At 40.9% G+C, this 72,089-nt stretch overlaps 2 protein-coding genes across 5 annotated transcripts; both read left to right on the forward strand.

Moving 5' to 3' along the window:
• The first annotated feature begins 25,442 nt into the window (after window positions 1–25,442).
• On the forward strand, window positions 25,443–27,824 carry LOC111887201 (protein arginine N-methyltransferase PRMT10). The gene is made up of 7 exons (XM_023883355.3): window positions 25,443–25,725; window positions 26,239–26,431; window positions 26,510–26,615; window positions 26,696–26,885; window positions 26,982–27,167; window positions 27,256–27,339; window positions 27,467–27,824. The coding sequence occupies exons 1-7, from the start codon at window positions 25,519–25,521 to the stop codon at window positions 27,641–27,643; spliced, it is 1,143 nt and encodes a 380-aa protein (XP_023739123.1). The 5' UTR covers window positions 25,443–25,518; the 3' UTR covers window positions 27,644–27,824.
• Window positions 27,825–31,934: 4,110 nt separating this feature from the next.
• On the forward strand, window positions 31,935–34,451 carry LOC111887207 (DUF724 domain-containing protein 1). 4 transcript variants are annotated; one of them, XR_008232437.1, is made up of 5 exons: window positions 31,937–32,116; window positions 32,605–33,309; window positions 33,612–33,705; window positions 33,787–33,863; window positions 34,118–34,451. XR_008232437.1 is itself a non-coding variant. In XM_052771522.1 (3 exons), exons 2-3 carry the CDS (start codon window positions 32,632–32,634, stop codon window positions 33,669–33,671), a joined length of 738 nt encoding a protein of 245 aa, XP_052627482.1. In that variant the 5' UTR covers window positions 31,938–32,116; window positions 32,605–32,631; the 3' UTR covers window positions 33,672–33,864. The 4 variants fall into 4 exon arrangements, 2 of the variants coding, with proteins under 2 accessions (XP_023739133.1, XP_052627482.1); XR_008232436.1 differs by having other exon boundaries at window positions 31,938–32,116; window positions 33,612–33,863; XM_052771522.1 differs by lacking the exon at window positions 34,118–34,451 and having other exon boundaries at window positions 31,938–32,116; window positions 33,612–33,864.
• The last annotated feature ends 37,638 nt before the right edge of the window (window positions 34,452–72,089 follow it).

Below are 72,089 nucleotides of genomic sequence, written 5' to 3' on the forward strand. Positions count from 1 at the left end.
TTGATTTAACCACTTCAACAATTCATAGCTCCTCTTCTTAGCTATCAGAATGCACTTAGAGGATTAATTGCGATAAGGTCTCTTAATCATTAAGATGATCATATGACATGATACTAAAGTACTCTCCCATCTTTTCAGATTTGAGAAACTTTTATCCTTCTACCTAATTTGATTCTTCTTATTCGCTCTTCCATACATTGGAACCTTTTCCAATGTCTCAGAATTACACTTACACTTGTAAGTATATCCATATTTACTGAGCTTTAGTAAATTATGACGAATTAGCTTATCGATCTTTTGTGGTGGACTTTGGCCAGTGCACAAGAATGTGTACTCGATCCCTTAGTCCTTCACTTGATTCACATATACATGTGAACAAGGAACTAGTCTTAATTTTCCAAAGATGAAAAATTCTCATTCATCATGCTATATAACTTGCATGATTCCAAGTTTCGGTCCAATTGAAACTTGGGTGATGATGATTTTTCCTTATTTGGTAAATTTAGACATTACCACAAATGAAAGAATCAATTTCATATTTCCACTCTTGCTATTAATGGAATCATATAAGCAACAATTTTTTCCTCAAATGCCATTGTAAGGATATTTTAAAATAAATAAAATCATCATTTTTTCCTTTTATTTTAAAAACTTTGCGGAAAAACTATCCTTACAATTCAAAAGAGCATGAAAATTTGTTGTTATCTATTCCTAAGCAATAATCATAACTCCTATGTGACATCCCCATTTTCACGGCCAGAAAAGACCGATTTTGTTTATGCTTTGTTTTATAAAATCAGAGTAATCTTTTAAAGATACGGTTGCGGAATTTGTTCCCAAAACAAGATATGATAATAACTTATCAAAACATTTCTCAAAGAGAATGTATTTTCATTTAATAATAAAACCTCGGGATGTCATGTTCCGATACAGACATATAAGCATAAACAGAACTTACATTTAATTACAAACAATTGATTTATATCTCCTTTAAATCTCTCTGTGAAATATGTCTTCGCATTAATACCTGTGATACAAAGAAAACTGAGTGGGTCAGGCTTGGGAGCCTGGTGAGCATATAGGGTTTTCATCCCACAATGTTATATCATATATTTATAAATATAGAACATTCAAACTTGCACAATTTCACCATATAAAGGCAACTCTTAACCCACCCCATTGATCCTCATAACGACACAATCTAAACTCTCGTATCTAAAATTTTCCTCTTTACCTGATCCCTACCCACGGATCTAAAACTATCCTATTCACCCGATCCATACTCACGGATCTAAAACTAACCTTTTCACCTGATCCATACTCACGGATCTACAACTACCTGATCCATACTCACGGATCTAAAACTAACCTCCTGATCTAATCCATACTCCCGGATCAATAATTGTACCCAATCCATACTCCCGGAATAAGGACAATTAACTATACCTTAATCCTGATCTGATCCATACTCCTGGATCAATAATTGTGCCTAATCCATACTCCCGGACTAGGGACAATTAACTTAGTCTTAATCCATACTCCCGGACTAATAACAAGTTTTTATCTCTTTACCTCTCATCTGCTTACATCTTATTTCCTTATATGTTTGTTCCTAAGAACTTTTCTTAAGGATCATCGCCGGTATCATATAGACAATACTAATTCGGGGATCACTCCCTCAATATGTGACTAGTAAGGGTTAGGGTATCATCGCATGATTACACAGCCACAACATCGCCTGGACTCGTAAATCATAATAAGGGTTAGACTATCATCGCATGAATACGCAGCCACAACATCGCCTGGACTCGTAATTCATAATAAGGGTTAGACTATCATCGCATGAATACGCAGCCACAACATCGCCTGGACTCGTAATTCATAATAAGGGTTAGACTATCATCGCATGAATACGTAGCCACAACATCGTCTGGACTCGTAATTCATAATAAGGGATAGACTATCATCACATGAATACGTAGCCACAACATCGCCTGGACTCGTAAATTCATCACCTATCTATCATCACCTAATTATCATCACCATTATATCCTCACCTTTCTCTTATCACATTCTTTCAACACACATCAACTATTTCATCTACCCATGTTCTACCCAACATATTTGTAGATATAAATTACATATATAGTGTAAATCATTTAACACCCATATAAAAACATCAATTCCAAGCCCATCTCATATAGACAATTAATATATAACACATAGCACGTATTTCATAGCAAATACTTCATAATTATGCGTTAGAAGAAAGTAACTACACTCTCACACATATAAACAACTTTATATTATACACATAACACGTATTTTGTATAAAATACTTCATAATTATGCGTTAGAAGAAAGTAACTACACACTCACTTAATCAGAAGATGATCGGACAGCACTACGACTTGCAGAAGTAGTAATCCTCAGCAGATCTAGAAGATCTCCACAAAAATTGAACTTCTCGCGGGCAGAGCTTTGGCTCGGGAATCGCACTTCTCGGGATCTTCGGGGCCTCGGGACTTGCTTCGGGGCTTCGGGATAATTCTTGCACGAAAAACGATGCAAAAACGCGAGAAAAAGGGAAGAAATGAGCAAACTACTCGGCTACCCTCGACACCCTTTTATAGGGGCTGGAAGGCCGATTTACGCGGGGCGTAATCTTAGGTTACGCAGGGCGTAACCTGGATAAGCCCGGTGACTCCCCCCTTGGATAATATCGAAAATTTAAATTTAAATAAAATATCGAAAATATTTAATAAACTTCAAAAATTCATATCTTCCTCATACGAACTCCGTTTTCGACGTTCTTTATATCTACGCGTAGGTGAGACTACGATCTACAACTTTCGTTTAGACTCCGTCGGCTAATTTTGACTTTATTTTTATTATTTATTTTTAGTAGGTCGGGACAGGAAAACTCCGTTATAAAATCATAACTTCTTCATCCGACGTCCGTTGTCGCCTATCTTTTTATCGTTTTACTACAATTAATGAGATCTCCAATTCTCATTTAGATTGTTTCGGCTAAAAACCGCTCAGTCTCAAATCGAGCATTCGGGCTGCATACTGCTAAGTAGAATCTTCGAAAAATCATAACTTCCTCATACGAAGTCAGATTTGGGCGTTCTTTTTATGCACGCTCATGGTTTAACGTATTATACGACTTTCATTTATATTTCTAAGGCTAAAGATTGCTCTAACGTAAATTCACTTTTTACGTCGCGCTGTGTCGTGCCGGTTCTGTCGCGAAACTTCGACAGGTCATAACTTCTTCGTTATAACTCGGATTTCGGCGTTCTTTATATGTACGGAAACCTTGTAACATATACTACAACTTGGTTAAGGTTAATCCTTTTAGATAATATTCCATCAAAAAGTCATTTTTGACGCCTATCGTCTCTAAATTGACTAGCTCTGATCTACGGGCGTTACAATTATCTCCCCCTTAGGATGATTACGTCCCGGAATCATCAACGAAATAGGACTTGCATAATGATTCCACACGTTATTTATTCATCCTAGGTAATAACCGTAACTTCTATGTTTCCTCGAAAGAGTATTTAAATCTATGGCTTTCTTGACCGCAGAAGATGCCAAATCTTGCATCTGCTTATCGTACTATGTTGTACTTTCAATCGTAACCTTCAAGTTACCAAATAAGTCCTCATTGTGGACTCCTTCTTCTTCTCAGGATAAATACTTTCCTTTATCTATTGTAACAAACCGATGGGTCGTGCTCTACTGACCTCTCATCGAATGGTGCAATGCTTAGTAGACTCAGGTCTCTAAGAGTTAAATTCCAAAATGGAATATACCTTCCTTCATATTCTAATGTGATATAATCACATTTCAGCATGTAGCATTTCTACCTACAAACTTCTTTTAACAACGAGCGCGACACTATCAATCGCATTAACTTCAACCTTCTGACTTAAGTCAGATGTTACATCTAACTTGGTCCTCTAGACCACGTAACATACTCCTCGTAGTCGAACTCAAATTTAAACATGACCACTAGGGTCGGAACAAGAACCATATTACTAGTCATTACCGAAACAATGGTAATGACATACCAGAATAAAATGGAATCAATCACCAGCTTCTTGGTAACCTTGTGACTTTCCCTGATCCAAGTGTGAGTCCTGTGCTTTCGATAGTATATGCATCTACTATCTTTCACACCTACTCATACTCGTCCCAAGTATTGTACCGCAGTCGACCAAGTCACCATACAAGAAAATCACAAAACAGTTTAACACATACGAATGTGTCCAAGTAATCATAAACAATTTCCCTAAACTCTACTAGGACTTCTTCATTGCTCAATCTTCAATCATCAACTCTACTTCAACTCGATTAGTGATGAAAATATCAGACGATGAGACAACTTCAAGAATTTCACCAATCGTTCCATCATCCTGCCAATCGAAGGTGTACTTTAGACGTACCGTACTCCTCTAAACGTACTGTTATTTCATAAGACACACTCTAAAGGCAAGATACCACTCTTATGATATCTTCTGATAGGTGTCATCCACTATCATAAGCCTTCTTCATTTCCTCCATTTACTCAATTCTCTACAAGTCTTCACCATGACCTTTTGTACATCCAAGCAGACATTCGGTGTACCAACGAGAATTTAAGATAAGAAAGCTTCATTTACAATAAGCGTATAAATCTCCTTATCCCTCCGAAACGTTACATCCTAAGAAGTAGCTCAAGAATCCAATCTTCAAACCATGCGATAGAAATCCATCTACGCGATCAAATTCAACATATTCTTTCTTTAAGTTTCTTCACTTTTCTTTGATTCTTACAAACATCAATATGTGACCCAGTCACATCATGTATCAAGAATCTTAGTATAGAAACTTAGCAGAGTTAGATAGTGGATTTTACTTGAAGCAGGGTCAAACTTATTGACTTTAACATCCTTAGGTAAAATTGGCAGCTTCGCAACTAATGCCCCTTCTTTTGGCAATATAAACATATGGACTCTTTGGTAATGGTACCGGTACTATCACAGCCTTAGCTTTTCTCTTTACCATTTGGTCAACCGAGTTGACTATGGTCGATCCCTTTCCATTGGGAAGAGAATGTTTTTTATGGATTTCCAGTGTCTTCATTGTCAATGTCCATAAAGTCTTAGGAAGTTGATCTTAGCAAATAGATAAGATCATTAAGGGTCTTGTCATAGTCTGTTTCATAGGAGTCCCAAAGGAACTCGCTATGTGACTTAGAAAGTGATTGAACCACCAACTTTCTCAAGTCTTTGACACCCAACTCTCCCGGCTTGTCAGTATGTGACTTCATCTCCAAGATGTGAGCACACATAGACCTTGCCTTGCCAATAGGGCTTGAGTGACCCTGAACTTGTGGGATAGGGAGAATAATTTGAGGAGGTGGAGGAAGTGAAGTTCCAAGAGATTTAGGAGGATCATAGATGTCTGAACTAGAAATATTTTGGGAGATATTCAAGATAGTTGATTAAAAGTCCTTAATATAACACCCAATATGAGATGTTAAGGCTAGGACCCTACAAACTATTTTATAACTCGGAAGAGGGATGCCGTAATCTAAGCTATAAAATGTTTGAAGGTAGGTGAATGACGATTCACCAATTTCCACCAAGATAAACGAAATGTATTATTAGGTTTTAGTTGGCTTTGAAACTCCTAGATTCTTTTGAGATTCATTGAACTGTTCAATGGCATGTTTCAATCTCGAGTGTGCCCTTCAGGTTTTGTGACTGGGATGCCGAGGATCACAAAACAAGGTGTGAAGTAACCATGCAAATATACTTGGTACCCTTAATATTTAACCCTTAATCGATGTGCCGGTTAACCATACACGCTCCACCGATACTATGATAAATATTAAGTTACCCTTTGTCTTCCTTGTTAAGTCTAGGTTAGTGTGCCGGTTAACCACACACGCTCCACTAACGACTTAAACAAAGTGCAAAGTGTAATTTCATGGATTAGCACCTTATTCACATTTTCCTAAGTAACTAAGATTGGGTATTATTAAGAGTTTAGTTACTTAGTATTTATCATTAATACTTTTAATGAAGGGAGAATTCTAGTCCTTGTCCTACCCGTTCGGCTAACGACCCTCCACCGGTCAAGGAAACGGTGGGTGAGAGTGGACACCCATTAAACTGTCATTTTATAGGCAGTAACCTTATACCCCCTTATAGACCAGCTTCGTGAATAAGGCCTACTAACGATAAGACTGACTTTACTCTTATACATACATATATATATATATATATATATATATATATATATATATATATATATATATATATTATTAACTTATAATATTATAAAATATAAGGGTTGAATTTTAACTTTTAAAATTCTAAAAGCTTAACTTGGAATTAAAGTATTCATGGGAAAACTTTACAAATTCCAAAACTTAAGGGCAAGTTTTGAAACTATTCAAAACTATTTAATTCCATAACTTATGTGTTTAAAGTAGTTTTAACTAAAAAACTCTTCAAGTACCATAACTTGAGGACAAGTTATGGAAGACTTTAAACCATTAAAGAATGTGACTCTTCCTTATTCATAACTTATGGATCTAATTAAGGTTACACATTTTTTTATTATTATTTAATGAAGAGACTCTTGAACCTCCATAACTTAAGGACAAGTTATGGAGTCATAAAACCATTTAATGAGGACAAGACTCTTCATTTTGTAACCTATGACAACTTTTATGAGTTTTAAGAAACTTAAATGTGACTTTTCATGTAACTTGAGGACAAGTTACAAAAATACATTTTAGAATCAACTCTTAGATTAAAATGGATTGAAAACATATTATCACATAATTTTCTATTAATCTAAATCAACTCATAAGATCAAGATAATTCAAAAAAAAAAAAAACTTTTGGATTCCATAATTTATGGAGTTTAATGTGTTTGTTTAATGATGAAACTTTTCATGTTCCATAACTTAAGAACAAGTTATGAAATTCTTTAAAACATTAACACCAATTTTTGTAACTCCATAAAAAAACTTTGAATCAATTTTTTTTTTAAACCTTATCATATCCATAACTTATGGAGGTTTCAAAAAACTCTTTATATCAAACTTTTAAAACTAATAAAATAATCATATCATTTTATCTTTTACTAAATTTGACCTAATTTAACTCATACAGCAAATGATTCAAATTTTACAAATAATTAGTTTTCACAAAAACAAGTAATTATCTTAAAATTTGACAAACATCGTGTTTTTTTTCCAACTTTGAAAATAAAACATTTGCATCAATATAACAGAAAACAACTCATTGCTTTGATACCTTTGTTGGGTTTTAGTATACTACAACATCCTATGGTGCACATACAACCCTAAATACCTTGGATCTATGTTTTCTCTATATACATGCAAATATGACGTTTCCAAGATATTACCCTATACTAGCATACAAATATCATATACTTGGGTAATAAAATAGATAGAATACATACCTTTTTTGATGTAACTTGTCTTCATAAAGCTTGAGTGCCTAGTGCCCCAAGTGTGACACCTCAAATGGTTCACACATCACCATGAACACTTGGAATAACCTTGAGAATAAGGATACTTTGGTTCTCTCTAGTGAAATCGGCATTGCCCTTTTGTGTACACACACTAGTGTCAATTTCACCAACCAAGGACATTTTATATAGTGTGGAGATTAGGTTTAAACCCATGACCTTTCATTTCATATGATCCATGGGTTAAACACTCCATGGACTATCCATGAAGCTTAGCCCAACCTAAATGAACATGGCCCACCACACATATATATCTAAGAGTCCATACTTAATTAGTTCCTTTTGATCACTTAATTAATTATAAATTAATTTTTGATCAATACTAATTAAATAATATGATTATATATTAATATATTAGAACTTATAATATATTAATATAAATCACTAGTATCCTTTTTCCTCATCTTGTCAATCCAATTGTCCCGATGCCATGCAACCTAAATGGATCATACCGACTCGGGTCAAGTCTTACCAATTATAATTATGCACTTTGACATTAATCCAACAACATGTTCTATACTAGTTAGTATATATTACTATTTAATTATTAAACACAAACTAAAATTGAAAACTTATTAGAAAGAGACCCTTTCCATCACAAAATAAAATAAAAATCTATTTTACTTGATAGATTGTTTCTTCTTATATATTTACTGCCTATATTTTCTATATTTTGTTTGTATGTGTTTGTTTCTTTACGTTTGAATATTAAAAGATTTAACAATTTTAGTTTGATGCAGGGGTGGACTCAGAATTTTATAGTAGGTATTGCCGGTCTGTAGTAGATGTTGCCGATCCATAGTAGGTGTTGCCGGTAACACATTTTATAGTAGAAAAAAGAAAAAAAAATCAAAAATTTTACATTACGTCCGGAAAAACTAGGTGTTGTCGGTGCCACCGGTGGCACCATGGTAGATTCGTCATTGGTTTGATGGTGTTTTTTAAACATATAATACTTAAATCATTATTTTAACCGAATTTAAAATTTTAATGTTCTTCTAAAATTTTCCTAGCAAGCTTATTAGATACCGTTTTATTTTAATCATACTCCTTTGAAATTCAAAGTTCTTCAACTTATCACTTATTTACTCGCTTCAAAAGTTTTTTGTAACTGCATTAAATATTAATTTAACTAAAACTTTTAACAAATTTATCGATGGGCTCATTTGAGCTTTCTTCTTTTCCATTATTTTTTCTAAAATTTTTAACTTTCATCTAAATTAACAACATTTTTTTTATTTATGGTATATATAAAAGTAGGTTAATACGAAAACATAAATATCTTGCGAAAACACGAAAACAGATTTTATCTAATAAAAATCAAACATATGTACTATAAAAAAAATATATTTATTAGCAATAAATTAAAGATAGTAAGTTTACATTAGATGGTGTTATGGTAATATAGATTTAAAGACGGTTTTAATAAATTTTTTTCACGTCCTTAATCATTTTTGATTTCATGTTTTCATAATAAAAATGTTAAAAATCATATTTTGCTAATATGAAATAATTTTTCATCTATCTTCGATTATCATCATGTATTTCAATATTTGGATTAATTATTTTCCATGATATAATGTTGAGGTGACACAATATCACATGTTTTTCTTGTTTTCGCGTTTTCACAAATTATTTGCATTTTCGCATGAACCCTCCCACATATATATATATATATATATATATATATATATATATATATATATATATATATATATATATATATATATATATATATATATATATATATATATATAGTCCGGAAATTGGTAGGAATCGTCAGGACAATTTTCCACCAATAATTTCGACAACGACACAAACATCAAACCTATTCACTTGGTCGTGACGCGTTCGCACGCAACGCACGTGCATGGAACGTAATACGGACTCGAGGGAATAATCATGTGCGACGAACGTCCATGAAACGTCATTTAAATGATTTTTTTGTTTTATTTTTCATTTTTTTTTGGTTTATTTTGATTTTTTTATTATTTTTTAATTTTTCGTTATAAATCAATTTTTTTTAAATAGATATATGTTCCGTTTTAACGTTTTTAACTTTTTTTCGTTTTTTTATTTATTTTTGTTTTTTAAGTTATTTTTAAACTTTTTTTTTATTTTTTCGTTTTTTTAAGTTATTTATTTTTTCTTTTTTTGTTTGTTTTTTAATATATTCACTACATACTTGAAGATAGTAGGTTTTTTTTTTGTTTTTTGTTTTTTTTTTGCTTTTTTTATTTTTTTGATTATTTAAACTAAATATTGGTTTGAGTTTTTAATGTTTAACAATTATAAAATTTTAAATAAGAAGAATATTAAGGATCATAATATTTTCCATTCATACTTTTTTGTAATCATATTATTTTTGGATCAAAAAATGTTGAATCATTCTATTTTGAATCATAACGATATTATGTATCATATATTTTTGGATCATATTAATTTGGATCATAATATATTGAATTAAATAAAGTTTTTACTCAATACAACATTTGGATCATTATATTTTTTGAATCATTTAATTTTGAATAATAAAAAATATAATAATTAAAGATCATTAAATATTTAAATCAAAATATTTTAAATCATAACAAGTTATTGATCATAAACGTATTGAATCATAATATTTTTGAATCATAAATATTTTGAATCATCTCTATTTGGATCATATTATGTTCAATATAACACTGCTGAAGTCCCGCTGACGAAACCCAAGCTGCTTGTAACGACCCAAATTTTCACGTCCAAAAATTTCGTTTATAAAACATTAACAGTAAAAACAAACATTGTTTAATTGAACCACTTCACATCGAAAACCAAAGTGAAAAACCACTACATTTGATCAACCAAAATATTAGAGTATCAATCCCAGAATAAACTCGTAACTGCGGAAACAAAGAGTGTGTGTGACATGCTGCTACCGCGCCGGCTCCTTTCCCCTGGCTGAGGAGGTACCTGAAACCAAAACTGAAAACCGTAAGCACAAAGCTTAGTGAGTTCACCCATAATACCTCATACCATGCAAGCATATAACAAACAACATTCAGCTAGGAGTTACGGGCCTCGCCCACACTTGGGAAGATACGGGCCCTACCCACACTTCGCTAGCCAGGAGATACGGGCCTCGCCCACACTTGTGAAGATACGGGCCTTGCCCACACTTCGCTAGCCGGGAGGTACGGGCCTCGCCCACCCTCTATTATCTGGGAGATACGGGCCTAGCCTACACTCCGCTCTCGGAGAGATACGGGCCCTGCCCACACTCAACCGCCAACCCATAACATACAAGTATCACACAGACAACAAGTATAAGCAACTCTATCATATTAACACATATATCATACTTGACTAAACCCAGAGATATGGGCTCGACTCACACTCTAGTACTAGCATCTCGTCTACACGGGTCGACCTTGGTGCCTTAGACCAGTTCCTACCGGAAAGGAAACTCACCTCGAAATAGCTGCTGGTCTGTGTGGGAATTGATCACCTACTGCTGCTGCTGCTGTTCCGGAAATCCTCCGGCTGAAATTCCCACAACATACTAAATCAAACACTGCTAACTGACCTTTGGGTAAAATGACCATTTTACCCCTGATCATGCCCTAAGTCAAAGTCGGAGTCAACTTTCAGTTGACCCGACTCGCCGAGTTGGCTCTCCAACTCGCCGAGTCCCTACCCAGACGATTGTCCTGAGTCCCGTTTCTACTCGTCGAGTTAGGCTATGACTCGACGAGTTCTTCTTCTAAACTGATATTCAAGTCCTTCATCCTACTCGCCGAGTTGTATGAACAACTCGTCGAGTTCATCTTCATCCGATGAACACTTATGCGGCGACTCGCCGAGTTTGTTCTTGATCTAAGGAGATTGCCTTGAACTCGCCGAGTCAGGTCATCGACTCGCCGAGTTCCTCCATAGATGAGTTCAGCTTCCAACTCACTGAGTCACACCTCGTGACTCACTGCACACTCGACACTACGAAAAGGGGACAAACTCGGAGACTCGCGAGCAGACTCACCGAGTCACATGAACGACTCGCCGAGTCGTTGCCATGCACCCACTAAATACACAGATTTGCTCGATTCCAGTCCATGCCATTCATAGATCTGGACTCCTAGAACACGAATCACACGTAAAGTTTCCAACTTTACGTGTAGATATTCACCCTTAAGGGTTTTAGGGTTCAAAGTGTATCCAAGAGGGTAGATCTAGGGTCTTCATGCAATGGGGGTCCATAAAGGCAACAGATCTGAGCTCCTGGAGCTCAACCATGCCTAGATCTAAGGGCCAATCAGCCTATTACGAAATAATTTGCACATACAAACTTGGGGATTGGCTCAAGAATGACTTAAATGAAGTAATAAGCATAGAAACAGGGGGAAAACGGAATAACCTCAAAGGAACTGCTGAAGGAGTACAAAGATGCCTGGATTCCTTCCCTTCCTCTTGATCTACTTCCCCTTTTGCCTCAAAACCTTCAAGAACACACAACAATTGCCTCAAACTCTCAATGAACAAGCTTAGAACGAGGGTTGGAAGCTCTGGGGGGTGAATAGGGGTTGGCTTGGGGCGGATATGTTGTTTAAATAGGGTGCAAACCCCTGAAACTTAGGGTTTCATCCAACAGCGGTGACTCGCCGAGTCCAGAATATGGACTCCCCGAGTCGCCAACTTAAACATGTCCCGGGTCCCGTCCTTACTCGGCGAGTCGGACCTATGACTCGCCGAGTCCAAGGCAAAAAGAAGGAGAATACTCAAATAAGATTTACGTACTAGGAACCAGGTGCTACAAATCTCCCCCTCTTATTTTAGACTTCATCCTCGAAGTCTGCTGCTCGATCCTTAAACAGCTCGGGGTAATGCTCCATCATCTCATCCACCGGCTCCCAAGTCCATTCCGAACCCTTGCGGTGCTGCCATTGCACCTTCATTAGCTCCACTTTCTTGTTCCGCAAATCCTTCTACTTCCTGTTGAGGATTGCGACTGGGCGCTCAATGTAATTCAGGCTGTCATCAACCTGAATATCCTCTAACGGCACTACCGCTGAATCGTCCACTAGGCACTTCCGCAGCTGAGAAACATGGAAAGTGTTGTGGATCTGGCTGAGCTCGGCTGGCAGATCCAGCCTATACGCCACCTTTCCCACCCGGGCTACAACCCTGAACGGTCCGATGAATCTCGGGCCCAACTTGCCCCGCTTCCTGAATCGAATGACGCCTTTCCAAGGCGACACCATCAGGAGAACCATATCCTCGACTTGGAACTCCAAGTCGGATCGACGCTTGTTGGCGTAACTTTTCTGCCGACTCTGAGCAGTCTGAAGCCTGCTCCGGATCTGCTGGATCCTCTCGGTCGTCTTGAGCACCACTTCGGTGCTCCCCATGACTCTCTGGCCAACTTCACCCCAGCATATCGGGGTCCTGCACCTTCGTCCATACAACAACTCAAATGGGGGACGGTCAATACTCGCGTGATAGCTGTTGTTGTATGAGAACTCGGCCAGGGGAAGATAGGTATCCCAGCTACCACCGAAATCTAACACGCATGCCCGCAACATATCCTCCAAAGTTTGGATGGTCCGCTCGCTCTGACCATCCGTCTGCGGGTGGAAGGCAGTGCTAAAATGCAAATGAGTGCCCAACTTGTCATGCAATCTCTTCCAAAACCTGGAAGTAAAGCGCACATCCCTGTCCGAGATAACCGATACTGGCACCCCGTGCCGCGCCATAATCTCTCTGATATAGATGTCGGCCAATTTCTCAGCCGATATACTCTCCTGAATCGGGATAAAGTGAGCACTCTTGGTCAATCGATCCACGATGACCCAAATCGAATCCACTCCACGCACGGTCCTGGGAAGCTTCGTGATAAAATCCATTGTGATATCTTCCTATTTCCACAACGGGATGTCCAACGGCTGCATCTTCCCATGCGTTCTCTGATGTTCGGCCTTGACCTTCCTGCAGGTGAAGCACCGCTCAACGTACCATGCCACATCCCGCTTCATGCAGGGCCACCAATAATCTAGACAAAGATCCCTATACATCTTCGTCGCCCCGGGATGAATAGAGAATCGGGACTTGTGCGCCTCCTCCATCAAGATCTGGCGCACGCCTCCGTGAAAACGGCACCCACACCCTACGGTGTAGTGTCAATAATCCTCGGCTGTCATAATAAAAGGAGGAAACCTGACCCACCACGCGCTCACTCTTCCGATGTTCCTCCTTGATAGCTTCCTGCTGAGCCTCCCGAATTCGCTCCAATAGGGGAGTCACTACGGTCATCCTCATGCAAACGTCCCTGATCGGTGCCGCCTTACGGCTAAGCACATCGGCCACCACATTGGCCTTCCCCGGGTGGTAAAGGATCTCGCAATCATAATCCTTCACCACATCCAACCACCGACGCTGCCTCATGTTCAGATTCGGCTGATCCATAAGGTACCTCAGACTCTTGTGGTCCGTGTAGATGGTACATAGAACCCCGTAGAGGTAATGCCGCCAAATCTTGAGGGCAAAAACCACCGCCCCCAGCTCCAAATCATGCGTCGGGTAGTTCGCCTCGTAAGGCTTGAGCTGCCTCGAGGCGTATGCAATGACATGCCCCCTCTGCATCAGTACCGCGCCCAACCCTGAAATGGACGCATCACAATAAACCACAAAATCCTCTACGCCCTCTGGCATGGCTAAGATCGGCGCCTCGCACAATCTCTGTCTCAGTGTCTCAAATGCAGCCTGCTGCTCGGGTCCCCACCGAAAGACCACGACTTTCTTCGTCAGCCGCGTCAGGGGTACGACTATCTTGGAGAAATCCTGAATATATCTCCGATAGTAGCATGCCAATCCTAGGAAACTCCGAATCTCAGATGGAGACTTCGGAACCTCCCATCTCATCACGGCCTCGACCTTGGCCGGATCGACCAGAATCCCGTTCTAGTTGACAAGGTGTCCGAGAAATTACACCTCGCGCAACCAAAACTCACACTTGGAGAACTTGGCATACAAGCTCTCCCTCCTCAGGGTCTCCAACACCTCTCTCAGATGCTCCTCATGCTCCTCCTGGGTCTTGGAATAAACCAAGATGTCATCGATAAAAACTATCACAGACCGATCCAGCATCAGTCTGCATACGCGGTTCATGAGGTCCATGAATGCGGCAGGAGCATTGGTGAGCCCAAACGGCATCACCACAAACTCATAATGGCCATAGCGCGTCCAAAACGCGGTCTTCTGCGTATCCTCCTCCCTGACCCTCATCTGATGATAACCTGAACGCAAGTCAATCTTGGAGAACCAAGATGCTCCCTGAAGCTGGTCAAAGAGATCATCAATCCTCGGGAGTGGGTAACGGTTCTTCACCGTTACCTTGTTTAGCTCCCGGTAATCTATACACATCCGATGCGACCCATACTTCTTTTTCACAAATAGGATCGGGGCTCCCCAAGGCGAACTGCTCGGACGAATAAATCCCTTGTCTAGCAGCTCCTGCAGCTGCGTAGACAACTCCTGCATCTCGGGAGGAGCCAACCGATACGGTGCTTTGGCTATCGGAGCCGCACCAGGAATAAGGTCAATCCTGAACTCCACCCGTTGCTCCGGAGGTATCCCAGGTAGCTCCTCCGGGAAAACATCTGCAAAATCTCGAACCACCGGAACCTCACTCACTGTCGCCTTACCCGCCTCCCGGGTATCCATCACATACGCGACATATCCTGCGCATCCCTGCTGAAGATAGCGCCTAGCCCTCGCTACTAAACATACAGTGGGTCCACACTGCGGCCTCTCGCCATGAATCACTAATTCTCCCCCGCTTGGGTTCCTGACCCGCACTAGCTGCTGCGCGCAATCTATCACCGCCCCATTAGGGCTCAACCAATCCATGCCAATAATCACCTTGTTCCCGCGCAACGGAATGGGAACCAAGTCTACCAAGTAATGCTCCTCAAACAAACGCATAACGCAATCTCGAAACACCATCGATGCTCGCACTGATCGATCATCAGCAATCTCTACCTCTAAAGGGCAATCTAACTCGCCCGAAGTCTCATGAAACTTCTTGCTAAGTGCAAGAGAAACAAACGATCGGGATGCACCCGAATCGAACAATACCTGAACTGGGATGCCGTTCACATGGAACGATCCTAATGCATACATATACATATGGAGCACATATCAATATCATAACATCATAAAATAAAATAAAAAAATAAAGGGAAAGAATCATACCCGTCACCACATCGGGTGCGGCGCGTGCCTCCTCGGTAGTTAACTGGAATGCTCGGTTCCTCACCACCGGAGCCTCTGCCTTGCCCTGCCGGCCATCCGTGATCCGCAGGGTCGCTGGAGCTGGCGCCTTCACCGACGCTGAAACTGTCAACTGGGGGCAATTGGCCTTCTTGTGGCCCCTCTGGTTGCAATGGAAACACAGCAACTTTGATGTCTGAATAGCTGAAACTGGAGTAGTACAATCCCTGCTAAAGTGCCCTGCCTTTCCGCACTTGTAGCAGCCTGCTGATCCCATCCTACATGCTCCCTCATGCGTCCTGCCGCATTTCCCACAGCGGGCATGTCCCCCTTGGCCTTTCGGCCTCCCATCTGATCCCCGGGACTTCTTCCCCGAAGCCCCAGTCACATGCCCCGCCTCTGCTTTCCTCTTCCGAATGTGCTCTAAGTCGATCTCCCTTTCCCTCGCCCTGGCGATCATGGACTCCAGGGTAGGGCAAGCTGAAAAGCTAACATGCTCCCGGATGTCAGCTCGTAGCATATCGTGATAACGAGTCCTCCTCATATCCTCATCACCAGCATACTGGGGCACCAATAAAGCCCTCTCCCGGAACTTGGCGGTGATCTCCGCCACAGTCTCCGTCGTCTGTCTCATGTCCAAAAACTCTCTGGCCAGCTGCTGAAGCTCGACAGCCGGCGCAAACTCTGCCTTGAACCTGGTCACAAAGTCCGACCAGGTCATAGCCTCGATAGTTGAGGCTCCCAACGAGTCACCCACTGACTCCCACCAATCCCGGGCTCGGTCCCGTAAACACCCTGCTGCATACCTCACCTTCGACCCCTCGGGGCAGAAGCTAGTCAACTGTGCAGACTCGATGTCTGCAATCCATCGCCTGGCAGCAATGGGGTCTTTCACCCCATGGAAGTCCGGTGCACCACTGCCCCTAAAGTCCTTGAAGGACAGTGTGCGAGATCCCGACTGGCCAGATGCCAAATCACTCCTGAATGCCCGCAGGCGATCCTCCATCAACTCCATGATCCCCTCTTTGATCGACCCAAAGAGGATGGGGGTCGACTCAAGAATGCCTCTGGTGATCTCTGACGCGATGAACTCGTGTAGTCCCTCATCTACCGGCTCGGAACCTGATCCCGAACCTGACCCCTCTCCTGAACCGCCATCTACCGGCCTCGATCGAAGTACCACCATTCTGCAATACATCACAACAATCATTAGAGATACTGATAATTCCTGAGGGATCACATTTACTTACAAGTTCCCTGGTCTTGTCTTGGCCTTCCTTGGTTCGGGTACGGATCCTCTGCTTTCAGTAGTATGGGCCCATACTACCTTCCACATCTATCCGTACCTTCTTCAAGGATTGCCTCGACTCCACCAGATCCCTTTCACTATTGCTGATCACCGCTATACTCATCCCAGGCTCGCCCTAGGGAAATCTCCGACTCTATTCTATCCAGTCCTCAGCTGCTGCAGGCCTCCTTGTAATGCCAATTAGCCATTACCTGAATACCATCACATGTGGTGAGGCTCGGATAATCCTTCGAGTAGTAGACTCACCCCTACAACGGTTAGACTCAAACGAGAGCTGTGCAATAGGGCCAAATCCAGCACTCTAAGATTATTCAACCCTGATCACATGTGACGTGACGTATTCACCTAATGGCTAACTCCCACCACTCAGAGTCCCACAAAGCACAAAGCAAGCAGCATTCGAACTAAGGGAACAATCTCAAGCAAATCCGCTCTCATAGGGAAAAACTGATCTAGCATACAGAGCGAAACTCATACTATCAGGCATAACCTAACGGGTTATCCTACTGCTGTCTACTCGATTCTAGCATGCAATTCTCATACAACTGAAACACATAAAGCAGGCACATAAGGCATCACTCCTAGATCCTTAGTTCTTTTCTAGCATGCTGTTCTACAAAAGCTGATAAACATAACATAAACTTGTATGGGTACTTTGGGGAATACTTACTTGAGCTCGGCCAGTCGCGCACATCACACACTTCGTTCTTTCTTAAACTCTTTTCTCAATTTTAGAAAACAATTTCTTTTAGAAATCTTTTAATCCCTCGATTTGAGTTCAGACACCCCCCGAAGGTGAGTCTGAATCCCTCAAACCAGGGCTCTGATACCAACTTGTAACGACCCAAATTTTCACGTCCAAAAATTTCGTTTATAAAACATAACATAGAAAACATTAACAGTAAAAACAAACATTGTTTAATTGAACCACTTCACATCGAAAACCAAAGTGAAAAACCACTACATTTGATCAACCAAAATATCAGAGTATCAATCCCAGAATAAACTCGTAACTGCGGAAACAAAGAGTGTGTGTGACATGCTGCTACCGCGCCGGCTCCTTTCCCCTGGCTGAGGAGGTACCTGAAACCAAAACTGAAAACCGTAAGCACAAAGCTTAGTGAGTTCCCCCATAATACCTCATACCATGCAAGCATATAACAAACAACATTCAGCTAGGAGTTACGGGCCTCGCCCACACTCGGGAAGATACGGGCCCTGCCCACACTTCACTAGCCGGGAGATACGGGCCTCGCCCACACTTGTGAAGATACGGGCCCTGCCCACACTTCGCTAGCCGGGAGGTACGGGCCTCGCCCACCCTCTATAATCTAGGAGATACGGGCCTAGCCTACACTCCGCTCTCGGAGAGATACGGGCCCTGCCCACACTCAACCGCCAACCCATAACATACAAGTATCACACAGACAACAAGTATAAGCAACTCTATCATATTAACACATATATCATACTTGACTAAACCCAGAGATACGGGCTCGACCCACACTCTAGTACTAGCATCTCGTCTACACGGGTCGGCCTTGGTGCCTTAGACCCGTTCCTACCGGAAAGGAAACTCACCTCGAAATAGCTGCTGGTCTGTGTGGGAATTGATCACCTACTGCTGCTGCTGCTCCGGAAATCCTTCGGCTGAAATTCCCACAACATACTAAATCAAACACTGCTAACTGACCTTTGGGTAAAATGACCATTTTACCCCTGATCATGCCCTAAGTCAAAGTCAGAGTCAACTTTCAGTTGACCCGACTCGCCGAGTTGGCTCTCCAACTCGCCGAGTCCCTACCCAGACGATTGTCCTGAGTCCCGTTTCTACTCGTCGAGTTAGGCTATGACTCGACGAGTTCTTCTTCTAAACTGATATTCAAGTCCTTCATCCTACTCGCCGAGTTGTATGAACAACTCGTCGAGTTCATCTTCATCCGATGAACACTTATGCGGCGACTCGCCGAGTTGTATGAACAGCTCGCCGAGTTTGTTCTTGATCTAAGGAGATTGCCTTGAACTCGCCGAGTCAGGTCATCGACTCGCCGAGTTCCTCCATAGATGAGTTCAGCTTCCAACTCACTGAGTCACACCTCGTGACTCACTGCACACTCGACACTACGAAAAGGGGACAAACTCGGAGACTCGCGAGCAGACTCGCCGAGTCACATGAACGACTCGCTGAGTCGTTGCCATGCACCCACTAAATACACATATTTGCTCGATTCCAGTCCATGCCATTCATAGATCTGGACTCCTAGAACACGAATCACACGTAAAGTTTCCAACTTTACGTGTAGATATTCACCCTTAAGGGTTTTAGGGTTCAAAGTGTACCCAAGAGGGTAGATCTAGGGTCTTCATGCAATGGGGGTCCATAAAGGCAACAGATCTGAGCTCCTGGAGCTCAACCATGCCTAGATCTAAGGGCCAATCAGCCTATTACGAAATAATTTGCACATACAAACTTGGGGATTGGCTCAAGAATGAATTAAATGAAGTAATAAGCATAGAAACAAGGGGAAAACGGACTATACCTGAAAGGAACTGTTGAAGGAGTACAAAGATGCCTGGATTCCTTCCCTTCCTCTTGATCTACTTCCCCTTTTGCCTCAAAACCTTCAAGAACACACAACAATTGCCTTAAACTCTCAATGAACAAGCTTAGAACGAGGGTTGGGAGCTCTTGGGGGTGAATGGGGGCTGGCCTGGGGCTGATATGTTGTTTAAATAGGGTGCAAACCCCTGAAACTTAGGGTTTCATCCAACAGCGGTGACTCGCCGAGTCCGGAATATGGACTCGCCGAGTCGCCAACTTAAACATGTCCCGGGTCCCGTCCTTACTTGGCGAGTCGGACCTATGACTCGCCGAGTCCAAGGAAAAAAGAAGGAGAATACTCAAATAAGATTTACGTACCAGGAACCAGGTGCTACACTGCTGGATGACAGATTCCCGAATCTGTCAACATCAAAATATCACCCAATTAATAATTGGGTTCTAACACATATCCATAAATCCATGCTTTGGGTAAAAGACTACTTTACCCTTAACTTAGCTTGACTCAAGCCTAAGGCCCAATCCAAAAGCCCAAAGTCTAATAATGAGCCAAAATTAAATGGCAGATAACCTTTATAACCCATTTTGAAATAATAAGAATGTATTATTTGAGTATTATCTGTTTTATGCTTAATTGTGTGGCTTAATTCAATTAAGAATAAAAATAAGCGTAAAAATAAAATCTCAGATAAAACTGATATTGATACATGAAGGCGTAGTGGTCGTGACAAGGTTTCCGAATATATAAAGAATACTGAAATCCAAGTTATAACGAAGAAGTTATGACCTGTCGAAGTTTCGAGACAGAACCGGCACGATGCTGTATGACGTAAAATATGAATTTAAAATAGAGTGATATCTAGCCTTAGTGATCTAAACGAAAGTCGTAGAATAAGTTAAACCGAGAATGTGCATAAAAAGGACGTCTAAATCTGACTTTGTATGAGTAAGTTATGATTTTTCGAAGTTTCGACTTAGCGGTATGCAACCCAAAGTTCGAATATGAGATCGAGTGATTTCTAGCCGAAACAATCTAAACGAGAATCGAATATCTCTTCGATAGTAGCCCAACGGTAAAAAAAAACAGATGAAAACAGACGTCAGATGAAAGAGTTGTGAATTCGTAACAGAGTTTTCCTGTCCCGGCCTACTAAAATAATATAATAAATGTTAGAGTCAAAATTAGTCGACTGAGTTTAAACAAGAGTTGTAGAGCATAATCTCACCTACGCGTGGATATAAAGAATGTCGAAAATGGAGCTCGTATGCGAGAGATATGAATTTCTAAAGTTCGGAACACAAAATTCGAGGTTGTGTCAGAGCTCACGAGGTGAGCATAGTGCTCACGACGTGAGCACGGACTAGACACCCTCCAGAGCAAGTGGACGAATGATGAACGCAGTAACCTACTGAGCTCACGACGTGAGTACAGAAAATAGGCCTATAAATAGAAGTTGAAGGCCAGCTGAGTTTTGTTGCTTAATTCCTTTCCTCTCTCCCATATTACATTGCTTTACGTGCAATTTATACCCCCGAAGCCCCGGTATCATTCCCGAGACCCGAAGCAAGTCCCGAAGCCCCAAGGATCCCGAGAAGTAAAATTTCCGAGCCGAAACTTTGCTCGCGAGAAGCCCGATTTTCAAGAAAGCATCCCGGTTTCACCGAAGAATACTGCTCTTAGAGTTGTAGTACTCTCCGATCATCTTCTGATCAAGTGAGTGTATATTCCTTTTTCTTCTAACACATAGATACGAAGTATTCTCTACAAAATACGTGTTATGTGTTTGTATATTATTTGCTTATTTGAAATAATTGTTGAATGAATGATTTGTACAGGTTTTAAGCTGTATATAAATGTATATATTTTTATATACTAATATTTTTGGGTAGAACATGGGTAGATAGTTGTTGTGTGATGAAATAAAATGATGAGAGACCTTGATGTTGATGTTGTTATTCTAGTCATCTACCGGAGTATGGATGACGACCACATACTCTTTCTAGACTGTCCAGTGGAACGCTGGCAGATTCATAACATGTAGGTGTTGTGAACGATGTGTTCACCGGTGTACTCTATCCCCCTCATGGTTGTCTTTAGGACATCTATTTCCGAGGAAACCCCTTTGTAGTAATGTCCATCCCGAGGAAAAATCCTAGATTAGGTCCCTTTGTAGTAATGTCCATTAGGGTTTTGCTAGTGGGGCACCACCCATTACCACCTCGGGTAGTGGTGGTCAACGGCAGCTCACGGTGGCGGCCACCACCTTACGATGGTGGTTATGGTTCTTTTCATTATTATATGCTAATTATAATTACAATACTTAATCCAAAATAAACACACACACACACACACACACTAACTAACACACACACAATTACTCCATTCCCGGAACAGTAACACAACCACCCACCTGGTGGCGTTTGGCGGCGACAAAACCACGGAGAGGCGGCAACGTTAGCAATTTTTGCAATGACAGCCACCACCTCACGGTGGTGGCGACGGTTTCTCTTGGTCTTCTGCCCAGTAACAAGTCAACACACGTGAGTGCACGCTGGAGATTCATCTAATTAACTACCTCCACCCTTGCGGTGGCGCATGACAACCAGAGTGAAGGGCGGTGGAATGGAAACCCACGACAGCTGGCGGTCGATCCATTCATTTCACCACTTCGCTGGTGGCTTGAAACAACACGGCGACAGCGGCTGTGTCGTCCCGACGAGTGAAGTGGTGACGGCATCTGTGAGCAAGGAAGACACGACAGTGCCACGTCTCGCCGGCATCCACGGTTGGCAATGGTGGCTCGCATCTTCAACGGAAAGGCACAACGTTTTCTGTCTTCACGGTGGCTGTGCGTTGGTGGAGGAAAGGATGGGGCACAAGGTGGCGGAACCGGAAGGAGTGGAAGGTGAAGGTGATGGCTGGGGGGGGGGGGGTTATGCCTTAGGGTTAGGGTTTACATGGTTTAAATACACGGTTCCTTCAAAGATATTTCCATAATAACAGCTATGGTCCCTCCCTTCTAAAATCATTTCCAATCCACTCCAATATTTACCCTTTTAACCCCATCTTCTGAAATCCCTTACAAATAAAGTCCGAAATTTACTAATCAACCCCTCTTCTATAAATTGTTCTCAAATTAAGTCCATATATTACCATCCAACCCCTAAGCTTACAAAATCTCTTCAATTTGAGTCCCAACAATTCACCAATTAGTCCATGCCTTCAAAAATGTTTACGAAACTAATCCGAAACTTACAATTTAACCCCCGACTTCTAAAATTGTAACCTTTGGCTCCCAAAAGCCAACACCCCACTAAAAATTATGGATTTTAGGAAAACTATTCATATTAATTTATCTATTTAATAAACGGGGTGTTACAATATTATTATTTCTTTCTTTCTAATACATCATTATTTAGAAAATATAGGAAACGATAACTTCATTGTACATTTAATTTGTCTCGTATAAAGGCATCATGCTGTGAAAAGTACACTATTATGTTTGGATAAATTTCTAAAAAAATGTAATACTCTAAAAAAAGAAGTCATAGAAACAAATAATAAGTTTATGCTAAAACATGATCACTGGCAGCCAGGTTTTGCATATTTAAATCCTATCAAAATTACCAAAGTTATATTATTCATATTTTAATGAAGTTAAACTAGGATCAAACGAACTATTGAAATCAGAAATTATATGGTTTCTATAGCATTGTAGCATAAATGTTTCACGTGGTAGTAGATTATTTGGTTGGTTAACTCTAATTTTTGTAGCTTAAATGATCATTGTAGCTTCAGTATACATCATGCTTGATATTTGGTTGGTTAACTCTAATTTTAGGCTAGCCTCCAAGCAAGAAAAAAGGAACACAAATACCACCACCACCATACTTTCTCTCTTTGTGTTGTCATATTTTAATTATTATTTTATATTCCATTATTTTTTTAGAAAAAATTGGAACTAATATATATATATATATATATATATATATATATATATATATATATATATATATATATATATATATATATATATATATATATATATATATATATATAGTGCCACATAACCTAAAAGAGCTTTAGTGGCATAAAAAAAAGTGTCACTAAATCCTACAAGGACTATAACGACACAATCAAAAAGTGCCACTAAAAGCCTTTAGTGGCAGTGTTTTTAGTGACATTTTTTTTGTGTCGCTGATGGCCGAGAGGGTCTTTAGTGACATTTTTTTTGGTTTTTAGTGGCACTTTTTCCGTGCCACTAAACATCATTTTATTTGTAGTGAAATGCTAACCTAAGCTTCTGAAGTAGATTTTACGCACAAGAATCAACCCAAGGGACCAAAATTTGCCAAAACCCTAAGCTAAACTAGATCTAAGCAATGAATCATAAATGTTGAGTCTTTATACCTTCTGGAAGATGCTGAAGAAGAGTAGAATCTGGATATACAAGCTTCAAGCCAACCAACACTTCTCTAATGAGCTCATTCTTCTTTAGTATGCACCAAAAACACACCAAATCACTTAAAGGACTGAAGAATCTCACAAATGGGGTTAGGGTTTTGAGGGGACTGCTTCAGAGGATGGGGGATGAGGATAAGGCCAACCTCAAGGGAGATAATGAGGTTTTATAGGTTCCAAGACCCTAAAATTAGGGTTTGCATTCTCCATGAGTACGCCCGACGTACTCTAGCTACGCCCTGCATACTCAAGAGAGACCCCGATACCACGTTTAATGAACTACGCCCCACGTAACACTTGGTTATGCCCTACGTACGACATTCTTATAAAAAATTGAAACATACAAATTAGCTTTAAAAGAATTTACCTACGATTCGGGTGTTACAGATTCGTTGAATACCTATCATATTTGTTGAAATGATTTTCTCACTAACTATATCGAAAAAAATATTGAAAGAGGAGTAGAGATGATGAAGTCTAGCTGTGAAGCCATCTATTGTTGAAATTAGTGTCGATGAAGTTATCAGATGGGGAGTATTAACGTTGATGTTGATGTCCTCTGCTGGAACCAAATCTCTACATCCCTATTCTTCCAACTGTGTTCATGTAAAATCTCTAGTGCTATCCGATTAGGGTTCGTAAACAGAATATTTGTAGTGAAATACAATAACACGAAGACAAAAGCACCGACCATGTGTTGTATAATCGATTGAATGAAGCCTGACCATGTGTTGTATATTCTATTCCAATTTCCTAATAAGCCAAAGAGGGGATTGTTAGGGTTTTGGAAGAGACAGTGATAATCGATCGTTCTTGATCACAACCCTCAAATGAAGTTTGGGTGAAAAAGATGACATCGACAATTAGAAATTTTTCTATAGGAGCAAATTTTGAAGAACTACGATTTCTAGGAAATATTTATTAAAAAAAAACTAGATTTGAAATTAAAGAATTATCTATTTGGATTCTAAGTGGACAAACCAACTCCAATTTCACCTAGTAACCTATAACTTTTGAGTTGCATCTCTATTTAACAAGTAAATTTAAAATTGAATAATCTGTTATACAAAAACAAAAAAAATAATAGTGATTAAATCAAGACAAAACATAAAATTTATTGCGGTGTTATTTAATTGGCAAAACCCTAGCTTTGATGTTTTTTTTTTTTTTTTTTTTAATACATTTTATTACATAAATATTAGTAATTCTGGTTACGTAAATATTAGGCGTCAAATTGAACGAAACGAAGGGCTGACGTGGCAGTGGGCCTACACCCTTGTGCCCTAATATGAAGAATCACATATACATCTTCCCTCTTTCAACAATTTTCCAATCGCTGTCTCTTTCTCTCCCTCCATAATTCCGCAACCGGACCTTAAACAAATGGGAAGTGCAGCTAACGGTGGCGCCGTTGATATGGATACATCCACCAGCAATGGCAGCGTTTCCGTCGACAAGGGAGTCGATTTCGCCAATTATTTCTGCACATACGCCTTTCTCTACCACCAGAAAGAAATGCTCTCCGACCGTGTTCGAATGGACGCTTATTACAACTCTGTTTTCAAGAACAAACACCACTTCATCGGAAAAGTTAGTATCTTTGTGTCTATATATATTCTTTTAAGTGTTTCATATTAAATTGTGTTGCGCAGTTCTCATATCGTCATTATTGCATTCAACGCGTTTAAATAATCGTCTTCTCATGCTTTAGAATCATGCCACGCGATGCAATTTTGACGAATGAAGTACTTATTTGCTTTCTATTATGCACAAATAGAACTTATTGTCTGTTGTTCTGCTTCGAGTAAGCTTTTCTTGTTTCACTAATCACCAATCTCTTCATTCCAGAAGAAGTACAGTTAAATCTTAGACTTTTTGAATCTAAGCTGTATACAATTCTAGATGTTAATGTATCGAAGTTGTATACAATTAATCTTATGAAACATAACATTCACGTCCTTTTGGGGACAAGGTTCAAAAAACCTTGCTAGGATTCATATCTTGAAATTATATATGATCGGGTAGCAATTCAGAATCTTGAATATCAATTCCTTTATAAGCTCACTGAAACACCAAAACTAAACTGTTGATTCCATGGTGAAGACTGTGTTGGATGTAGGAACAGGGAGTGGCATTTTAGCAATTTGGTCAGCTCAAGCAGGTGCAAAGAAAGTGTATGCAGTTGAAGCTACAAAAATGGCAGATCATGCTCGTGAGCTTGTTAAAGCAAACAACCTCCATGGTATTGTTGAAGTCATCGAAGGTTCAATAGAAGATATAACATTGCCTGAAAAAGGTTTGTTTCAAAAACATCTAATTCAACACCCATTATTTCCAATTCTACCCTTTTCTCATAATAAAAAGTAATCAACAGTTGATGTAATCATCTCTGAGTGGATGGGATACTTTCTCCTTCGCGAATCCATGTTTGACTCTGTTATCTGTGCTCGTGATCGTTGGCTAAAACCAACTGGAGTTATGTAAGTAATTATATATATATATTTTTTAAATATTTCGACTTGAATAAGTTTTTAATTATTTATTTAAATTGTTTTTATAGGTATCCTAGTCATGCGCGAATGTGGTTGGCACCTATAAGATCAGGATTATCAGATCATAAAATGAGTGATTATGAAGGATGTATGGATGATTGGCATGGTTTTGTTAATGACACTAAATCTTATTATGGTGTTGATATGAGTGTTTTGACAAAACCCTTTTCTGAAGAGCAAAAGAAGTATTATTTACAGGTTTCGTTTGATTAAAACTTGTTTGTAATTTGTAATTTGTATTTGTATATACTTTTTTTAAATCAAACCATTTACTTTTTCTATTTTAATGTGTAGAATTCCCTTTGGAATAGTCTTCATCCAAATCAAGTAGTGGGAACTCCTACTATTTTAAAGGAGATTGATTGTTTAAAAGTAACTGTTGAAGAAATACTCAAAGTTCAAGCAATTGTTTCATCAACAATTGTTAAAGAGGACACTAGGCTTTGTGGCTTTGGTGGCTGGTTCGATGTTCATTTTAAAGTATGTTAATATTATTATATTAATATTATTGTTGTTTTTAGTTTCTTATTATTATTATTTATTGTTATTATAATTATTATTGAAATAGGGAAGAGAGGAAGATCCAGCTGAGTGTGAGGTTGAGTTAACAACATCTCCTAGTGTAGATGATGGCACACATTGGGGACAACAGGTTAGTAATGATAAATATTAAAGTTTATTATTATTATTATTATTATTATTATTATTATTATTTTGTGATATTTGTTATGATAAATAGATGAATGAAAGTATGTTGCTATTTCTTGCATTATTTACAGGTGTTTCTTTTGCATCCACCTGTCCGTGTGAACGAAAAGGATGATATCCAAATCAATTTTACAATGAGTCGTTCTGAAGAAAACCATCGTTTGATGAAAGTTGATCTTGGATATCAAATTAAATTGTCATCCGGTAAGATGTTGACACCTGTCAATAACAAATTCTATATCGAATGAAGCTAAGGTCTCAATGACACAATGTCAATTGACATTTCAAAAGCATGAAAGTTTCGTCTCTTTTCATGTAATTTATGTTGTATGCTATTTGGTTCGTTTCTTGATTTTGTCGTTTAAAAACCATAATTCGTTGTAAGCGTTAAATGTTTTTGCTACGTAATTGCATTGTATTTTTTTGTTAGTTTTTTAGGGTTATTTTTTTCACTAATGAGGATGATGAGGGCATTTTTGTCTTTTGCATAAATGTGAAATCGAACGTCATGTCCTTAATCTTATCACATTTTTTGTGAGGGACGAAAATGCAGTACGACTTGTTCTGTTCTGTTCAGAGTTATTCAACTATATTTTGCATGTGGTTACCAAAATTGTTGATTTTTTTAAGATTTTTAAATTAGGGTATTTTATTAAGCCACATGCATATGACTTTGATTACACATGAAGATGCTTTAACAAGACTACATTTCCAATCCTTTCCCCTCTTCAATTTCAAAAGTCAACCCCTACCCTACTCTTTAGGATGAAGCAAAGGTGATGAATGTTAAAAAAAACTAACTCATCTATAAAATCTTCAAAAACCCATCTTTAATTTTTCAACACTTTCTAAAGATCTCTACAAAACCTAGTCATTTTTGTTCTTTCTTGAATCTTATAAAGAATGCATAGATCATCATCAGCCACCACGTTCCGCACCTCCGATGAGTATTTCCTCAACCTATTGCCGCCAGGGAAGCTATCCAAACCACCACCGGATGATGACTTACCCGTGTATAATCCAATCTCTCCAAATGGAACCAAGGAACACTATAACTCATCAAGGGAAAACACTATTCATCTCATCCCACTTGTTTTGCTTCTTTGTGGTTTTATTCTTTGGTTCTTTTCTTATCCGACTGATGAACTCAAAGACAACAATATTACAATGTAAAATTGTAAATCATAATGTCTTCATAGCAAGAAAAGTGGTAACAGAGTATTTCTAGAGTAAGAAAAGTCGTGAAAGACTTTACTTATGGATTCTTATATGTAATGAGGAGTATTATTGGATTTTATGATATATTATGTTATACAAAACAAAAACGATGTTTTATTTTTAAATGTGAAAGTAAGTTGCTTTGAGGCTTTATATTGTTGAACAAAGGGAGTAAACGCAAAAAGTATGATAACATCATAACAAGCATTTCAATCATAAGTCATGGTTTAAAAAACGTTGTGTTGACATTTTGTGTGTTCTAACATGTGGATTTTGGATATTGATATACAAATATACGTGTTAAAACATAAAATTTATGAATGACTATATAAAAGACTATAAAGTTGGCAATTTTGATTCGTTTTTATTGGAAATGGTAGGTTTTGGCTAAATAATATCTCTAAGAGATTGAATGGGTGTTTGGGATTTTGCTTACTTAAAGTGTTTTTTTTTTTTAATCTTATTGCGGTTTTGTTTTAAATATTTGGATAAAAAAAACATAAAAAATGATTACTTAAAGTGTTTTTGATTTTATTGCGGTTTTGTTTTAAATATTTGGATAGAAAACATAAAAAATGATTAAAATGCTTTTATCTTATTGCGGTTTTATTTTAAATATTTGGATGAAAAAACATAAAAAAATATTAGTTAAAAGTGTTTTTTATTTTATTGTGGTTTTGTTTCATATATATGTCAACAATGCCGTTTTTAATTTTTCTTCGTCAGTAATATATAAGGATGCTTTTTTTTTTTTTTTTTTTTTTTTTTTTTTTTTTTTTTAAATTTATTTCATTTATAAGCAAAATTTATGTATATTGAAAATTAACTTATCAAAATTGTGTTTTAGTACTGTATTGATATTACAAACATTTTTTTCCTCAATTCAGTTTTTGTTACTATATAAGCAATTTTACCAAAAATACATAAATTACTTTAAATAAACAATTTTAGATAAAGATGAAACGGGTCAACTTTGGTTGTATAGTATCTCCAACGGATTAAATAGATAAAATCAAATAGCTTAGTTGAAAGTGGGTTGAAAGTAGATTGAAGTGCATTAAAATATATACAACCTTCAAAATCAGCTTACTAAAAGATTATATTATTATTTTTTAATATATGTATGTATTTTTTTTTTTTTTTTTTTGTAATCATACTTAAATTCGAAAGATAAAAATTATCAACGTGTAAAAAAATATTTTTTGTAATCATAAGAAGCACTTTGTTGAAATCTCATTAATCATTTAGACGTAGATTTTTGTCATAACGGAGAAACACTTGGTCAATTAAGTGATGCATGAGATGAGATATATAATAATATAATCAAGTGCATAAGCCGGCAACATGTATTTTTTTTTTTTTTCTGTAGTTATTTTTTCATATAATTGCACACACACAAACTTTGCAGTAATTAAGACTGACAAATATGTATTATAAAAACCAACCAATATGTTACCAAGCGAATCAATAATATTGGTAACCAACAAGATATTTGGTTGGTAATAGATCAATCGCAAAGTCATGGTATGATAGTGGTACAAAGGTTTCAATACCACGCTAATACCATACCAACCAATTCAATATATATATATATATATATATATATATATATATATATATATATATATATATATATATATATATATATATATATATATATATATAACCATCTCATATGTATTAAAATTTATTATTACTATTCATGTATTTGTTATGGTTTGTATTACACTTTATTATGATTTGTATAAATCAAAATTTTCAAAGCTTTTTTTTTTTTTATTTTTTTTTTATTTTTGACGGATTGTTGATTGTTTTCTTAAAGTTTGAAAAACTAAAATTGTACGATGATATAAAAACACTCAATGGTCATTAGTGAATAATATTTTTTATTAAATTGAACTTGCAAATTGAACAACATCAACCTATCACGTTGAACAAAAGTTGTGATTTACTCTAATTTAACTAGATAATAACCGAAAAACTGAACCAAAACCAAATTAACCGATATAACCGAACCATAATAACCGAACCATTTTAAAAACTGTTGGTTCAGTTTCTAATTTTTGTTAACCGATAACTAACGATTCGGTTATGGTTTTATAGTTTAACCGAACCATTATTAACCGAACCCCAAACTTATATTTTAATATATAAAAATTATAGATTATATATAAAATAATATAGTCAAACTTATTTAAGATCCATATTGAAAATATAATCCATCAATCCTCACTTATCAGGAGACGAACGAGCAATCAAACTATCAAAGGCTGATCACGTAGACACACACAATCTTCCAATCATGCATTGAGTTAGATTATTGATTAATGTTGTAATTTATAATCGACTAATTCTACAATTTGTAAACATTATTTACAATTAGTTTAATCTGCACACTCATAATTGTAATCAAAGGCTTCTCACACCATTAATTCTAATCAAAGATTGTTTTGACTTGATAGTCATATTCGAAGGATTTTTTGACTTTATAATCAAGACTTCTAGGTAAGTTAAGTTTTTGGTTCTTCTTTACTTTGTGATATTAAGAATGTATTTTTTTTTTTTTTTTTTTTTTTTTTTTTAAAATTTTGGCTTTTTTTATTTACTGTTTTTGACTTAATCACATTGAATGTATATGAATGATTGTCTTTTTTTATCCAATAACACATAATATGAATGTTTGACTCTTTTATTTTATAGTTTTTGATTTAATCGTATTGAACGTGTATGAATGTTTGACTTTATTTTAATATTAATATCAATTATCAATATATGAAATTATTAATGTCATTTTTTTTAATGTTTTATATTTTTATGAATGTTTTTGATTTTGAATGTGGCTATGTGTTATCTCACTCTAAGTATTAACCGTACACATTTTATTCTATTAGTATAAGCTAATTTACAAACATTGACATCAAAGATTTTTTGGTATTCTATTTTTCATTTTTATGCCAATATAATTTCGTCATTTATATTATTTTAAACATTATGGTTAACCAATATTAACCATTAACCGATAACAACCATTAACCATAACCAATATTAACTATAACCAATGGTTACCAAAATACATTAACCAATCATAATGTTTATGGTTTGATTTTAACCAATAACCGAACCAAACCGTCCCATACTCACCTCTAAATTTAACATATTTGCATATGATTTTAAAATAAAAAGTCACGTACAATCGTACATCTCGTGTTTACAAAAATCCAACGTATAAAGAAGGAAAATATAGTATCATCACTTTCCATTTATGTTTTGTTTAATATTCTAAATCGGCCCAAAAGGGTAAAAACAAAATATAAAAGCACAAAGGAGAGGAAGATGCGTAGTATACATGAAAAAGCGTATAATAACAAGAATACCAATTTCCTCAACAAGGTATTCTTCCTTCATAATTCTTGTGCAGTTGGAAACCTCCTTTTGTTTCCTCCAACAAATTAAAAACACAACTCCGATCAAGAATCTGAAATCGAACTTCTCGATTTCAAAAGGTTAGTGATTTCATTCATCAATCTGTTATCTGCTTTCTTTAATTTTAGGATTTCGACCGACATCGATGTTAGATAATCTTTAATGTTCGGTTGAATGATTGTTATTGATTTGTTAGTTATTAGCTTCATCTTCTTGATTATTTTCTGCTTGATTTTACTTTCTTTCTGCGAAATTGCAATGGCATTTGATGTTGATTAGCGATTTAGAGTTCGTTATTATGTTCGTGCTTTTCCTTTTCGTTTTCGAGATCACGTCAACACGATTACGTATGTAAAACGCAAGGAGTGTCTGTTATATTTCTGTATGTGTGTTTGTTTATAAAAAGCACATACAAACACCGGTTTAATAGATTTCTTTATCAAGATTTCGAATTCTTTTTGTAGTGGAAGAATATGAAGAACTTTTGTTGTTTGATTATGTTTCTGTTTTTGTACTTTATAATCACATAATGATATTTTACTTACTCTTCAAATTCCCAATTGAACAGATTCTGAGAAACCAAAACTTCTGCATCATGAAATACAAAAAAGGAAGTATAGTGGAAGTCCTGAACACAGACAAAGCTCCTTCCCATTCATGGCGTTATGCTCAAATAGTTTCCCACAATAAACACAAATACACAGTCAGATACGATGTCTACCATGGAAACCAACAACAAGAAGAAGAAGAAGAACACATATCAAGAAAATTCATCAGACCATGTCCTCCCACAGTTGAAATTTCAGAACACTACCCTGGTGATGTAGTGGAAGTGTTTCACAATCTTTCATGGAAGATGGCAATCGTTTCCAAATCATTCAATTTGAACTTATTTCAAGTAAGATTAGTCGGATCTTTTATCGAGATCAAAGCAAGAAAATCAGAACTCCGTGTACGCCAATCATGGCAGAATAACAAATGGGTTGTGATTGGAAACCACAACAAGAAGCAAAGGTACACTAATGATAGTGTTAGTGTTACTAGTTCTGTTGGTAGTTGCAGTGTTGATGATAAATTTCATCAGAATATAAAAGAAGGTGATATTGATGATAGTGATGATGGGGAGTCTGTTTGTGAAGGAGGGTATTTTGGGGATAATAAAAAGAAGTTGAGATTGGGGGAAGAGATACATAGGTTAGAGTTGAAGGCGTATAGGCGTACTATTGAGGCGTTACATGCGTCAGGACCATTAAGTTGGGAAAAAGAATCAATGGTAACAAATCTTCGTATGTCGCTCCATATATCAAATGATGAGCATTTGATTCATCTTAAAAACTTAATTTCTTCTTCAAGTAGTATTCGTAATAGATGACATGAAAAAAAAAAAGAAAAAAACAAAACATTCTTTATTGAATGCCTCACATAATTGTAAAAAAAAAAGCATTTATTGCCATGTTATGAAATGTTTAGTAAACTCTTTCCTTATTTGATGTGTATTTTATCGGGTTTGTTTGTTCTTGTAACTTTTTTTTTTTTGGGTGTTGATATTATTGATGCTTCCCATTGGTTTTCCAGGCCCAAAAGTTGGAAGCTTGTATTGCTGGGTGTGCCACCTTCTCTGTTGGTGTTGGATGACGTGGCACACACAAAATAAGATCTGTTGAAAACAGCTAATCATTACCCTCTTGTGTACTTAATATATTCGTATGATGTGATATGTTAATCGGGCTATTTTGGTTTTATGATGTAGGTTTTTTACATAAGTTTATGTATGCAGTTTGATATTCAAGTTTTTGATATTCAACGATCGTTATGCAGCTTATGATGGTATGTTTTATTATAAGTATCCGTATTTTGGAAGTATATACAACTTTTTTGAATTGTTTATTGTCAAAAGAAATTATGTAATGAATCTTTTAAGTTGTTAATTTGTGAATGTTGATGTCACAAAAATACACAAAATGTTGGTATTTCCAAAAGTGGGTAACTTTAGGTCTACCTATTTTGAACTTTTGTAGAATTTTGATGTTCTTAGATTTATTTATTTATTTTGCTAATTTTGATTTTTTTTTCTCAAACAGGTAAAATTTGTATATGAAATCAAGACAGGTAGTCAATGCCTTTCTTTTGTTTAACTCTTAGGGGTTGTTTCATATGCCTCTTATGAGATTTGGTAAGAGGTTGGGTTTGACTTGGTTAAATTGAGATTGTTTGATGCGATACTTAGAAGATTCTAACTCGTGACTCGGTCATGACTCCTCTAAAATGCCTCTTAATCGGTCAGGTTCCGGACGAATGAGTATTTACTAAATTAGACGTCGACTCGATCATATATGATTCAATCAACAACTATCAAATAACTCTTTTACTCTTAATATTAGAACACTAATATGATCTACAGTTTTTATTTTTTTATTTTATTTTTTTTTTACTTTTTTTTTTATTACAAGTTGGTAATTGAGATGAGCAACACAACGATTCTCTACACTATAGAACTAAATGGAAAGATGCTTTGATTGATGCAAGATTTATATATTTGAAAATAAACGGATCTGATTTAAATCATATGATTTCAAGGGCAATATTGTCATCTAAAAGTAAGAGGGTAATATTGTCATGTAAAAATAAGAGTATCCATAAAAGTATAAAATTAAGAAAATATCCGATCATTGACCTCGTGGATAGCTTTTTTTTTTTTTATTTGCTACACCATCTTTCCATTAAATATATCAAACAAAATGTCAACTTAAATATTCTCTAAGCTAATATTAGCCACTTCTAAAAGCATTTTTTTTTTGTTTATGAAATCAACTAATTTACACTAATTTTTTTTTGAAATATTTTATAAATCGTCCTCATCTAATATGCTATTTTCTAGCATATGTAATGTTATAAAATTACAAAGTTCTTAATGGAATTAAATAAAAATCATTATATTACAATATACAAAATTAAAATAAATATTAATAAATCTAGAGTCCATATAAGATCATTTTGATATTTACATCGGAGACAATGCAAAAAAGAAAAATAATATATCATAAAATTATAATGTGTTAAAGGATAAATATAATAAGGGGGAGTAAAGTAGAATAAAGATGGTTAATTGTAAATTGCAAATAGTCATTTTGGTTTGGGTTAATTTGAGTATTTGATCTCTAACTTTTTTTTTTAACTCAGACCATCCATATTATTTGATTTTGTTTTGCGTTTAGTTCCTAACCGACTTAAAATGTCTAAATTACCCTTAATGTAATCTTTTTCGTATTTTATTGAATAAAATTATTTTAAAAAACGAAATTAAAATGTATGGATCCTATCCACCACGTTAACTCTTCCCCCAACCCTAACTTGCAATGTCTTTCGCTTTCCACCAACTATTATCATCTTTAATGTTGTTCTCCTCTTTCTCATCGACGAATACCATGGTTGGAAGTTGATATCGTTGGAGTGGCACATCGTCGGAAATTAACGTCGTCACCATCTCCTCTTCCACCTACATCACCACGACCATATGCATCATCGGTAATCATTAGTGAAGTGGGGCAAAGTGGTTGCAGACAACATCCTCCACCACTCTCCTCCTTTCCTTCACAATTACAGACGTGGGGGATGAAAATAGGGGATTCAAGAACTTGATGATTCTAGATATGAGTGGTTGGAATCAAATCACGTGAAAGGGCAACCATTAGATTTAAGTAGTCTATATGATCGAAATCACCTCTGGTTTTAGATATGGTTTCCAGAAGTCGATGGGTGGGGAGTTTCTTAAAGACTACTGCTATTTCTAGTGACGCCACTTACCGCTACCAAAATGAAGTAAAGAAAGTGATCGATTAATGTGTTTACAAGTTTGGCGATTGCAAAGAAAGTTGGGGCTTCGTCAAATTAAACAGTCGGAGATGATGGAGATTCATTGCATTCAAGGTCGCCGATGCTAAAGGGTTCAGTGGACCATAGCTACTCACACTCACCTGACCTTGAAAGCTCACTTTTCTATAAAAATCAAGCATAAATGGCGAGTTTGTTGCAAAACACCCACCTTTCTCTACAACCTCCACCAACATCACCGGAAAAATGCAAATTGGGAAGTTGCGGAGAAGGCGAGGCTTACCGGAAGAAAACTGGCGCCACCTTTCTCATTCTTTATCCTTAGATTGTTTTTAGGTTTGATGAATCAAAATAGGAAGTCGAAGCTTTTTTTTTTTTTTTTTTTTTTTTTTTTTTTTTTTGGTATCAGGCTGTTCTTGCATCCATCTGGACTAGATCTTGATTTTACATCGAATTGTTAATGGTTTGAAAAATCTGGTTTGTTGAATCGATTTTCCATCAGACTACTCTTGTTTCTAGTGTAGATGTAGATTTGCATCTTTTAATTTTTTTGCAATTGGTTTGGATTGATTTTCTGTATAAGAGTTTGTTTGCATTTCAGGGTTTTGTTTGCAATAGAGTATGTGCTTTAGAGTTTTTTTCTTCAACTAGTTTGGATGCATTTTTTATAGTCTCGTCTTAGAAGACAATGTCTCACTAGATGGGGAAAGATGAAAAGGCGATGAGATGGGGTTTGCAAGCATTCTTGTAGGAGAAGTGGGGGAGGGTAGGTGGGTCCCATCGAATTAATGATATTATTAAAGTAAAAACAATAAAAAGAAATATTAAATAAAATAGAAAGGGCATAATAGTCCTTTTTATCTTTGTTAGGGACCAACAATGCAATAAAACCATATAATAAGGACAGTTCAAGTTAAAAAATATATGTTAGGGACCAAACATGCAAATTACATTATACCATAAGCAACATTCTTATAATTTACTCTAATATAAATGGTTGATATTATTAAATAAAAGAAAATTCACTCCCATCACTCCCATAGCAGAATGTTATCTATAACTTTAATTATTTATATTTGACCTTTTAAAAATCATTCAATGAGAGATGCTCTAATGTAATGACCCGATTTTCTAATATAGAAATAAACTTGAGTTTCATAATTGTTCCAAGATCAAATCCGAGAATTTACTACAACAAAACAAATACATCGATAACTAGCCTAAAGACAAAGGAATGCAAATACTACACCCTATTACTATACTCCTTCAGACCTTTTGGAAAAGGATCAAACAACCAGAGTACGCGTTCTATTTTCAAACGAAACTAACAACGCCACCCCAACAATTAACATTAAAAATGACGCCTCCTTCAAACCTTTTGGAAAAGGATCAAACGACCAGAGTCCACGTTCCATTTTCAAACGACACTGACAATGCCACCCCAACAATCAACACTAAAAATGTCCTACATCATAACTATCTAATGGATTAAGCTAAATGTCACCCCAACAATCGACATGGTTGATAAGGTTAAACTCGATGATGTATGGGTTGTTGACTCGGGGGTGCGACTGAGCCCATACCATGTAAATAAGAAATACTAAAAAGTAGAACAAGTAACATTTGGGAGACCCTTATCAAGATACCTAATTGAGATCTTGTTCCCGTGGAAGCAAAGGGAAGTTACATGTTACAAAACGGATTCAAAGTTGAAAGAGTCTTGCACATTCCAAAATTCAGTTGCGGTTGTCGACTTATCAGGGATTTGGAATATGTTATAAAGTTTCTCTCTGACTTCTATTTTATGCAGGAGTTACACTTGAGGAACTTGATTAGAGTGGGTGAGTGAAAACGAGGTCTCTAATAAATGGGCTTGGTGGCGATGCCAAGGAATGCTATGATGGAAACGGTTGATGTTGAGCTATGACATAAGATGTTGAGTCATGATTTAGGATAAAAGCTATACCAAGTCATGTTTTTAGAGATTTTTCCTGCAAATTAAAGGATAAAGTTTGGAATTCTTGTATAAACGCTAAGCACACTAGACTTCCTTTTCTTTGAGACATGTGCCATGTCCCACCTGAGATTGAATGTGTACCACATTTTAGGCCTTATATGATGATGTCTTCTCCTATAAGTACCGACCTGATCCTCCAGACGAAACCCTAGCTGTTGCATACCATTTTTTAGTGATTTCCGACGCTTTTTGGCGACTTTCGAATATACAAAGACTATGGTTCAGTTTTTTTATTTAGTTTAGTGATTTACTTTTCAGATGTTATATTTAATGTTTTATTCATTTTTAGCCATGTTCGTATTGAAACCCTAGTTTTTCAGTATGGCAAAGACTTCGACTTTTTGTGTGATTAATAGTTAGATTTGGTTTTTAATTCGTGTTTCCATGTAGTAATTCTAGTTTTAGTTTAACCCAATATTTGATTTTGGTTCGATTCATGCTGATCACCTGAATTAGGATTCAATAAATCTAGTTATTCAGACCGACAAAATCCTTAATTCTTTTAGTAGCTGATAATGAGTAAGAAACATCAAATTGGTTATGTAACAAGATTTAATGTTGATGTAAACTGAAAATTATATATTTTTACTCTATCAAACTTGTGAGAAGTATTAAACATTATTAAGCATTTTACTGTGATTTTAATGTGTTTTTCTAACTTAATTCTAAGATTTTGTTTAAGTTATGTTAAAAAAATCATGTTTAATTCGAATGACTTTGTAGCACCTGGTTCCTGGTACGTAAATCTTATTTGAGTATTTCTCTTCTTTTAGCCTTGGACTCGGCGAATCATAGGTCCGACTCGCCGAGTAGATGCGGGACCCGGGACACGTTTAAGTTGTCGACTCGGCGAGTCCATATCCTGGACTCGGCGAGTCACAACTGTTGGATGAAACCCTAAGTTTCAGGGGTTTGCACCCTATTTAAACAACATATCCGCCCCAACCTCGCCCCCATTCACCCTCAGAGCCCTGTATCTCTCTCTAGCCGTGCTTTCTTGTGAGTTTGAAGTGTTTTTGTGGTATTCTTGAAGTTTTTGAGGGAAAAAGAAGAGGAGAAGGAGGCCAAGCATCTCTGTGTCATTCCAACGTTTCCCCTAAGGTATAGCTCGTTTCCCCTCTGTTTTTAAGCTTATTGTCCCTTATAGCTCCATTAAAGTCCTTTTTGAGCCATTTCCAAGATTGTGTATGCTTGAGGGTTCGTAATAAGTTGATTGGCCTCTAGATCTAGGCAAGATTGATCTCCAGGAGCTCAGATCTGTTAGCTTTATGGACCCATGTTGCTTGTTCACCCTAGATCTACCCTTTTGAGGCATTTTGAACATATTGGTGAATATCTACACGTAAAGCTGGAAACTTTACGTGTGATTCGTGTCCTAGAAGTCCAGATCTGTGAATGGCATGGACTGGAATCGAGCAAATCTGTGTATTTAGTGGGTGCATGGCAACGACTCGGTGAGTCGTTCATGTGACTCGGCGAGTCTGTTCGCGAGTCTCCGAGTTTGTCCCCTTTTCGTAGTGTCGAGTGAGCAATGAGTCATGGGGTGTGGCTCAGTGAGTCGGAAGCTGAACTCATCTATGGAGGTACTCGGCGAGTCAATGCCCTGACTCGGCGAGTTCAAGGCAATCACCTTAGATCAAGAACAGACTCAGCGAGTTGTTCATACAACTTGGCGAGTTTTGGCATAAGTGTTCATCGGATGAAGATGAACTCGACGAGTTGTTCATACAACTCGGCGAGTAGGATGAAGGACTTGAGTATCAGTTAAGAAGGAGAACTCGTCGAGTCGACGCCTAACTCGACGAGTAGAAACGGGATTCAGGGCAAACGTTTGGGTAGGGACTCGGCGAGTTGGAAAGCCAACTCGACGAGTCGGGTCAACTGAAAGTTGACTCTGATTTTGACTTAGGTCATGATCAGGGGTAAAATGGTCATTTTACCCAAGGACAGTTAGCAGTGTTTGATTGAGTATGTTGTGGGAATTGCAGCCGGAGGATTTCCGGAGCAGCAGCAGCAGCAGTAGACAGTCAGTTCCCGCTCAGATCAACAGCTACTTCGAGGTGAGTTACCTTCCAGTAGCGGTGGGTCTACGGCCACAATGGGAATTAGCCATTAGGCGAATACGTCACGTCACATGTGATCAGAGTTGAATAATCTTAGAGTACCGGATTTGATCCTACTGCGCAACTCTTGTTTGAGTCCAACCATTGTAGGGATGAGTCGGGTACTCGAAGGATTATCTGAGTCTCGTCGCGTGTGATGGTATTCGGGTGATGGCTAATTGGCATTACAAGGAGGTCTGCAGCAGCTGAGGACTGGATCGAGTAGAGTCGGAGATTTCCTAGGGCGAGCCTGGGATGAGTATAGTAGTGATCAACACTAGGGAAAGGGATCTGGTGGAGTCGAGGCAGTCCTTGAAGAAGGTACGGATAGATGTGGAAGGTAGTATGGGCCCGTACTACTGAAAGCAGAGGATCCGTACCCGAACCAAGGAAGGCCAAGACAAGACCAGGGAACTTGTAAGTAGTTGTGATCCCTCAGGAAGTATCAGTATCTCTAATTATTGTTGTGATGTGTTGTAGAATGGTGGTACTTCGATCGAGGCCGGTAGATGGCGGTTCAGGAGAGGGGTCAGGTTCGGGATCAGGTTCCGAGCCGGTAGATGAGGGACTACGCGAGTTCATCGCGTCAGAGATCACCAGAGGCATCCTTGAGTCGACCCCCATCCTCTTTGGGTCGATCAAGGAATGGATCATGGAGTTGATGGAGGATCGCCTGCGGACATTCATGAGTGATTTGGCATCTAGCCAGTCGGGATCTCGTACACTGTCCTTCAAGGACTTCAGGGGCAATGGTGCGTCGGATTTCCATGGGGTGAAAGACCCCATTGCTGCCAGGCGATGGATTGCAGACATCGAGTCTGCCCAGTTGACTAGCTTCTTCCTCGAGGGGTCGAAGGTAAGGTATGCAGCAGGGTGTTTACGGGACCGAGCCCGGGATTGGTGGGAGTCTGTGGGTGACTCGTTGGGAGCCTCAGCTATCGAGGCTATGACCTGGTCGGACTTTGTGACCAGGTTCAGGGCAGAGTTTGTCGGCTGTCGAGCTTCAGCAGCTGGCCAGGGAGTTTCTGGACATGAGACAGACGACGGATACTGTGGCGGAGATCACCGCCAAGTTCCGGGAGAGGGCTTTGTTGGTGCCCCAATATGCTGGTGACGAGGATATGAGGAGGACTCGTTATCACGATATGCTACGAGCTAACATCCGGGAGCATTTTAGCTTTTCGGCTTGCCCTACCTTGGACTCTATGATTACTAGGGCGAGGGAGAGGGAGATAGATTTGGAGCACATCCGGAAACGGAAATTAGAGGAGGGACAGGCAGGAGGGGCTTCGGGGAAGAAGCCCAAGGGATCAGATGGTAGGCCGAAAGGCCAGTCAGGACCGAGCCGCTGCAGGAAATGCAGCAGGCCGCACGAGGGGGCGTGCAGGATGGGATCATCAGGCTGCTACAAGTGCGGCAAGTCTGGGCACATCAACAGGGATTGCACTGCTCCGGCAGCAGTTATTCAGACATCAGAGTTGCTGTGTTTCCACTGCAACCAGAGGGGCCACAAGAAGGCCAATTGCCCCCAGTTGACAGTTTCAGCGCCGGTGAAGGCACTAGCTCCAGCGACCCTGCGGATCACGGATGGCCGGCAGGGCACGGCAGAGGCTCCGGTGGTGAGGAGCCGAGCATTCCAGTTGACTACCGAGGAGGCACGCGCCGCACCTGATGTGGTGACGGGTATGATTTTTTCCCTCTATCTTATTCTTATGATGTTATGTTATTGATATGTGCTCTGTATGTATATGTATGCATTAGGATCGTTCCATGTGAACGGCCTTCCAGTTCAGGTGTTGTTCGACTCGGGTGCGTCCCGATCATTTGTTTCTCTTGCGCTTAGCAAGAAGTTTCATGAGTCATCGGGCGAGTTAGACTGCCCTTTGGATGTGGAGATTGCTGATGATCGATCGGTGTGAGCATCGATGGTATTTCGAGACTGCGTTCTGCGTTTGTATGAGGAGCGTTACTTGGTAGACTTGGTTCCCATTCCGTTGCGCGGGAACAAGGTGATTATTGGCATGGATTGGTTGAACCCTAATGGGGCGGTGATAGATTGCGCGCAGCAGTTAGTGCGGGTCAGAACCCCAAGCGGGGGGGGGGGGGGGGGAGTTAGTGATTCATGGCGAGAGGCCGCAAGGTGGACCCACTGTATGTTCGGCAGCGAGGGCTAGGCGCTATCTTCAGTAGGGATGCGCAGGATATGTCGCGTATGTGATGGATACCTGGGAGGCGGGTAAGGCGACAGTGAGCGAGGTTCCGGTGGTTCGAGATTTTGCAGATGTTTTCCCGGAGGAGCTACCTGGGATACCTCCGGAGCGACAGGTGGAGTTCAGGATTGACCTTGTTCCTGGTGCGACTCCGATAGCCAAGGCACCGTATCAGTTGGCTCCTCCCGAGATGCAGGAGTTGTCTACGCAGCTGCAGGAGCTGCTAGACAAGGGATTTATTCGTCCGAGCAGTTCACCCTGGGGAGCCCCGATTCTGTTTGTGAAAAAGAAGGACGGGTCGCATCGGATGTGTATAGATTACCGGGAGCTGAATAAGGTAACAGTGAAGAACCGTTACCCGCTTCTGAGGATTGATGACCTCTTTGATCAGCTTCAGGGAGCATCTTGGTTCTCCAAGATTGATTTGTGTTCGGGTTATCATCAGATGACAGTCAGGGAGGAGGATATGCAGAAGACCGCGTTTCGGACGCGCTATGGCCACTATGAGTTTGTGGTGATGCCTTTTGGGCTCACCAATGCTCCTGCAGCGTTCATGGACCTCATGAACCGCGTATGCAGACCGATGCTGGATCGGTCTATGATAGTCTTTATCGATGACATCTTGATTTATTCCAAGACTCAGGAGGAGCATGAGGAGCATTCGAGAGAGGTGTTGGAGACCCTGAGGAGGGAGAGCTTGTATGCCAAGTTCTCCAAGTGTGATTTTTGGTTGCACGAGGTGCAATTTCTGGGACACCTTGTCAACCAGAACGGGATTCTGGTCGATCCGGCCAAGGTCAAGGCCGTGATGAGATGGGAGGTTCCGAAGTCTCCATCTGAGATTCGGAGTTTCCTGGGATTGGCAGGCTATTATCGGAGATTTATTCAGGATTTCTCCAAGATAGCCGTGCCCCTGACGCGGCTGACGAAGAAAGCCGTGGTCTTTCGGTGGGGACACAAGCAGCAGGCTGCATTTGAGACGCTGAGACAGAGATTGTACGAGGCGCCGATCTTAGCCCTTCCAGAGGGCGTAGAGGATTTTGTGGTTTATTGTGATGCGTCCATTTATGGGTTGGGCGCGGTATTGATGCAGAGGGGGCATGTCATTGCCTACGCCTCGAGGCAGCTCAAGCCTCACGAGGCGAACTACCCGACGCATGATTTGGAGTTGGGGGTGGTGGTTTTTTCCCTCAAGATTTGGCGACATTACCTCTACGGGGTTCGATGTACCATCTACACGGACCACAAGAGTTTGAGGTACCTCATGGATCAGCCGAATCTGAACATGAGGCAGCGTCGGTGGTTGGATGTGGTGAAGGATTATGATTGCGAGATCCTTTACCACCTGGGGAAGGCCAACATGGTGGCCGATGCGCTTAGCCGCAAGGCGGCGCCGATCAGGGACGTTTGCATGAGGATGACCGTGGTGACTCCCCTGTTGGAGCAAATCCGGGAGGCTCAACAGGAGGCTATCAAGGAGGAACATCGGAAGAGAGAGCGTGTGGTGGGTCAGGTTTCCTCCTTTGATTATGATAGCCGATGACTATTGACATTACACCGTAGGGTGTGGGTGCCGTATCACGGAGGTGTGCGCCAGATTTTGATGGAGGAGGCGCACAAGTCCCGATTCTCTATTCATCCCGGGGCGACGAAGATGTATAGGGATCTTCGCCTAGATTATTGGTGGCCCTGCATGAAGCGGGATGTGGCATGGTACGTTGAGCGGTGTTTGACCTGCAGGAAGGTCAAGGCCGAACATCAGAGACCGCATGGAAAGATGCAGCCGTTGGATATTCCACTGTGGAAATGGGAAGATATCACGATGGATTTTTTCACGAAGCTTCCCAGGACCGCGCGTGGAGTGGATTCGATTTGGGTCATCGTGGATAGATTGACCAAGAGTGCTCATTTTATTCCGATTCAGGAGAGCATATCGGCCGAGAAATTGGCCGACATCTATATCAGGGAGATCGTGGCGCGACACGGGGTGCCGGTATCAGTGATCTCGGACAGGGATGTGCGTTTTACTTCCAAATTTTGGAAGAGATTTCATGACGAGCCGGGCACTCGTTTTCATTTTAGCACCGCCTTTCACCCGTAGACGGATGGTCAGGGTCGTAGCCCGGGTGGGCAAGGTGGCGTATAGGCTGGATCTGCCAGCCGAGCTCAGCCAGATCCACAGTACTTTCCATGTTTCTCAGCTGCGGAAGTGCCTAGTGGACGATTCAGCAGTTGTGCCTTTGGAGGATATTCAGGTTGATGACAGCCTGAATTACATTGAGCGCCCAGTCGTGATCCTCGACAGGAAGTCGAAGGATTTGAGGAACAAGAGGGTGGAGCTAGTGAAGGTGCAATGGTAGCACCGCAAGGGTTCGGAATGGACTTGGGAGCTGGTGGACGAGATGATGGAGCATTACCCCGAGCTGTTTCAGGATCGAGCAGCAGACTTCGAGGACGAAGTCTAAAATAAGTGGGGGAGATTTGTAGCACCTGGTTCCTGGTACGTAAATCTTATTTGAGTATTTCTCTTCTTTTAGCCTTGGACTCGGCGAGTCATAGGTCCGACTCGCCGAGTAGATGCGAGACCCGGGACACGTTTATGTTGTTGACTCGGCGAGTCCATATCCTGGACTCGGGGAGTCACAACTGTTGTATGAAACCCTAAGTTTTAGGGGTTAGCACCCTATTTAAACAACATATCCGCCCCAACCTCACCCCCATTCACCCTCAGAGCCCTGTATCTCTCTCTAGCCGTGCTTCCTTGTGAGTTTGAAGTGTTTTTGTGGTATTCTTGAAGTTTTTTAGGGAAAAAGAAGAGGGAATCAAGAAGAGGAGAAGGAGGCCAAGCATCTCTGTGTCATTCCAACGTTTCCCCTAAGGTATAGCTCGTTTCCCCTCTGTTTTTAAGCTTATTGTCCCTTATAGCTCCATTAAAGTCCTTTTTGAGCCATTTCCAAGATTGTGTATGCTTGAGGGTTCGTAATAAGTTGATTGGCCTCTAGATCTAGGCAAGATTGAGCTCCAGAAGCTCAGATCTGTTAGCTTTATGGACCCATGTTTCTTGTTCACCCTAGATCTACCCTTTTGAGGCATTTTGAACCCTAAAATCCATATTGGTGAATATCTACACGTAAAGTTGGAAACTTTACGAGTGATTCGTGTCCTAGAAGTCCAGATCTGTGAATGGCATGGACTGGAATCGAGCAAATCTGTGTATTTAGTGGGTGCATGGCAACGACTTGGTGAGTCGTTCATGTGACTCGGCGAGTCTGTTCGCAAGTCTCCGAGTTTGTCCCCTTTTCGTAGTGTCGAGTGAACAATGAGTCATGGGGTGTGGCTCAGTGAGTCGGAAGCTGAACTCATCTGTGGAGGTACTCGGCGAGTCAATGCCCTGACTCGGAAAGTTCAAGGCAATCACCTTAGATCAAGAACAGACTCAGCGAGTTGTTCATACAACTTGGCGAGTTTTGGCATAAGTGTTCATCGGATGAAGATTAACTCGACGAGTTGTTCATACAACTCGGCGAGTAGGATGAAGGACTTGAGTATAAGTTAAGAAGGAGAACTCGCCGAGTCGACGCCTAACTCGACGAGTAGAAACGGGATTCAGGGCAAACGTTTGGGTAGGGACTCGGCGAGTTGGAAAGCCAACTCGGCGAGTCGGGTCAACTGAAAGTTGACTCTGATTTTGACTTAGGTCATGATCAGGGGTAAAATGGTCATTTTACCCAAGGACAGTTAGCAGTGTTTGATTGAGTATGTTGTGGGAATTGCTGCCGGAGGATTTCCGGAGCAGCAACAGCAGCAGTAGACAGTCAGTTCCCGCTCAGATCAGCAGCTACTTCGCGGTGAGTTACCTTCCAGTAGCGGTGGGTCTACGGCCACAATGCCGGCCCACCGGTAGGAGTCGTATGTTAGATGATTGTCTTTGTGATATCGTCTAGGTTGCTACTATCTGATATGTTATATGCTAGGATGATATGTTATATGCTAGCATGATATGTTATATGTGATAATAGTAGAGTTCGGTTGTTAGGACCGGAGGGTAGTCAGACACCCCAGAAATGTCTGGCAGTACGTGATGATATGTTTGCATGTTGGCCTGTTATGTTATATGCGATAGTGGTAGTAGGAGGGGACTAGTCCCCGAGGATCGGTTGTTAGGACCGATGGGTAGTCAGCACCCCAGAATGGCTTGACACGGGTAGTCGGCACCCCAGAATGGCCGTACCGGGTCGTCAGGCACCCCAGAATAGCCTGACAGTATGCGTGTTATTTGTTTGTATGGTATGTGGTGCGATGGAGGAACTCACTATGCTTTGTGCTTACAGTTTACAGTTTTGGTTTCAGGTACCTCTTCGTCGAAGGGGAAGGAGCCGGCACGGTAGCGGCACATCATGCACACACACTGGTTTCCGCACGTACGAGATTCTCTGGGATTTATACTCTGATATTTGATGGTTGTATGATTTGGATTTTAGACATGGTTTACGTTTTGTTATGGTTTGATCAAACAATGTTTTTAACTATTAATGTTTTCTAAAGTAATGTTTTAAAAACGAAATTTTTGGACGTGAAAATTGGGTCGTTACAAGTTAGTATCAGAGCCCTGGTTTGAGGGATTCGGACTCACCTTCGGGGGTGTCTGAACTCAAATCAAGGGATTAAAAGAATTTCTAAAAGAAAATGTTTTCAAAAAAAAAATTGAGAAAAGTGATTAAGAAAGAACGAAGTGTGTGATGTGCGCGAGTGGCCGAGCTGGAGTAAGTATTCCCCAAAGTACCCATACAAGTTTATGTTATGTTTATCAGCTTTTGTAGAACCGCATGCTAGAATAGGGCTAAGGATCTAGGAGTGATGCCTTATGTGTTCTAGCTGTATGAGAATTGCATGCTAGTATCGAGTAGGCAGCAGTAGGGTAGCCTGTTAGGGTTGTGCCTGATAGTATGAGTTAGCACTGTGTGCTAGTTCAGTTTCCCTCTATGAGAGCGGAATTGCTTGAGGTTGTTTCCCTTGTCTGAATGCTGCTTGCTTCGTGCTATGTGGGACTCCGAATAATGGGAATTAGCCATTAGGCGAATACGTCACATAACATGTGATCAGAGTTGAATAATCTTAGAGTACCGGATTTGATCCTACTGCGCAGCTCTTGTTTGAGTCCAACCGTTGTAGGGATGAGTCGGGTACTCGAAGGATTATCTGAGTCTCGTCGCGTGTGATGGTATTCGGGTGATGGCTAATTGGCATTACAAGGAAGTCTGCAGCAGCTGAGGACTGGATCGAGTAGAGTCGGAGATTTCCTAGGGCGAGCCTGGGATGAGTATAGTAGTGATCAACACTAGGGAAAGGGATCTGGTGGAGTCGAGGCAGTCCTTGAAGAAGGTACGGATAGATGTGGAAGGTAGTATGGGCCCGTACTACTGAAAGCAGAGGATCCGTACCCGAACCAAGGAAGGCCAAGACAAGACCAGGGAACTTGTAAGTAGTTGTGATCCCTCAGGAAGTATCAGTATCTCTAATTATTGTTGTGATGTGTTGTAGAATGGTGGTACTTCGATCGAGGCCGGTAGATGGCGGTTCAGGAGAGGGGTCAGGTTCGGGATCAGGTTCCGAGCCGGTAGATGAGGGACTACGCGAGTTCATCGCGTCAGAGATCACCAGAGGCATCCTTGAGTCGACCCCCATCCTCTTTGGGTCGATCAAGGAAGGGATCATGGAGTTGATAGAGGATCGCCTGCGGACATTCATGAGTGATTTGGCATCTAGCCAGTCGGGATCTCGCACACTGTCCTTCAAGGACTTCAGGGGCAGTGGTGCGCCGGATTTCCATGGGGTGAAAGACCCCATTGCTGCCAGGCGATGGATTGCAGACATCGAGTCTGCCCAGTTGACTAGCTTCTGCCTCGAGGGGTCGAAGGTGAGGTATGCAGCAGGGTGTTTACGGGACCGAGCCCGAGATTGGTGGGAGTCTGTGGGTGACTCGTTGGGAGCCTCAGCTATCGAGGCTATGACCTGGTCGGACTTTGTGACCAGGTTCAGGGCAGAGTTTGTGCCGGCTGTCGAGCTTCAGCAGCTGGCCAGGGAGTTTCTGGACATGAGACAGACGACGGATACTGTGGCGGAGATCACCGCCAAGTTCCGGGAGAGGGCTTTGTTGGTGCCCCAATATGCTGGTGACGAGGATATGAGGAGGACTCGTTATCACGATATGCTACGAGCTAACATCCGGGAGCATTTTAGCTTTTCGGCTTGCCCTACCTTGGACTCTATGATTACTAGGGCGAGGGAGAGGGAGATAGATTTGGAGCACATCCGGAAACGGAAATTAGAGGAGGGACAGGCAGGAGGGGCTTCGGGGAAGAAGCCCAAGGGATCAGATGGTAGGCCGAAAGGCCAGTCAGGACCGAGCCGCTGCAGGAAATGCAGCAGGCCGCACGAGGGGGCGTGCAGGATGGGATCATTAGGCTGCTACAAGTGCGGCAAGTCTGGGCACATCAACAGGGATTGCACTGCTCCGGCAGCAGTTATTCAGACATCAGAGTTGCTGTGTTTCCACTGCAACCAGAGGGGCCACAAGAAGGCCAATTGCCCCAGTTGACAGTTTCAGCGCCGGTGAAGGCACTAGCTCCAGCGACCCTGCGGATCACGGATGGCCGGCAGGGCACGGCAGAGGCTCCGGTGGTGAGGAGCCGAGCATTCCAGTTGACTACCGAGGAGGCACGCGCCGCACCTGATGTGGTGACGGGTATGATTTTTTCCCTCTATCTTATTCTTATGATGTTATGTTATTGATATGTGCTCTGTATGTATATGTATGCATTAGGATCGTTCCATGTGAACGGCCTTCCAGTTCAGGTGTTGTTCGACTCGGGTGCGTCCCGATCATTTGTTTCTCTTGCGCTTAGCAAGAAGTTTCATGAGTCATCGGGCGAGTTAGACTGCCCTTTGGATGTGGAGATTGCTGATGATCGATCGGTGTGAGCATCGATGGTATTTCGAGACTGCGTTCTGCGTTTGTATGAGGAGCGTTACTTGGTAGACTTGGTTCCCATTCCGTTGCGCGGGAACAAGGTGATTATTGGCATGGATTGGTTGAACCCTAATGGGGCGGTGATAGATTGCGCGCAGCAGTTAGTGCGGGTCAGAACCCCAAGCGGGGGGGGGGGGGGGGGAGTTAGTGATTCATGGCGAGAGGCCGCAAGGTGGACCCACTGTATGTTCGGCAGCGAGGGCTAGGCGCTATCTTCAGTAGGGATGCGCAGGATATGTCGCGTATGTGATGGATACCTGGGAGGCGGGTAAGGCGACAGTGAGCGAGGTTCCGGTGGTTCGAGATTTTGCAGATGTTTTCCCGGAGGAGCTACCTGGGATACCTCCGGAGCGACAGGTGGAGTTCAGGATTGACCTTGTTCCTGGTGCGGCTCCGATAGCCAAGGCACCGTATCGGTTGGCTCCTCCCGAGATGCAGGAGTTGTCTACGCAGCTGCAGGAGCTGCTAGACAAGGGATTTATTCGTCCGAGCAGTTCACCCTGGGGAGCCCCGATTCTGTTTGTGAAAAAGAAGGACGGGTCGCATCGGATGTGTATAGATTACCGGGAGCTGAATAAGGTAACGGTGAAGAACCGTTACCCGCTTCTGAGGATTGATGACCTCTTTGATCAGCTTCAGGGAGCATCTTGGTTCTCCAAGATTGATTTGCGTTCGGGTTATCATCAGATGAGAGTCAGGGAGGAGGATACGCAGAAGACCGCGTTTCGGACGCGCTATGGCCACTATGAGTTTGTGGTGATGCCTTTTGGGCTCACCAATGCTCCTGCCGCGTTCATGGACCTCATGAACCGCGTATGCAGACCGATGCTGGATCGGTCTGTGATAGTCTTTATCGATGACATCTTGATTTATTCCAAGACTCAGGAGGAGCATGAGGAGCATTCGAGAGAGGTGTTGGAGACCCTGAGGAGGGAGAGCTTGTATGCCAAGTTCTCCAAGTGTGATTTTTGGTTGCGCGAGGTGCAATTTATGGGATACCTTGTCAACCAGAACGGGATTCTGGTCGATCCGGCCAAGGTCAAGGCCGTGATGAGATGGGAGGTTCCGAAGTCTCCATCTGAGATTCGGAGTTTCCTGGGATTGGCAGGCTACTATCGGAGATTTATTCAGGATTTCTCCAAGATACCCGTGCCCCTGACGCGGCTGACGAAGAAAGCCGTGGTCTTTCGGTGGGGACACGAGCAGCAGGCTGCATTTGAGACGCTGAGACAGAGATTGTGCGAGGCGCCGATCTTAGCCCTTCCAGAGGGCGTAGAGGATTTTGTGGTTTATTGTGATGCGTCCATTTCTGGGTTGGGCGCGGTATTGATGCAGAGGGGGCATGTCATTGCCTACGCCTCGAGGCAGCTCAAGCCTCACGAGGCGAACTACCCGACGCATGATTTGGAGTTGGGGGCGGTGGTTTTTTCCCTCAAGATTTGGCGACATTACCTCTACGGGGTTCGATGTACCATCTACACGGACCACAAGAGTTTGAGGTACCTCATGGATCAGCCGAATCTGAACATGAGGCAGCGTCGGTGGTTGGATGTGGTGAAGGATTATGATTGCGAGATCCTTTACCACCTGGGGAAGGCCAACATGGTGGCCGATGCGCTTAGCCGCAAGGCGGTGCCGATCAGGGACGTTTGCATGAGGATGACCGTGGTGACTCCCTGTTGGAGCAAATCCGGGAGGCTCAACAGGAGGCTATCAAGGAGGAACATCGGAAGAGAGAGCGTGTGGTGGGTCAGGTTTCCTCCTTTGATTATGATAGCCGATGACTATTGACATTACACCGTAGGGTGTGGGTGCCGTATCACGGAGGTGTGCGCCAGATTTTGATGGAGGAGGCGCACAAGTCCCGATTCTCTATTCATCCCGGGGCGACGAAGATGTATAGGGATCTTCGCCTAGATTATTGGTGGCCCTGCATGAAGCGGGATGTGGCATGGTACGTTGAGCGGTGTTTGACCTGCAGGAAGGTCAAGGCCGAACATCAGAGACCGCATGGAAAGATGCAGCCGTTGGATATTCCACTGTGGAAATGGGAAGATATCACGATGGATTTTTTCACGAAGCTTCCCAGGACCGCGCATGGAGTGGATTCGATTTGGGTCATCGTGGATAGATTGACCAAGAGTGCTCATTTTATTCCGATTCAGGAGAGCATATCGGCCGAGAAATTGGCCGACATCTATATCAGGGAGATCGTGGCGCGACACGGGGTGCCGGTATCAGTGATCTCGGACAGGGATGTGCGTTTTACTTCCAAATTTTGGAAGAGATTTCATGACGAGCCGGGCACTCGTTTTCATTTTAGCATCGCCTTTCACCCGTAGACGGATGGTCAGGGTCGTAGCCCGGGTGGGCAAGGTGGCGTATAGGCTGGATCTGCCAGCCGAGCTCAGCCAGATCCACAGTACTTTCCATGTTTCTCAGCTGCGGAAGTGCCTAGTGGACGATTCAGCAGTTGTGCCTTTGGAGGATATTCAGGTTGATGACAGCCTGAATTACATTGAGCGCCCAGTCGTGATCCTCGACAGGAAGTCGAAGGATTTGAGGAACAAGAGGGTGGAGCTAGTGAAGGTGCAATGGTAGCACCGCAAGGGTTCGGAATGGACTTGGGAGCTGGTGGACGAGATGATGGAGCATTACCCCGAGCTGTTTCAAGATCGAGCAGCAGACTTCGAGGACGAAGTCTAAAATAAGTGGGGGAGATTTGTAGCACCTGGTTCCTGGTACGTAAATCTTATTTGAGTATTTCTCTTCTTTTAGCCTTGGACTCGGCGAGTCATAGGTCCGACTCGCCGAGTAGATGCGGGACCCGGGACACGTTTAAGTTGTTGACTCGGCGAGTCCATATCCTGGACTCGGGGAGTCACAACTGTTGTATGAAACCCTAAGTTTTAGGGGTTAGCACCCTATTTAAACAACATATCCGCCCCAACCTCACCCCCATTCACCCTCAGAGCCCTGTATCTCTCTCTAGCCGTGCTTCCTTGGGAGTTTGAAGTGTTTTTGTGGTATTCTTGAAGTTTTTTAGGGAAAAAGAAGAGGGAATCAAGAAGAGGAGAAGGAGGCCAAGCATCTCTGTGTCATTCCAACGTTTCCCCTAAGGTATAGCTCGTTTCCCCTCTGTTTTTAAGCTTATTGTCCCTTATAGCTCCATTAAAGTCCTTTTTGAGCCATTTCCAAGATTGTGTATGCTTGAGGGTTCGTAATAAGTTGATTGGCCTCTAGATCTAGGCAAGATTGAGCTCCAGAAGCTCAGATCTGTTAGCTTTATGGACCCATGTTTCTTGTTCACCCTAGATCTACCCTTTTGAGGCATTTTGAACCCTAAAATCCATATTGGTGAATATCTACACGTAAAGTTGGAAACTTTACGAGTGATTCATGTCCTAGAAGTCCAGATCTGTGAATGGCATGGACTGGAATCGAGCAAATCTGTGTATTTAGTGGGTGCATGGCAACGACTTGGTGAGTCGTTCATGTGACTCGGCGAGTCTGTTCGCGAGTCTCCGAGTTTGTCCCCTTTTCGTAGTGTCGAGTGAGCAATGAGTCATGGGGTGTGGCTCAGTGAGTCGGAAGCTGAACTCATCTGTGGAGGTACTCGGCGAGTCAATGCCCTGACTCGACAAGTTCAAGGCAATCACCTTAGATCAAGAACAGACTCAGCGAGTTGTTCATACAACTTGGCAAGTTTTGGCATAAGTGTTCATTGGATGAAGATTAACTCGACGAATTGTTCATACAACTCGGCGAGTAGGATGAAGGACTTGAGTATCAGTTAAGAAGGAGAACTCGCCGAGTCGACGCCTAACTCGACGAGTAGAAACGGGATTCAGGGCAAACGTTTGGGTAGGGACTCGGCGAGTTGGAAAGCCAACTCGGCGAGTCGGGTCAACTGAAAGTTGACTCTGATTTTGACTTAGGTCATGATCAGGGGTAAAATGGTCATTTTACCCAAGGACAGTTAGCACTGTTTGATTGAGTATGTTGTGGGAATTGCTGCCGGAGGATTTTCGGAGCAGCAACAGCAGCAGTAGACAGTCAGTTCCCGCTCAGATCAGCAGCTACTTCGCGGTGATTTACCTTCCAGTAGCGGTGGGTCTACGGCCACAATGCCGGCCCACCAGTAGGAGTCGTATGTTAGATGATTGTCTTTGTGATATCATCTAGGTTGCTACTATCTGATATGTTATATGCTAGCATGATATGTTATATGTGATAATAGTAGAGTTCGGTTGTTAGGACCGGAGGGTAGTCAGAGACCCCATAAATGTCTGGCAGTACGTGATGATATGTTTGCATGCTGGCCTGTTATGTTATATGCGATAGTGGTAGTAGGAGGGGACTAGTCCCCGATGATCGGTTGTTAGGACCGATGGGTAGTCAGCACCCCAGAATGGCTTGACACGGGTAGTCGGCACCCCAGAATGGCCGTACCGGGTCGTCAGGCACCCCAGAATAGCCTGGCAGTATGTGTGTTATTTGTTTGTATGGTATGTGGTGCGATGGGGGAACTCACTAAGCTTTGTGCTTACAGTTTACAGTTTTGGTTTCAGGTACCTCTTCGTCAAAGGGGAAGGATCCGGCGCGGTAGCGGCACATCATGCACACACACTGGTTTCCGCACGTATGAGATTCTATGGGATTTATACTCTGATATTTGATGGTTGTATGATTTGGCTTTTAGACATGGTTTACGTTTTGTTATGGTTTGATCAAACAATGTTTTTAACTATTAATGTTTTCTAAAGTAATGTTTTTAAAAACGAAATTTTTGGACGTGAAAATTGGGTCATTACACACTTGTTTTGATTAGATAGCTTGGTAAAAGAGAACAGGTAGAGCTTGTCAGTAGGTTTCAGTACAAGCTTAGATAAAATGTGTATTAAATTAATACTTCTGGATTAATTTCATAATTAGGCGATTCTCCCTTGAAGGTTATTGAGCAAAAAATTCCATACAAGATACTCTTAGGGTGAAAGCCCGATTATGACCTTATGGAAGCCTTTGGAAGCTTGGTTTAATATGCAAGAAGCACATAAACTAAAGGAAATAAGTTTGAAGTGGGGGGGGGGGAGGGGAATGGGGTGTATTCGTAGGATATCCACAAGGTAAAAAGGGCATCATATCACAAGGTAAAAAGGGCATCAGACATTCGGCATCAATGATAGGAAATCAATTGTGTTTAGAGATGTGGGGTTTGTAGAAAGTCTCTCTCTTTTTCCGACTCCGATTCACGAAGTGACTAAACTCGAACAAAAGACATCGAGTTCTTGAAAAAAAATCTAGTAAAATGATGCAGTGACACAAAGAAAATATATAAATGTTACACAACATCGCAAGAACCCAAGAACGAAGTTCACATTAATCGAAACACCATAAATAGTAAAAAAAAGATGTGTGTGATCAAAATAAGTGAACTGAAAGGACACCTCAAGAAACAACAAAAATACTAAATAAAGCATGTTATTGATATATAACCAATAGAAAATCCCAAAGAAAAGGAAACAAGTCGTGACCCAAACACCTTCATGATTTAATTGTAAAGATACCCCCTTTGATAGACCAAGCACCACCAATGTCCAATCAACAGTCATCGAAGATACACCCTTGGGCTAATTTTATTTCACATGAAAAAATTACCGACTCAACAAGCATTCTTGGCGGCTATTAGCTAAAACAATGAGCCAAAACATTTTAAGCAAGCTGTGTAGGATATGAAATGGAGGGGAGCCGTGCAAAAGGAAGTGTGATCTCTTGAAGAAAATGGGACATGGACTCTTGAGAATTACAAAGCGGTAAAGTGGGTATATAAAATCAAATACAAACCCAATTAAGAGATCGAAATGCTACAAAGGGTTTTTACGTAGATAGAGGGGTGGACTTCCATGACACTTTATTGTTGTCACAAGCAAAAAGGATTGACTCTTCAACTCGACGTTTACAACGCCTTCCTACATGGAGATTTGGATGAAGAAGTCTACGAAAGATACCTTAAGGTCTCACTAAAGAAGGCTAAACAAAAGTAAGCAGGCTAAGAAAATCCCTCAATGGACTTTGACAGGCTTCTAATAACTGGTATAAAAAATTTATAACAACACTGATGAAAATTGATTTTAGAAGATTGAAGCTCTCCAGATGATCATTTACTTGGTTATTTTTAGTCATCCAGAGAGTATACTAACGTTGCTTTTGATACAACCAATGAAGGAGATAATTATTTTGATACTTGTCATAGAGTTTCTCCTAAAGCCCAATGTCAAACGTTTAATACACAACCTCCCTCACCACTTCATTTTTCAAGGTTAACTAAATAGTGATATCCAGTTTTTCCAGCATATCCTTCTTCTGCATTTCATCCATGTGTTTTGGTAGTTTCATTTCTCCTTCCAAAGTCATTGCATACCCATGTTGAATCTGTAACATCCCGAGAATTCGCAGGTATTTCCAAACCCTATTCTATCTTTACTTCGTCAATTATAGTCCTTAGGATTGAGAAGGAAAGGCCAAGTTTGCAAGTTTGGGTCAAGTGGGAGTACGCTGCGCGTACATAAGAGTACACTAAGCGTATTAAGATCCTCCTCAGTACGTCGGACGTACACTTGTGTACACTAGGCGTACTAATGTCAAGATGAAACCCTAATGTTTAGGGTTTGGGGCCTATATAAGCAACATTATGAGCTCCAAAACCTCTCTTACCCTAGCCTCCACAGATTACATTCATCCTCCCCAAACCCTAATCTCTCCTTTGTGTGTTTAAGCTCATTTGGTTTATTCTTGAGTGCTTTAAGAGGAAACCATTGCATCAAAGAGTTTAAAGAAGAGACCAAGCTTGTAGATTTGAAGTTAGCTCCTGCACAAGAACCTCCAGAAGGTATAAAGTTCCAAACTTTATGCTTATATGATCAGATCTCTCCATTTTGCTTTAAAAGACCCATTTCTTGTCCCAAAAACCACAAGGTGGTGCATGTGGTGTTTTGGACGAAAAAAACTGTCCTTCTGGACTCTTGAAGGGACCTTGAGTGATAAAAATGAAGTCCCATTAGTTGTATGTGTCTCATGCCAAGAGAAATAAGGTCTTAACGGATTATGACCAAGCATTAAGAACTTTATGGATGTCCAAAGTGATAAAGTTCATGACTTTATGCACCCTAGGCATGTTAGATCTTTGGATCTGAAGTTTAGGATTAAGAGCATAAGGCATTAAGCACCTAATGAGGTTTTGGAAAACTGTCCAGTACGCCCAACGTACTGGGTCAACCACCCCGATAGTGGTCAACATTGGATGAGTACGCATTGCATACGTCCTCTGTTGGGCTTTGACAAATAGGCTTGGGGTTTTGGGCTGTTTACGGACTAATTGGGATAGGGCATTGTTGGACTCTATAAATATTATATTTTGGGCCAGTTTATGATAATGGATCATGGGGTTAGGCCCAATAAGGAGGTTGGGCCTAATTTAGTAAATTGGGCCAATAGTGGACTTATGAATATGGACTTTCAAGTTGAGGATTTGGTGTTGGGCTTTGACCCAACAAAAGGGAATGGACTTAATGAGTTATATGGACACTTAGTCAAGGGAGTAATGTTGGGTGTTAACCTAGTATCTATTATTATGTGACAGTTCGGGATTCTTGGTAGGACAACAGTCAGCGAGTTACATTATTTCAGCACTTCTAGCGATGTGAGTTACCTCATTATGGCAAGCCAGTGTTGCATGTTAGTTGCTATGTCAGTTAGGTAGATCTATAGGACTACCTGTAGTTTTATGTGATTATCTGTGTGTGCATTGGTTGTGTTATATGTCGACATATTATGTGGGTGGGTTGAGGTGATACTCCTCTGTGCGGTAACCAACGAACCCGGGAGCATTCTAGATACGAGCTGAGGGCCAGGTGGGGCATGCCATAATCGTACTGCAGGCTCGGGAGCATTCCAAATAGGAGCTGAGGGAGACTCGTACTTTGGGCTCGGTGGCAATCCAAATATGAGTTGTGGGCTCGGAAGGCAACCCAGACCCACATTGTAGGCCCAGGGGTAATCCAGTCTATAAAGTTGTGGACCCAGTACATGCTGTTATTATATATGTGTTATGCGCAGTGTATCGTTATTTTGGGGGAACCTACTAAGCTTTCGGGCTAACAGTTTCAGTTTATTTGTTTCAGGTACATCAGGGGATCGCAGCAAGGCGAATGTGTGATCGTACAGCTCCTCATATTTTGTTTATGTTTCTCGAAAAACTCTGATATTAGACATTTTGAAAACAAGATGTAATAATTTAATGGTTTTGAAATATTTTATTTACGTTCAAATTTTGCATGATTTTTATGGGTGTTACAAGTTGGTATCAGAGCCTTGGTTTGAGTGAATTGGAGGAACACTCGTGTGACTCCAGTCTCAAATCAAGGAAAGGATTTTCTAAATGGTTTTCAAAATAAGTAAAAGAGGATGCATGGTGTACGATCAGCCGGAGCTAGTAAGTAGACCTTAATATACCATACAATTATTTGATTATGTGATATGGTAGAACAACATGCTAGTACTAGGCTAGGGATCTTCAGGAATTGCATGATAAAATTGTCTGGTTACATGATGCATGCTAGCCTAGGGTTTTCTCTATATGAAATTGACATCATTACTGTAGTTGCTTAGTGGATGCATCACGGTTATACATAATTAAGATCTTATAGCATGAGAATGTTTGATTTGGCCTTATGTTCTGTTCTTGTTTGATTGGGAGCTTAGGGTAGGATTGGATATTCGAAAGTCTATGGGGTCCAACGTTATGTATGGCTAGCATACACTAGTGCTGCAAGGTTGGTGTAAGTTTCATAGATGGGTGGGCCGTGAGAGGCTGTGAGGCCAGTTATGAGATATCTTGTATTCCTCTAGGAGTGAGGATTGAGCGCTCTCTATGCTTATGTATATGATTAGGGTGATGTGGTGATACTTGAGATAAATATGGGTAGGTGTGGAAGGTAGTATGGGCCCGTACTACTGAAAGCACAGGACCCATACGCTTAGAAAGGAAGTCACAACCCCTAGGGTTTAGTTGGAAGTTGGTCCCCTATTATTATGTGGTTATCTGATATCTTCTTGGTATGTTTTCAGAATGGTGGTTACGAGACGCTTTGTGACTGGATCCAGGTCAGGATCAGGATCAGGAGACGGATGCCAGGAGGGGCCAACAGCACCTGAGACTATGGTGCAAATGGGGACCGAGGAGCTAGATGTCAGGATTCAAGAGATCCTGCATGATGAGGTTGGCGCTATGTTCCGGGCATAGCTACTGGAGATGTTTGGGTCTATTAAGACCGCCATGGTCGAGTACTTCGACGAGTATTACGCAACCCTTGCAGAGACGGCTGCCGCTGCAGCTACATCGGTTGTAACAATGGCAGGAGGAGGAGGAGCCAGTTGGGCTTTCCCGTACAAGGACTTTGATAACACGAAGCCCCCTACTTTTGATGGGACTCAGGATCCCATCAAACCCATGAGGTAGATTTTAGATGTGGAGGGATGCTTCTTTACTTGCTCGTGTCCCATTAACTAGAGGGTCAAATGTGCCCTGAACCTGCTGAGGCTCGGGAGAAAGGACTGGTGGAGATTGATGACATGGTCGTACACTGACAATCAGAGAGCTGCTGTTATTTGGGAGTAGTTCAGCGATATGTTCCGCACTCGATACATTCCCCGGGTTGAGCGGGAATGATTGGATCAGGAGTTTTTGAGTTTGAGACAGGATGGAGAGTCGGTGACGGAGATCACCCGCATGTTCACTGAGAGGGCGATGTTCTGCCCTGATTTTGCCTCGGAGCAGGCCCAGATGACACGTTATCTGAGCATGCTCAAGATTGACATTCATCAGTTTGTTGCCACACGTTGATGTGATACTCTGTTGGAGTTATAGGAGGCCCCTAGGCGACGTGAGTTGGAGATTGAGCTGCGGATGAGGGAGCAGCGATAGTCCCCGACACAGTCACAGTCAGCGCCAAAGCGGTCTAAGACTGCTGATTCTAGGGTTGGGAGCCAGCAGAGCCGCAGCTGTAGAAAGTGCGGCAAGGGTCATTCTGGGGTTTGTTAAGCTGGTAGTGGGTGCCACAGGTGTGGAAAGGAGGGGCATTGTGCGAAGGAATGTCTCCATCCCGCCTCAGTTCCAAGTATGAGGTTATGTTATCACTTTGATTAGGTTGGCCACATGAAGGCCAACTGTCCATTGCTCGCCACCAAGCCGGCGCAGCCTCCCGCTCTAGCTACTTTGAGGATTACGGACGGGAGGTTAGGTAGAGCAGAGCACCCGAAGGCTCAGGGGCACGCCTTTCAGCTCACCGCAGAGGATGCCAGGGCAGCACCAGATGTGGTTGTTGGTATGTTTCTATCCCTTATCTTACCGATCTTATAGGTTTTATGCTTATCTGTTTATACATGTGTTTAGGTACGTTTTTAGTGAACTCCTTGCCTGCATTGGTTTTATTTGACTCGGTGGCAAGTCGGTCATTTGTATCACAGACAATTAGTAGGGAGTTCAATGTGTCGGTAGGCGAGCTAGAGTGTCTGTTGTGATTCTCTATCACCAATGAACACGGGGTTTCTGCTTCTTCGGTCTACCGAGGATGTGAGATGGAGATCTTCGGAGTATCTTTCCTGATAGACCTGATTCCGATACCCATGAGGGATGTGTGCGTGATTGTGGGGATGGACTGGCTCATTTGGTTCGGCGCCTTGATTGATTGCGATGGTCAGCGGTCAGTGGTTCGAACCCCAAGTGGGGGAGAATTGGTTATATATGGCAAGGGCACCAGAGTGGGATCAGGGTTTTGTTTAGTTTCCAGGGCTCGACAGTATATTCAGCATGGGTGTGCGAGTTATCTAGCGTATGTGGTGGATACGCGAGCTAGGGATCAGATTTCAGTTTTAGAGGTTCCAGTAGTCAGGGAGTTTGCTGATGTATTTCCGGAAGAGTTGCCAGGGATACCTCCAGAGAGGCAGGTCGAGTTTCGAATCGACCTGGTGCTGGGTGCGGCTCCTATCGCCAAGGCTCCTTAAAAATTGGCGTCACCTGAGATGCAGGAGTTGTCATCACAGCTGCAGGAACTGCTGGGCAAGCAGTTCATTTGACCTAGCAGTTCTCCATGGGGAGCATCGATCCTCTTTGTCATGAAGAAGGACGGTTTGCACCGAATGTGCATCATCAATTATAGGGAATTGAACAAGTTAACGGTGAAGAACCGTTATCCACTCCCGAGGATAGATGATCTCTTTGATCAGTTGCAGGGTGCATCTTAGTTTTCCAAGATATAGTTGAGGTCGGGATATCATCAGGTACGGTTCAGAGAGGAGGACGCAGAGAAGAGCGTGTTTCGGACTCGTTATGGTCATTACGAGGTCGTGGTGATGCAGTTTGGGCTCAGCAACGCGCCGACAATATTTTTTGATCTGATGAATTGGGTCTGCAGAACGATGCTTGATCGCTCGGTCATCGTATTTATTGATGATATCTTGGTATATTCCAAGACTCGGGAGCAGCACGAGGAGCACCTCAGGGAGTTGTTGGGAATTATGAGACGGGAAAAACTGTATGCCAAGTCCTCGAAGTGTGAGTTTTGGTTACGGGAGGTCCATTTCCTTGGACATCTCATCAACCAAGGGGGGATTTTGGTCGACCAGGCCAAAATAGAGGCAGTATGCAGTGGGAGGTGTCGAGATATCCTTCAGACATCAAGAGTTTTCTGGGTTTAGTAGGGTACTACCAGAGGTTCATTGGAGATTTCTCAAAGATTGCAGTGCCCCTGACTCGTCTAACGAGGAAGGGGGTGGATTTTCGGTGGGGCCCTGAGCAGCAGGGAGTGTTTGAGACTCTCCGACAATGATTGTGTGAGGTTGTAGTCTTGACTCTCCTAGAGGGAGTTCAGGATTTTAAGGTGTACCGTGATGCTTCCATTACAGGTGTAGGGACGGTCCTCATGCAGAGGGAACATGTGATAGCCTACACATCGCAACAGCTGAAGCCGCACGTGACGAGATACCCTACACATTATTTAGAGTTGGGAGCGGTGGTATTCACTCTCAAAATTTGTAGACATTACCTTTATGGGGTCCGCTGTACTATATACATGAATCACAAGAGCCTGAGACATATCATGGACCATCCGAACTTGAACATGAGGCAGCGCAGGTGGCTGGATGTAGTCAAGGACTATGTTTACGAGATCCTTTACCACCCCGGTAAAGAGAATGTGGTGGCAGACGCTCTGAACCGCAAGTCAGTTGGGTCTTCTGTCCTAGCAATATGTATGAGGATAGCGGTGGATTCTCCGCTTGTGAGATTGATCAGAGATGCTCAGGCTGAGGGCATGCGACCAGAAAATTGGAAGTTGGAGAGGATCAAGGGTGAGAATACCCGGTTTGTGCAAGATAGCTGGGGATTATTGACCCGATGCGGACGGGTCTGGGTTCCGATGTCTGGTGGGGTCAGACAGACCGTGATGGAAGAGGCTCATAAGTCTCGTTTTTCTAATCACCCGGGGGCCACCAAGATGTACCGGGATTTGAGTTTGAGCTACTGGTGGCCGTTCATGAAGTGAGAAATCGCTTGGTATGTTGAGAGGTGCTTGACCTGTAGGATGGTCAAGGCCGAGCATCAGTGGCCGCATGGAAAGATGCAGCCCCTGGAGATTCCTATGTGGAAGTGGGAACAAATCATGATGGATTTCATTACCAAGCTGTCGAGGACAACGAAGGGGTTTGATGCGATATGGGTCATCGTAGATCGACTGACCAAGAGTGCCCATTTCTTGGCCATTCGGGAGATTTCATCGGCAGAGAAGTTGGCCGACATGTATGTCTGCGAGATTGTGACTCGCCACATGGTTCCAGTCTCCATTGTTTTCAACCGGGATATTAGATTTACCTCCTGCTTTTGGCAGAAGTTCCATGAGGAATTGGGCACGCGACTGTAGTTTAGCACAAATTTTCATCCGCAGACCGACGGTCAGAGTGAGCGGACCATTCAGACCCTCGAGGATATGTTGAGGGCGTGTACCATTGACTTTGGTGGGAGCTGGAATTCCCACCTGTCACTTACAGAGTTCGCCTACAACAACAGCTACCATTCTTGTATTAGCGCCTCGCCTTTCGAGCTGTTGTATGGGCGGAGATGTTGCACCTCGGTTTGTTGGGGTGAGGTCGGTCATAGGGTGATGTGATAGACGGAGGTTGTCTTTCAGACTACCGAGAAGATTCAGCAGATTAGGCAGCGACTGCAGACCGCTCAGAGCTGGTAGAGGAGTTATACCGACAGACGCCGATCTGAGTTGGAGTTATAGGTTGGTGATATGGTACTCCTGAAGGTCTCATCCTGGATGGGTGTGATCCGCTTCAGGAACAGGGGGAAATTAGGTCCCCGTTACATTGGGTCGTTCAGGATCATTGCCAGGGTTAGCAAGGTGACTTACAGGCTAGAGCTACCGAAGGAGCTTAGTCGGATCCATAACACTTTCCATGTTTCGCAGTTGCGAAAGTGCATTATGGATTAGGAGGCAGTAGTGTCGTTGGATGATATTCAGGTCGATGAGCACTTGAATTACGTGGAGAGGCCCGAGGCCATTCTAGGAAGGAAGAAAAAGATTCTACGGAACAAGGAGATACCTTTGGTGAAGGTACAGTGGGAGAATCGGAGGGGATCCAAGTGGATGTGGAATCCCGAGTCCGAGATGCGGGAGCATTACCCGGATCTTGTTGCCACAACAGACTTCGAGGGAGAAGTCTAGGTCAAGTGGGGGAGAATTGTAACATCCCGAGAATTCGCAGGTATTTTCAAACCCTATTCTATATTTACTTCATTAATTATAGTCCTTGAGATTGAGAAGGAAGGGCCAAGTTTGCAAGTTTGGGCCTAGTGGAAGTATGCTACGTGTAAATAAGAGTATGCTAAGCGTATTAAGGTCGCCTTAGTACGCCGAGCGTACACTTGTGTACGTTGGTCGTACTAATGTCAGGATGAAACCCTAATGTTTAGGGTTTGGGGCCTATGTAAGCAACATTATGAGCTCCAAAACCTCTCTTACCCCAGCCTCCACAAATTACATTCGTCCTCCCCAAACCCTAATCTCTCCTTTGTGTTTTTAAGCTCATTTGGTTTATTCTTGAGTGCTTTAAGAGGAAACCATTGCATCAAAGAATTAAAAGAAGAGACCAAGCTTGTAGATCTGAAGTTAGCTCCTGCACAAGAAGCTCCAGAAGGCATAAAGTTCCAAACTTTATGCTTATATGATTAGATCTCTCCATTTTGCTTTAAAAGACCCATTTCTTGTCCCAAAAACCACAAGGTGGTGCATGTGGTGTTTTGGACGAAAAAAACTGTCCTTCTGGACTCTTGAAGGGACCTTGAGTGATAAAAATGAAGTCCCATTAGCTGTATGTGTCTTATGCAAAGAGAAATAAGGTCTTAATGGATTAAGACCAAACATTAAGAACTTTATGGACGTCCAAAGTGATAAAGTTCACGACTTTATGGACCGTAGGCATGTTAGGTCTCTGGATATGAAGTTTGGGCTTAAGAGCTTAAGCCATTAAGCACTTAATGAGGTTTTGGAAAACTGTCCAGTACGCCCAACGTAAATCCAGTACGCCCAATGTACAAGGTCAACCACCCCGATGGTGGTCAACGTTGGATGAGTACGCCCCACATACGTCCTCTATTGGGCTTTTGACAAATGGGTTTCGAGTTTTGGGCTGTTTATGGACTAATTGGGATTGAGCTTTGCTGGACTCTGTAAATATTATATTTTGGGCCAAGTTGTGATAGTGGATCATGGGGTTAGGCCCAATAGGGAGGTTGGGCCCAATTTAGTAAATTGGGCCAATAATGGACTTATGAATATGGACTTTCAAGTTGAGGATTTGGTGTTAGGATTTGGCCCAACAAAAGGGAATGGACTTAATGAGTTATGTGGACACTTCGTCAAGGGAGTAATGTTAGGTATTAACCTAGTATCTATTATTATGTGACAATTTAGGATTCTCGGTGGGACAACACTCAGAGAGTTACAGTATTTCAGCACTTCTAGCGAGGTGAGTTACCTCACTATACTAAGGGGTCTAAGGCACCAAGGCCGGACCATTGGATATGATATCCTAGCAGTTGGTAGTGTGTTGAGTACGAGCTATTTTTGCATGTTAGTTGCTATGCCAGTTAGGTAGATCTATAGGACTACCTGTAGTTTTATGTGATTATTTGTGTGTGCATTGGTTATTGTTGGAATAGTGTCTAAGGCTGCAACTATATTAGGCAAGTATTTGACCCGGTTGTGCATGGTCCTTTTGGGTTGCCTTCACCATAGCAACTTGATAGGATGATTTATTACGAGAGAGTAAATATTATTAATATATTATGAGAATAATATAATGAATAATATATTTAATATAAGTCATAGAATTAATTAGAATTAATTTGGTGACTTAAAGAGATTAATTAAATAAAGGGGTATAAACTGTCAATTGTTTGATAGTTAAGCTTTAGACTGTAAATCCATTGAGATATGCTTTGGACGAATTCTAAGAGTTTTAGGATAGCTAAAATCGTCCATATGGATATCTAAGGAATGGATTTGGATAGCCTTAAGAGAAGATTATCCAATTAGGGTTTAGGTTGTAACCCTTAAGGAGTCTACAAGTATAAATAGACCCCATGGCATAAGGAAATCGGCACCTCTCCTAAAGCAAGAGAACCCTGGCCGATTTCCTCCCCTCTCCTCTCTCCTAAATCATCTTCCTTGCTATTGGTGTTTGTAAGCCATTAGAGGAGTGACATTTGTGACTCTAGAAGCTCCAAGACCTCAAGATCAACAAGGAACTCAAAGGTATGATTCTAGATCTGTTTCAATGTTGTTATTTAACCTAATTAGTCATTAGAAGTCTTGGATTCAAAGCATGTTTATTAGAAAGCCTAGATCCAAGCATTAGGGTTTTGCAGGCGCACATAGGAAAGTTCTTATGGCTAAAACCCATCAGTTATGTTATATGTCGACATATTATGTGGGGTGGGTTGAGGTCTGTGCGGTAACCAACGAACCCGGGAGCATTCTAGATACGAGCTGATGGCCAGGTGGGGCATGCCAGACTCGTACTGCGGGCTCGAGAGCATTCTAGATACGTGTTGATGGAGACCTGTACTCTGGGCTCGGTGGCAATCCAGATGTGAGTTGTGGGCCCAAAAGGCAATCCATACTCTCACTGTGGGCCCAGGGGTAATCTAGTCTGTAAAGTTATGGACCCACTACATGCTGTTATTGTATATGTGTTTTGCACAGTGTATCGGTATTTTGGGGGAACTCACTAAGCTTTCGGGCTTATAGTTTCAGTTTATTTGTTTCAGGTACATTAGTGGATCGCAGCAAGGCGAATGCATGATCGTACAACTCCTCATATTTTGTTTATGTTTCTCGGAAAACTCTGATATTAGACATTTTGAAAACAAGTTGTAATAATTTAATGGTTTTGAAATATTTAATTTAAGTTCAAATTTGGCATGATTTTTATGGGTGTTATAAAATCAGAAGAGCCCTCATCTTCACCTTCCACAAATTGAAGTTATTCGAATCATTGTATTTCTCTAACTCGAATTTGTGAGACATTATCTCTTCAATCAACATAACAAAATGTAGCTCTAATACATCTTGTTATGGAATAAACAAGAAAGTACATAGACTCACACATACATACCAAGACACAACATTTAACGTGGTTTAGTGAATGTGACCTACCTCCACACGATAAGAGGGAGTATTTTTATTAACTTAGCTCAAACATTGTAACAATACAATCGAGACATACTAAAGACCTTACAAAGTCTCCAATAAAAAAAATACTAGCTAGCATCCCATATTTATAGATTTAGAATCAGACATGAAACCCTAATAGGCCAGGCTTATCCATTCATAGGCCTAAATGGATGTCAGCCAATCATATGACACCATGCAATTGCTTCTAGAATCTTCAACCTTGAGATAATGTGCATGGCTAACTTCCATGCACATATAACGCCTTTAACCATGCATGGAGCACATTCCATGCATACAACGTATTCAGAAGATACATAACCATAAACAGCTTTGCACTAAAGAGTACCTTGTCACCAAGAGAGGAACTTAAGACCAAGAGAGAACCTTTAGGAAAACCAACACATTCAACAAGGTCCACATTCTTTGAGCAATATCCTTGAAGTACCAGAGCACATTCACGAAGAACTAGAGCATCATGTAAATGTTGGTGTGCATTCTTTGAGAAACATCACATCCTCTCTTCAGCCAGAGCGCTTTTGGAAAAGCCCTAGCACATTTTGATGCTTCCATGAGGTGAAGCACATTCTGGCATGCTAGGAGTGCCTTTGACTAAAGCCCTAGCACTTCTGGATAAATGCTCCTTAATTTAGAATGCTCAAGTCACCTTTAACAAAATCCATCATGTTTTAGTTTCGATCCCCAATCTTTTAGCGTTTGACTAATCCTACAACACTCATGTTTTCTTTTAGTTTCTAACTACCTAACGTATTTAGTACTTTCCATATATGACAACACTCCTAATAATATTTAAAATTAAGAATTTAACAAGAAAACCAGTAACCCCAAGTCACAAATGTTATACATGGCTACTCTTTGTTTGGAGGAATGCATACATTAATAAGGTATTACTTAGGGGTAGTTTTATAAATTCATATTTTTTCATGATAAGACAAAATTGCCAAAAGTCATTATATTTTGGATAATTATCATATAAATCAATATATATATATATATATATATATATATATATATATATATATATATATATATATATATATATATATATATATATATATATAGATGCTGGTTCCTTTGAGATAAATAAAAAATTAGAGATTGTGAGATAGGTGGATAAACCTTTGATGTTATGATTTTTGTTTCTAAAATGTGATGGTGACATAATTGTAAATACATTGGTAACTTATTAAATTAACGGCGTTAATAGTGATTGTAGAGCTATTGTTGTAATTTTACAAAGATTCATATCAGTTTTGCAGGCTACGATACTGTAACCGCCTATACCATTCTTTTCTTTCTCGATCAAAATCTCTATTGGAATTCTCACGAAAAACCTCTTTTTCTTTCTTTATCGCATTTGCCCTAGTTTTTGGTTATTAGCTGTTGAAATTAAGTTTGGAAAACCGGTAAATGTCTTCAGGAGAAAAATATAAATGAAGTTGCATCTTCGTTAATGGAAATGAAGGGTTAGAATGCGAGTGATTTTTCATTTTATTGATAATGCATGTTTGTATTAATTAGTTAACTGCAATTTGATGTTGATAATGATGTTTTTTTGTTTTGATTCAGTAGTTTTTCGTCATTTTTACTTGATTTTGATGATTTTCTCATTTAGATTTGATCCTTTTTTATAATGTTTGTTTGTGTTGGTTTTTGATGTAAGTTGTTTATATTTTCATAGATAAAGATTTCAAAAGAAACTATGTTCGAAAAAAGTTCAAAAATAAAAAAAATATCGAAGGCGGTAGAAGTGTTGTTATTTCCGAAGGTACAGTTCAAAAAATCGATGTTAAAAAAATGTATAAAACCATCTATGATTAGAACTAGAAATAAACATATATCTTAGTCTTAAATGTATTTGTGGTAATCATAACTGATTTTGTTATTTTTTCAGTAGATTGAACATAACATTTAGTTATACACTTATTTCTAGTTCTAATCACAAATGATTTTATATGTTTGTTTATAATCATTAGTAAATAATAATGATAAATGTATGTATTTATAATCATTAGTGATTGTGTGATTTAAAATCATAGTTTAGTTTTTTTATTCATAATTGATTATCATGTTTTGTGTTTATGTATTTGTAAGTCCCCAAAATTGCTTGTGTATCAATCAGGTCCAATTGATGGTGCGGAATCCCAATCAATTGGATGATGTCAGATCAATATAGAAGAGAATGAGAAGAAGAAGAAGATGAATCTAATGATGTATAGATGATATGAATTATGCTCCTTACAATAGATTCTCTCTCACACACACTTCTTGTCTCTAACTTTCTCTCTCTTCTCTAGCCTTCTCTTTTTCCTACTAACCGTACACTCCCACATACACTCCTCAATTTATATGAGACATGGGCCACCAGTAGCACACCAGTATACAGCTGCACACGCGTGTGCGGCCGTACACAGGGTGTGCGGCCACACACACAAGTGCAGCCGAACACAGCCACAATATTACATATTATATTATAGAAAAAAATATATTTTCCTAGAAAAGCAAAGTATAAACCATATTTTTGACCCAACAATCTCCCCCTTGGTTTATAGCTTTGTTTTCTAATTGACCCAACAAGCTCCCCCTAAAAAGTAGCTGGCTTTTTCTTGTTAATCTTCATTGGGAGCTTGGCTTCAGCATTAATCTTCAAATTTCTTCGCAGCATCAAGATGAACATATGAATCTTCAATAAATGACTTCATCTTGAGCAGTTGGGATTTCTGCAGAATTTGACATTGAACATACGTTGGGTGATGAGGCTTCTTGAAAAGATTCTTGAAAGATAGCTCTTTCAGCCTGAGAATCTTCAGGGAGAACATCAAAGAGAAATAATCTTCTGGATCACTTCAGCAGGTACAAGATAGCAACAGACTGATTGAGGAGGCTTCAATGCAATCCGTCGCATAATCTTCAAGAACAGCTTCACCTTGCTTCTGAGGTTGAAAGATTGAATGATGGAAGAACAATCTTCATTTCTTGCTCCTTTGAATGAGAATTCTTCGATGCTCACGGATGAAGTCTTGGTTCAGAAGATCTTCAATACAGTCTCCACGACTCTCATCTATGTTAGAAATCACGTAATTCACCGATTCACTTCTCATCCAGAAGGTCTAAGAACATCACGCAAAATCTCAGAACAGATCCGAAAATTCTTCACATCGTTAAGCACAAACCCCATGTGATCCGTTCCTTTCTTCCCTTCCCGCAAAGGACACATACTCTCAAACAAATGTCTGAATGTTGTACAGTTGAGAGATGTCCCCTATCAAGTGCCAGGAACAGCCACTACCAACAAACCGAAGTCTGATGATATGCCTCCATAGCTACTCCGACACATAACGGGATCAGTTGGTCTTTGAAACCCAGTCCATTTTGAAACTGGGTTGACCTTTGTCATCCTTGCATGGTACTCTCTCCCATGACATGTGTTGCTTATCACAAACAAAAAATGTAGAAATATTAGAAGCATTAGATGATTTGGGAGTTTGCACCTTCGGTACCCATCTGTAGTTGGGTTTAACCCATTTCTTTTTCGAGCGGATGGGTGCCTCGGCACTTGATTTTGAATTTGAAGCTGGCCGTTGAGATGTCTTTGATTTTGGATGCACGGGAGCATCTCTTGGATTTGGCTTCTTGGCCGACATTCCCTTCTTGCCCTTGGGATTTTGATTTTTGGCCTTGTGGCTTTGATTGTTAGCCTTCTGGGCATTCCAGTCGCTATTGTGTGAATGTGGCCTTGAAGGGTTTCTTTTGGGGTATCTCCCTCTTGGTGTTTTCTGCCATCCATGTGCGTAGTAAGGAACGTATGCGCGATTTGGACAATTTCTGGCAATGTGTCCAGGTGTTCCACAATGAAAACATGTCTTTTTCTTCACTGTGGAGTTGTTTCTTCCTGCCCCTGGTGGCATGTCCTTGCCTTGTTTCTGGTTGTTCCTACAAGCACAATTGCAACAAGTCGACCATTTCACTTGATTTGGTGGCCTGTACTTCTCAACAGCTGATTGATCAGAAGCAACTGAGTTCGAAGCAATAGATTCAGAGTTCAAGGAATCATTGGTTTGTTCAATAGTTTTCTCCTTGTTCTCATCATCTACTACTTTACCTGCACAAGGAGTAGAATCATTAATATCTTCAACTTGAATACCTCCTGACACAAATCCAGCTGGTTTGCCATATCGAAGATGTGCCTCCCTGTCAATTTCGTCCTGTGTCATAGGGATGGATGTGTAGTTATGATTGAAAGGTGGAGGAACACTATCATACCCTAGACCCTTGTTTTGATTTTCTTTGAATTTTAATTGGGTTTCATATAAGGACTCGACTGTCTTACTTGACGCAGTATAAATTTTGAAACTAACATCTGTTTTTCCACACTTTATTTTCAAAGCGTCAAGTTCTTCAGTTACAACAGCAAGTTTGCGTTTAATGTGATCGTAATTTTCACACTTGTTGCTGTACTCTTCCTGAAGCTTTCTAAAGTCTTTGGTTTTTGCTTCTAGTTGTGCCTTTAACAGTTTCTGACCTTTCCTTAGAGGATACCCTTCGTATTTGAGGTCCTCATTTTCTCTTTTTAATAAATCGATTTGATCTCGGAGAAATTTAATAGTAGTTTCACAAGATGGAGTACATGAAACTTTATTTACCGGAATTGATGTGGAACTCATTTTTTTTGGTTTTTTTTTTTGTTTTTTTTTGTTTTGTTTTGTTTTGTTTTTTTTAATGGTTGAAAATGGAATTTAAAAATAAAAAGAAATTGATTTTGGGGTTAAAAGTGTCAAATTGGGAAATAAGGAACCGAAAGGTGCACTTTATGAATTAATTTGGGAAGGAGTATAACATCAACCAAGTTGGTCGAGATGGTAAGGCGCCGGTTCTGTAGGGGGAAGACCCGGGTTCGAATCCTGGCAGCTTCAATCCGTTTCCCTTTTTTTAAATATGAAGGCTTCTGTGCGAGGATGGCTGCGAAGCGAGGACGAAGCCGCGAAGCCGAGACCGATGCTGCTGAGCTGTGAACCAGATGCGAGACTGAGCCGTATACCGAGGCCGCACACGGAGCCGCACACCGAAACCCTAGCCGTACACCGAGGCGCACACTCCGAGCCGCACACCGAGCCGTACACTCTGAGCCGCACACACCGAGCCGCACTCCTTCAACCAACAACACACCTTCAACCGGGCCGCACACCTTCAACAGATTCGCGAGAAAAACGACGTTTTTCACCATATTTTGCTCCAAAACTCGATCAAAAACTCATTTTTATGAAAAATGCAAAGAAGTAACCCCCCTTATTTTTGCAAGATCTATCCAAAAACGCTATTCTCTTTTCAATATAAGATCAAATAAGCTTCAGATTTGAAAAAAATTGATTGATACAACCAAGCTCTGATACCAATTGTAAGACCCCAAAATTGCTTGTGTATCAATCAGATCCAATTGATGGTGCGGAATCCCAATCAATTGGATGATGTCAGATCAATATAGAAGAGAATGAGAAGAAGAAGAAGATGAATCTAATGATGTATAGATGATATGAATTATGCTCCTTACAATAGATTCTCTCTCACACACACTTCTTGTCTCTAACATTCTCTCTCTTCTCTAGCCTTCTCTTTTTCCTACTAACCGTACACTCCCACATGCACTCCTCAATTTATATGAGACATGGGCCACCAGCAGCACACCCATATACAGCTGCACACGCGTGTGCGGCCGTACACAGGGTGTGCGGCCGCACACACAAGTGTAGCCGAACACAACCACAATATTACATATTATATTATAGAAAAAAATATATTTTCCTAGAAAAGCAAAGTATAAACCATATTTTTGACCCAACAGTATTCCTATGTATCAAACGTGAATATAAAGATCTTTCTGGAGAAGTTCAAGAGAAAATTTCGAAGAGAAGAAAATTTAAAAGTATTTTTTGTAATCATAACTGATTTTGTGATTTTTTCAGTTTACTGAACATAACATTTAGTTATATGTTTATTTTTAGTTCTAATCATAAATTATTTTTTACGTTTGTTTATAATAATTAGTAAATAG

This window comes from Lactuca sativa, chromosome 5, assembly GCF_002870075.4.
Source record: "Lactuca sativa cultivar Salinas chromosome 5, Lsat_Salinas_v11, whole genome shotgun sequence".
NCBI lineage: Eukaryota > Viridiplantae > Streptophyta > Magnoliopsida > Asterales > Asteraceae > Lactuca > Lactuca sativa.

Excerpts from the sequence above, each read along its gene's own strand:
- LOC111887207 (XM_023883365.3), top strand. The coding sequence starts at position 32,632 with ATGAAATACAAAAAAGGAAGTATAGTGGAAGTCCTGAACACAGACAAA.
- LOC111887201 (XM_023883355.3), top strand. The coding sequence starts at position 25,519 with ATGGGAAGTGCAGCTAACGGTGGCGCCGTTGATATGGATACATCCACC. Across the intron at positions 25,726-26,238 it reads AACACCACTTCATCGGAAAA|ACTGTGTTGGATGTAGGAAC; the intron begins GTTAGTATCTTT and ends TCCATGGTGAAG. Across the intron at positions 27,340-27,466 it reads GCACACATTGGGGACAACAG|GTGTTTCTTTTGCATCCACC; the intron begins GTTAGTAATGAT and ends CATTATTTACAG.